The 72,089-nt window shown below is 38.9% G+C and overlaps 1 protein-coding gene across 2 annotated transcripts; it reads left to right on the forward strand.

Moving 5' to 3' along the window:
• Positions 1 to 23,320: 23,320 nt before the first annotated feature.
• MBIP (MAP3K12 binding inhibitory protein 1) lies at positions 23,321 to 38,757 on the forward strand. Of its 2 annotated transcripts, none has more exons than XM_026120439.2 (9): positions 23,321 to 23,503; positions 28,019 to 28,138; positions 29,848 to 30,060; positions 30,154 to 30,250; positions 31,750 to 31,815; positions 33,471 to 33,623; positions 35,498 to 35,595; positions 36,990 to 37,028; positions 38,232 to 38,757. In XM_026120439.2, exons 1-9 carry the CDS (start codon positions 23,378 to 23,380, stop codon positions 38,337 to 38,339), a joined length of 1,020 nt encoding a protein of 339 aa, XP_025976224.2. In that variant the 5' UTR covers positions 23,321 to 23,377; the 3' UTR covers positions 38,340 to 38,757. The 2 variants fall into 2 exon arrangements, with proteins under 2 accessions (XP_025976224.2, XP_064368417.1); XM_064512347.1 differs by having other exon boundaries at positions 38,235 to 38,757.
• Positions 38,758 to 72,089: the final 33,332 nt, after the last annotated feature.

Genomic DNA, 72,089 nt, shown 5'->3' on the forward strand with positions numbered 1-72,089 from the left:
TTAACTTCAGGAAAGGATTCAGAGCTTTTCAACCAATGTGGAGGGAAGTTTGTAAAGCATTATTTACGCATCAGAAGCGCAGCTGGAATTATGAGAATCTGTAAATCAGTCTTTCCCATGTATTATTTTAGGCAGCCTCATGCTTGCCTGCTCTAAATATTATTCTGAGTTAATGAACTCCTCACATATCTTGGTCCTGGGTAGCTTCACAGACAAGGCAGATCTGTGGATTGCATCCTGAGGACAAGTACCTAAAAACTTGTAATTCTCAGTACTATGGTATCCATGATTCTTTGTGAATTTAGCCACCAGGCCAAAAGTTTCCATTGTGAATATCCAAATTGGTTCAGTGCCTCTGAAAATCAGATCAGATGCATCTATCAGGTCAGTGCCTAATTTTACAATTGATATTCAGAAATATTCACCTTACCTCCAGTTTTTTATTTATAAAAATCAGATCTTCATACTTAATTGCTTCTCAAAGCTTTGTGAGATTTAATTCTTCTAAAGCATTTCAAGAATGAAAAGGACAACATAAACTGACAACTGCTGTAATCAAGTATAAATTATTTAAAACTACAAGTCTGTATTGCAGGTGAAGTGCTCGGATTGTATATTGAACAAACCACCAGAAACCTCACAAAAATTTCTAAGAGCAAAACACAAGGCTTAGACATCTTTCACTACTAAGCCTTAACGAAGTATTGAGCATCAGCTGACCTGTAGTAATTGGCCATATGCACACATTGCTTTATTTTCATGGAAAGCGGTTTAAGACAATCTATTTTACTTTTCATTTAGTATAGACAGGAGTATGCATATGGTAATCAGTTAACATTGACTTTCAGCCCTCAGTAGCAGTTTCACAGTGGTTGTGCTCTGGACATCTAACTGTTACTCTGTGTCCTCTCCTCCTGGAATCCATTTGTTTTCTCTTTAAATACTTAAAATCAAAGTTCTGTGAGGCAGTAAGTACTCTTGTATTACATAGATGTAGCACAGTTCAGCTTAAACTCCTGACTGGCACCTCTCATATTGCTCCAGTACAAAGAAATAATAATGATAGTACTGCTACTAATAACATATTTAGGAAGTATTATGACACTTCATGGTCCGTGTTAACAAGCTATCGGTGCTTGCCCTAAGTAGTTACAGCATACAGGCCATGACAACTACATGTGTACTAGAAGTATTCCTAATACCTATCTTTTTATGCCATATTGTTGTAGGTGTGTGTCCTACATCTGTTCTTTCTAGTTATTTTTTATTTTAGTTTTGAACTTAAAATGAAGTTAATTATACATTAAATAGCAAGGATATCAGTTCTGGCTTTCTGCTAGTTTCCTATTTAAATCTGCTCTGTTAGGACTCCGTCTTTTAGTTTGAGACCATATATTGAACAAACAATTTGGCTCTTCCTGTTCTAATACCTAATTTTAAGGACATTTATTGTAAATTACTATATGCAACACATACAAAATGCAAAAATCTATTTATAGTAAATACCTCAAGTGAATATTTTCTAGATGAAGCACTCAGTGGATTTGGTATTGGAAAAGGGAAAACACTACGTCATCTGTAATATGATATAATAATATAGTGACATTTAATAACAACATTCCACATAAATAGTTACCCATAGTCAATGTTTCTTTAAAAAAGTAGGGCAGTTACTATCGCAGGTTTTGCAGACATTTTACAAAGTTATTCTATTCAGAAAAAGACCTGATGGCTGGAAAGTGGCCAACATAATGTCATTATTTAAGATAGACCCTGGGAACACTTCAGGAAATTATAGACCATTTAGTTTGGATTCCTTTTGGGAGGAGGAAATCTTAAAAAGCATTTTAGGAGATTAAATGGAGACCATTTAGAAAAGCACAGCTTGATGAAGGAGAGCCAATACAGCCTCAGGAATGAAAGGTCATGCTTCACCACCTTTTGGATTTCTTTAACATTATAAATAACCAGGGAAAAAAACAGATAGCATACATTTGTTTTTAATTTTCAGAGAATATTAAGCAAAATTGTAAATTGAAGATTAATATCAGTTGTGTCAGTAAAGGAATAAAGCACAGAAATTTTCTAAGAGGAAACGTTATTATTTTGAAAAGAATAGGAGTAGAGTAACCCAGGGATTTGTATTTTCATTTTATATATGTTTAGTAAGAATAGTAATACCAAGATGAAGCTATGCAAAACCACATTATTTAAGTCCCAACAGAGTATTTAAGCATGTATAACTCTAGGCAGATGCTGAAGTAGTCTTAAAGCAAGTGGAATTACTCAGGTGCTTAAATGATTTATAGGGAAGAGAGAATGCTCAGCCCTTTCTAATATAAGGTCATATGCCGATGAAAAAAAACAACATGCACATGAAAAAAAAATTTATGCAACATGTTTTCCAGGAAGCTGTGATCCAATAATTACAGGACACAATTTCTTAACCCCTTGCCACTCAACACTTCTAAAATACTGACATTTCGCTGCATGAGTTTCTGATCCATCCAACTTTATCACCTCATAGTCTACAATTGTTGTGCCCCAACTCAGAAAATTTTTAGTTGCTTTTGTACAAATGAAAGTGTGATATGACAAATATTTTTCAAAAACAGCTCAAAGGTTTGAGTGGCTCTACACTTGGATATCTGAGCAAGAAACCTTTCAAATACCTGTCTTTCAGAAAACAGGTGAGTACCCCCATCTCTGAAAATCAGTCCCTTTTTAAAGAAGTCCCAAATCAAGCATAAACAAAAATAGAGGCACCCAAAATTGCAAGAGGTAACCATTCTTGAAATTCTTAGCTACTGTGTTCTTGGGCTTACTGTAGTTAATGCATCTAAGATTAATTATGCAGCACATTCAATAGAAATATATTTTTATGATGTGGAATTATTCAGTGCTTCATATATATATGTGTATATGTATACACACACATACATGTATGATATCAACCAAATTAGAGTACTGTAAAATCCAGTCAGTAAAGTCAATTGTTGTATCAGATTACATTAGACATACCACTACCACGAGACCTAGATACCTAATATATTAAACCAGAACAGCTTTAGCTAAAAATTTCTCTGCTATTTCTTCTCCCGGTCCTTTTCATTTCTTCTCCAGTATCATTAGCAGTTTGGGACTTCAGCTAGAACTTCCAGCCTCATGCCGAAATCAGTTATTCCAGAAAGATTCCTTCAAACTAATTTATAGCTGACTGCAATTCTGGAAATGTTATGACAAAATAGTGAATTAGTTTCCATAGCAGAATTTTGATTTTCATTCCTTCCAAAACCTTTGTGGACATCTGGTCGAGACCCAAATGCTATAATTAATATATTATAAACATATGTTAACGTCACATTACCCTACAACCTCTTACTTTTTGAATGTCTGATGAGGGAAATCCTAACCAGGAAGAGCATGGGGGAGACTGCCAGGATTGAAAGAATGAAAAGATGTTGCAGGATTTCCAGCAACCACCCTTGATATAGCCTTATTCTGGGAATTCAGACATTGTCCAAATCTTTGGCTAAAGACAGTGCTTCTAAAATGAAGCACAAGAAGAATTTGAGATCTCGCTTTCTCAAAGAAGAGATCTTGAACATCCAAAATTGTTCACTGAGGTTTCTAATAAAGAGGTCAAGACAAAATTCATCAATTAATTAAAGCAAATAGCATCATCTCTTTCTAATTTAAGATACATAAAGTTTGTACAGAGAGAGAGTACCTTCTATAAGACAAGCTGGTATAGTTGGGAAACAGGGAAAGCTTTCAGGCAGGTCGCTGATCACAGCTCTATGGATATAACAATTTGGTGAGGAGACTGCTCTGAAAATCTTGTCTTTCTTTTCCAATGACATCATCAGATCTAATTTCTCTCTCTCTCCATACCCTGTATCTCTTTGATTCATGGATCACCTCTGCTACAACAGCATTACTATTTCCAGCCAAAGGCAGGGAAGACTAAAAGAGGATATTTGAGTAAAGGAAAGTGAAGCTAAAAGCTATACGTAGGATAAACCGCACTACTCCCTTTTCTGATTCCTATTTATTTATTACCCTTATTTTACTATTTAAAAAGCATATATATTTAAAGTTGTGTTTTTACCTATTCCCCAGATTATGAATTTGGGAAATGTATTCTGTGAGTATTGGCAACATAGTACTTACAAAATGGTGGCTAGTTATACTGTTTGTATACTACAGATGTAAAAATTAGTCTTTGTAATAGAATGCTGCATGACTACTTTAAAACAATAGAAAATATAAAACAAAAAGTGACCCAGATAAATGATGGAAGATGGATGGAATATCAGCTTATCCTGTGGGTGGATGGAAATTTTACAGTTTGGATGGCCTGTGTGGAAGATGAACCAGCTTTTTAGAGGACAGAGCAACTAGACAAGCCAGAACAGCTTTTGAAAATAAATGAGCATTTATGCAGTACAAAAATCAAGATGTTGAGAACAGACTTAATCAAGACATCAAAGAGCATAAAAAGAAGAAATTATTGAATTGCGTAGGCAACAGTGCTAGAAAGCCAACTGAAAAAAATAAAAAGGAGGAACTGGAATAGCTCAGTTACGAGCATAAAATCAATCTAGTTGGTATTACTGAGACCTGAAAGAAAACACATGATCAGAATGTTAAAATCAATGTTTACAACTTATTTAAAGTCTGAAGGGGGAGAGAGAAGGGAGGTATGGTAGAGTGGCATAGGGTTAGGACCAGTTAAACTTTGTTTACTCTAAAGTGCTTAAGCCTCTCCATAGCCTGTGTAGCTGCATTACTAGGTGATACTTCTCTGGGAGCCACATATTGCAGAGTTCTCATATTTCCAATATTAAAACATCAATGGATTGCCTAGAAATCATAGATGATGATGTCTTCATTCAAAATTGTTGCCTTTACCATGTAGGATTCTATATTAGACCTCACCTTGCGAATGTAAAGAGGAGTTCTGTAGAATTCTGCAGCTGTAAAAACATAACTGATTAGCAAATCCACACCTCCTATAAAAGAAGTAGAGGAGCAGGAAAGTTAAGGGTAATAGATACAGATCAGAAGAGAGAGATTACAGCAAACTGAAAAGAGAACTGAAAATACAAGAGAGGAATTCTACGGCTCACGGAGTTAAATTTAAAAAGCCACTAAAAATTAGGAACAAAATAAATCCAAAAAGAGATATTGATCCTTTATTGGATTAGAATGGTAGAACTAGTTATGATTAGGCAAAAGTTCTGAATCAGTATTTAGATTCTATATTTTGAAAAGCAAGAGGATATTTCCATATTGTCATCTGATGGTGATATTTATTTCAAGAGTAACTCAGAAAAATTTGGTTTAAGCCCCCTCCTTGCCCAAAACTTCTGCCTCCCAAACAAGTGGCATAACTACAAGGGCCTAGTACTACAAGACCTAATCACAAAGCCTTGGGTTTTCTGAATAAGTAAACTCTTCAACCTCCTGTTAAAACAAACAGGAATATAAAAGTCATAAGGCCAGACAGGACAAAGCATGATTGAGTCTGACTCTGGCTAAGTGATTAGAGAACCCAGCTGGGAAGATGAAGTTTGAGTTTATTGACCATGCTACCCCCGTATGTTTGTGTACATCTCTGAACCAAGCTCCTTGCATGCTAATATGCACACTGACCCTGCTTCTACAGAACACTCCTTTCTATTCAGAATTTCCCTATAAGAGCAGGTATAGTCCTATGGCTGGGGCATTCTTAAAGGTGTCTCAGGCAGAAGTGGGAGGAAACTGCAGATACAGGTGAAGCCAGATACCTACCATCTGCGCTGTTCAGTAATGGGGTTCAAGCAAACAATACGTGTTTTAATATGGGCTGATTTTGTCATAGATCTAGGAATAAAGAGGCTGACTGTGGAATTCTCACAATAGGAGGCTCTAAAGCAAGAACGAATGATGTTGTTAGTAACTTAGAGGACGCAGGAGATATTCAGTAGAGATTTCTCCCTGCAACACTGCTCAGGCTCAGCCTGTATGAATAACAGCTCTTTAGGCCCTCAATTTCAGGTCTTTTCTGAGGAGGGTGCCTTGAATTCTGATCAGGCAGTTATATCAAGCTACTGACATCATTGGTATTTGTGGATAAATGCTTCAAAATCACTGTCTTGTGTTTTCCACCTTAAGAATATCTGTCTCAGGAACTAAATGTTTTCCTCAGCAGGGGCACAATGGAACACCACCACATCCTATCCATTTCAGTGTTGTTTGAGACAGATTTCTGTTATAACGTGATCATGCCGATAATATCAGCTGTACAAATCAAGATCAACAAAAATTGACTTGTTGGAGCTTTCCAGAGGCCCAGTTCATTGTGGGGGTCCTTGTCATCTCTGTCTGCTATTCAGCAGCAGAATACTGTATTTCAATGTGGGACTATTATGTGTGCTCATCATCTTCCAATTCCATTTAGTCACACATGCATCAGTGGCTCTAACATCCAAATCCATATTCAGGCTACTAATACTGTGCAACATGTCCCATTAGATAAAATAATAGCATGATTGACTTGATCTTCTGCTCTACCTGCATCTCTTTAATCCTTGTCCAGCCTCAAATAGTGACTTCCTTGAAGGTGAGGCTTTGCCACAGCACAACTTTCCAGTGATGTCTTGTTACAACAAACGAACTTCTTCCTGAAAAGATTTTAGCATCATCTGTTTTTCTTCCTTGTCAACTTTGTGATCCCCCTAATCTACTTAAAGCCAACACATGAGCTTTAGGAACAATCCTAACTACAGATATAGCCTATGTGCAGTGTAGACTATAACTCAAATGATATAGTTCTGTTTCCTGACCAGACCAGATGGAGTATAAACATACTGAATTCTTCTGAGAATACGGGGGCTAGCCAGGCCCAATGCACACATCACACTAACCACAGTCTCATGTGATCTGGATGTATACGTACAAGAATATTGAGCAAAGGGAGAGGGTATACACCACCTTCTTTCTTGCTGCTGGTTCAACTGTTATGAGAATACTGCGCTCACTTCTTATGCCCAAAGTTTAAGGACATTAATAAATTGGAATTGGTTTGAGGTAGAGCCACAACAATAATCAAGGACCTGAAAAACAGGCCTAGTAGTCAAAGTTCCAAGAAACTCAATCTGTTTGGTTTAAAAAAGGATTGTCTATGTGACAAAACTGGGCAACAATGTGATTTTACACTGCCTCAGCTATACCATATTGATTCTTTCTGTGGCTGACATTATTGCTTATGTACCTTTTTAAGAGGTAGTTTGTTTTATTTCAAAGTGAAATAAACAATCTCATGTATGTTATATAAAAATGTTTTTTAGGTAAGGTAGTTTGATTGTTAGCAACTTAGTATGCATCAAATGGGTATATTTGGCAAACTAGAACTGACTAGCTCAAGCGCTATGAATTCATACACTTTCTGCACACTAAACTCTGTCCATAGACAAGCCCAGGGAGAAAGTTAAACAGTCATTTGGCTAGGATTTCTAAGTTTTTTACTGAAAAAGATGAAGTCTGATGAAACTTGTCAGTCTGGGCAAATGTGTAACAAGACTCAGTGGATGAAATTAAAAGCTATGCAAATTCAGACTATTTTTTCATGGTTATGATAGTTAATCATTGAAACGTTATATTCAGTTTTGGTAGATTTCCCATCTCTGGAACTATTATAATCAAGAACAGTACATTTTCTCAAACTCTAATACTAAAAGGAATTAATTCCAGGAAATCCTTAGATCTAGGTTATGTGGGAGGTCCAACTAGATAACTGCAATGATTTCTACTGGTTTTATATTCTACAAACAACCTAAAAAACTGTGAGTGAATGGTTGTTTGTGGAACAAGCATTATGGTCACGATGACCTTCCAGTGGCAAAGCTCATTTTACCTACAATGCCAGAGACGTGTGATTTGTAAAGAAGAGAGAATTGTAACTTGCTAGTATCACACATTCTGGCTCTTTGGATATCTTCAATAGTTTCACATTTCTTTCTAGTTTTACTACACCACTGAATAGAAATCACAAAACATTATCAATACATTAGTAAATTCATCTAGTTTAGAAAAAGTATTTATAATGATAGAACTTATTGGTTTGTCTTGTATAAATTGACCATTCAAGTCTGGTAATTCACAGTGATTAATGTATGACTCACATGCATATGTCTGTGCAGGTAATAAAATTGTAAAATAAGCATTCAGTAATATACCTTCCTCCCCAGTATTATAGTTCTAAATAATACTGATAAAAGTCCATACATGTGAAGAAGATTGCAAATCCACCTAATAGACAAATGTGGACTTCCGCTCACAAAAAAAAAAAAAAAAAAAAAAAATTTAAAGTAAGTTTTCAGAATTAAAAATTGTAAAATAAGGCTATAACAGCATTTTCTGGTTATAGTATAAGAGATACCGCTCAAGCATGTTACTGTATATAGTTTAAATACCTAGCTCCTTGCACTTGTACCATGACTGGCACTGTTTCACTTTGTAGACAGCTTTAGAATAGGCTTTATGCATGCAATCAGCTTATCAAGTTTTCAAAAGCAAAAATATGTCAGGATCTGTCACCCTTTTATCTTTGTGAAGAATGCTGGGCTAAACTGAACACTTGGGCAAATGTAAAGACTCATGAGGATGCAGGGAATCCCAACCTTTGAAACACTGGCATAGTCTGCAGGGGGACAAAAGAGAGGGAGGAAAACAGAAAACCTCATGAAAAAATCCATAGTGATTAGGAACCTCAATTACAGACCAACATCCCATTGTGCATTGTTCAATAACAACAGATGGTTCTTTCCCCAAAGCAGCTGCAATAAATGTGGATATAAAATTCATTTTCCAGGAATGCTAGGACATTTGTGTGTCCAATGAATTTAGTATATGGGCAACAGACTTTTGGAAATAGCATGTACTAGTGGAATAAAGGCAGCCTGAGTTCATGTATCGTTAAACTCTGTCACAAGATAAAGGTTATTGTGTTATATTAGGCAAAGATATGATTTCTTCATTAATAATTTACCATTTTTAAATGCCTTTCTACAGTAGCTATAGAATTTATGCACCTGACACTGAGTCTGAATGAGAAAAATAAAAGATACTGCATTCTGTCACTGAATGACCTTGAGAACCATAATACAAATTAGAAAATATGTTCCATATTTGTTATAAGAAATGTATTCTCCATAGTATTATGGTAATTAGTTTTAAGATCATAATAATTTATCAGTCCTTCACTTCTTCCAGTATTCTGGCCTTGGATAACTCCTTGAACCTTCACATAAACATTACCTGCAAAATCTTGGTATACATTTTTAACACCCCAGACTCTTTACTCTCCTTGAAACATGTTTAAAGATAGTATGATTTAATGAAAGGCCAGATGAAACCGTTTCATGGTCTTATGTGCCACAGCTGAAGTAAAATTAAACTGCTATGTACACAGACATGTTATTAAATGTATATTTTCCTCTTCATTTTTATGAAAATCTTTTTCTTTTTTTCTTTAACAAGAAAGAAATGAGCTCCCCTAGAGGATACATCTTTCACATGGAGCAAAATCAACATTTCACTTTCATAGGCTTGGATCTAGGAATGAAATTCTCCATTAAACTTCATAGCTCGGTTCTTAGCAGCCCTGATAATGATGAACTTGTCCATATATCTCACTACAAAATCATTAGAAATTGAGTACCTCAGTGCTATGACTCTCGGGATCTTGTTACTCTTTTATTCACAAACCTGCTTCCAGACAGCTATGATGATCTAGCCTTGATGTATACAGGGACTATGGAACTCTATGGGAATTTCCAATTTCTCTTTCCCATACACTTTTTTCTTTCTTTTTTTTCCAGAAGCTGATCTTTTGAAGCTACTCAGGGAGCAGCAACATTCCTCCCAAAATCTCCCCAGTTTGTGCAGAGATAACAATGTCATCTATAGCATTGTAATGGGCTAAAATGTTCCATGCACACAATGAAGTTATGTTGCCTATAAAACTGCTGGAGGAGAACAATGCCTTTCCATACACAAGGCATTGGCTCCATTTCTGGTCCCTTAACTTGCCAGTCATAGTTCTGGGCACCATGCCCAGAACTCCCGTTCACATTTCCTATCTTTCCTTGTTCCCAAAGCTTTCTGAAGTCCTTTGACCAATAAGGTGCAATCTTTGACTTCTTTCCAAATTGCTTCTTATGTTAGCCATCACCTGGTTTCTTTCTTCTTCAGATTTCTTTTTCCCCTTCAACCAAGGTTCCTCTTCTCCCACCTCTTGCATCTGTTTGAACTTGGGGATCAAGCTGGAAGAATATGTATCTGCACTGTCTACAGGAGAGTATCTCGTTGTAGTACCCTGAGTGCATGGTATACATCAGATTACATACTTCTCTCTGCATAACTCTGATTTCTGGACCTCAACTGTCAGAAAGGAGCTGTTGGCTACATCTGAACCCTATCAAGAGGAAGTCAGTTTCACAGAACCAGAATGACATGAACCCGTGCTGCCCTCCCAAGCTGCAAGAACCGATTCTTCACTCTTAGTTAACACAGGACCAAGTAACTTCTGCCTTATCTCTAAAGATTGGGCTTCCTTTTTCTACTACAGCCTGTCAGCAAACCTGAGCAGATCTGCCACATGCTTTCTTTGAGTATAGGTGATTACTATTATACTAGGGTCTATATTTTCCCATATTTTACATCATTAAGACCATCCTTCACATCCACAATAGCAGGTACAGGAGATATTTTTGTCTTCTGAGCATTTACAAGGAATTCAGAGCAAACCTTCCTCTGACTTCCACCTGCCAAAATTCTGTGTATTTGTGCATAGTCCAAAATTTGCCGGAGGTCCTTCCAAAATGCATACAAGGCCATGGTTCAGAGCAACGGTGCTGAACGTTTATGTCAGAAACTGAGCTGTGCTCAGCTGCAGACACTGACTCAGCTGTTATGCAGACACCTGGCAGATACAGACCTTCAGCTGCCATCTGTGCTGCCTACATTGTGCAACCACTTCCCAGTAATCTTAGGGTAAAAATGGAGGGGAAGAAGGAGCAATAACTGTGGAGAAAGGAGAGTGCAGTAAGTTTAATATAACCTCTAATATAAAGAAGTGTAGGTCACAGACTAGTTGATTTTGCTTGCAACCAAAGCAATTTTCACAGTAGGTGGTACACAGAATTATCTGACTCATTCAGTTTTTTAGAATAATCCAGGAGAATTACACACACATAAAATTCATATTGTATCTAAGACAGTCATTACTACAGGGGTTGTCTGACAGATACATGCTTCCAAAGACTCCCTCAGAGACATCACAAGAAGCCATTAGGTTTTTGTAATCTGCAGAGGGTAGTAAGTTCTGAGTGATATTATCAGGAGAATTGGTTTTTTACAACAATATCATATCCTGTAACACCCAACTCCATATCACATGTGCAGGAGCACATACCAACAACAGAAATTAAGACAGAGGAAAGAAATAGTGGGAAAGCAATGCAGTACAATGGTGGCCTCCTCATTCTTTTTGTACTAAAAGGGAGACAGCCAGAGGATAACTATTTTGACAATTCCTGCAGTTAAATCTACCTTTTGCTTACCTTCCCTACCTTTCACAGGACTCATCAGAGTGTTCCAGATAAGCTGGGCTGCTCTCAGTATTAATAGGTTTCACAAATGGACTATGTGGAATAAATGGGGTAAATTAGTAAATTCATTTGTACAATGGCAATCATGCCCTGAGCTTTTATAATTGGGCTTTTGTTCTCAGGCCTTTTCATGTGTCTTTTTCTTAGAGGTAACCTCACGTGTGAGAGCTAAAGCAGCTCTCTCATAGACAGCCCTTTCCTTTCCAGATGCCAGCAAAGGATTAGCCAAAGAATTATTTCTCACTTTATTTTCTTTCCTGTATCTCCGTGTGTTTGTTGTCTGTATCTGTTTTTGGCCAGGTTTAGAGGCTATATTGTCGCCTTCTGATGCGACAATCTCCCGTTCGCCTGAGACGGCACGGAGGCTCCCCCAGCCTCCGGGCCAATGAGCACTGACACCAATATGAGGATGCTGCAAATGGCGTTTATTGTACGCATGTATTTGCTTATATACCTACAAGCATACTGCTATCTCTACGTCATATCCTTCCTCTTCCTTCCTCTTTCCGTGCCATCGCGAGATCTTCCGATCGCCGTTCCCTACACTATATGAATTGTTTATGTTCTTTTTTTTATATTTAAAAACTTTTTGAACAGTATGTATATGCTAGCCCAGAAATACAGCTATTCTTAATATAGATACCTTTCTCTAATTCACTTTCATTTGCTTTTTATAAATTATTCATTGCATCTAGTCTTCAGGGAAAAAGCAGGCCTTTCCTATGTTAGTACATTCAGTATGTAATGCAGTAAGACCATGGTTTAAACTATTCTGCAATACAGCAAAATATTAAATGATATTTCATACGCTGTGATCATTTTTCTCATGGAGTTGCTAAGGTAACACAGTGGAATTTGTGGTTCATTTGTTCACGTGAGTATTTATTACATTTTAAAAATAAAAGATTTTTATATTAAGTTGTACTTATTATTTCTATAACCTCTGCACTTCTCCATAGGCTTCCATGCAAGAAACAAAGGCAGCCTGGTGTTTGAGAGAACCTTTTCTCATGGGAGAGTAATGTGGGGAGAGGGATAGAGCCCTCGATAGATAGTTAGGTGGCTTTTGTTCATCTAGAAGACTCAGATGTTAGGACATTTTCATCATTTATTGGATTGCCTTGGTTCTGCTATTACATAGTAGATATTTGTTTTTCCTGCATGATTAGCCTAACATCTGGCATTATTCTTTGATGGAGCCCTTCTACTGTTGGCCAAGTTGAAGACTTAATTTCATCAAGCTCAGCATAACCATGTCCTATCCACTTCAAGAGAAGTGGCAAGCCTCTCATGACTTGACCCTGGTGTCCTGTACTGAGGCTTCTCTTAGCTTACATTTCTTGGGATACCTGGCAAGCCTGGTAAGTGGCTGTGCTGCAAGACAGCATACAATCCACTGAACAGCCTTTGCTGCATTTGCTTTTCACCCTGTCCACTGTCCCTGTAATTCCACTTCAATGTAATCACAGTTCCTCGTATTCAAAGGCCTCCATGCAAAATACCCCCTTCAGTATGTATTTTACTGATTCATGAATATTTTAAAAAACATTCCTCTTGGAATAATAGAAGCTTGTCTTTTAATTAAAAAGTCAGGTGACCATCAAATACCTGTAGATTGTAGTTTCACCACATGCAGGCTGTTCTGATGATACAGCCTTTAGGGAAGCTCAGTTTCAAGGCTTAGGAATGACCTTTCTTACCCATCACTTCAGTAACTCTAACTTGCTGTTTGCACTGAATTGAGCAAATGGTATGAACGCATGAAGTGCTTATTAAGTTTGATGCTTTTGTTCACTAGTTCACTGCCTTCCCATCTGCCCTTTACTTGTAGAGGACTTAGGATAGAAGCTGAAGTAAATGCAGTTATCTTGCTGTTGTCTATTTAGCTTTCATTAAGTAAGTTGGTGCAGGGCTCACACTCATTCTCAAAACCAGCCCATCATCTAAAAGTATTTACATAAGACTCTTTGCATTATATCCCAACCTCTGCAACACTAGTATTAACTACTGACATCTGCCAAGTCTGACTAGTAAGTGCTTTACAGTATCAATTCATCCTAAGCAAAAAGCATGTTTGAGTGCTGCAGTGCTCTTGTTAATGCCAATAAGAAGTATCAGAGCTCATATGACACCTAGGAGAAATTAGTACCCACATTCAAAGAAAAGCTTTTGTTATTTCCCAGAGTATTATGTGGACTTTATTGAGATGACTGCATCTGACACCTGCTGTAATATAAAATGCAGCTATAATTAGCCAACTGATGCTCTCTGCAGTTTAGGTCGAATCCCTTCTGTGGGAATTATGCTTTAAAATATTCAGAACTCCAAGTGGCTCTCATTACATTTAATTTTTACTTGGAATTAGGTGGTCTAGAAAAAAAATTTAGGATTGTAATAGCCCCCCGCTGAATGCCACACAGCAACGTGAAAACCCATAGATTTTTTTCCAAATAAAAAAATGAGAACAGCAGACTACACTACAGCCTTCAATTGAAGTCTGGCTTTGCTTAATTGTACTTTTTGCACTCATCAGTCTCTCCTCTTCAGAGCAAGCTACAAAAATTGCCTGAATAGCCAAAGAAAAGTTTCCCACAGTCACTGGCCACAGAAAAACACCATTGTCCTTCCTCACAGTTTGATGGACAACATTTCTATAAATGGGTAGCCAGTCTGTCAATGGTACCCTTGCTGAAAAGGCAAAAGAAGAGAACAGATTCTGCCAATATCTGACAAAGCATGTTAACACATAATCAGGCATTCACTAGTCAGGCAGCTGCCCCTGGGACCTTCATAACACAGGTGCCTTTAAGCCACTTCCTATTCACAGATAAAGGAAACAAGCAGGAGATACCTGGGAAAGGAGCAGTCTATTGTGGCCTGTCAAATGTCCATCTTCTAGGCTGCCTGCATAAAAACAGAAAGAACATAAAGAAAACTTCAGTGTGAGCCACTAAATTATAAAACAGCAAAATACTCCCTAACTCCATAACTTTTTATCTTTCTGTTAATAATAATAATAATTAGAAAGAGTGGCAAAGGAGGATGATTCCTTATATGTAGTATCTTCTTCATTCTTTTTACTGCATCAAACTGAGCAAAAGATCTGTCATGTCCCCAAGACAACAACTAGAACAAAGCCAGAAGTGGTGGTTCCAGGACTATCACCTTCACCCGCTGCTTCTTTGGTATGGTTTTTTCCATGCCTACTCTCCTCACTTCACCGGGCTGAGATTATTAAATTCATCCTTTAACTGGGGAAATAAGAATTTTCTGATGGACCAGCCTAGTATGACTAAAAGATGATTAAGCTGCAAGACACACTCTTTCCCCTTTTTTCATGCACTTTATCTAAACAGCATCATTTTCATAATAAGCTAGTCTCAGTAGGCCTAATAAACAAGTGTCATTTGATAGCCAACGTTACCTAAAGACCACTAGGTACACTAAATAGAGCAATAATTTTAGCACTGAATAGATCATTATAAGACAACAGTTACCTTTATGCAAAAGAAAATATTTCCTTTTTGTGATGGCACATAAACATGCCTACCTCATACACTCAGCATATTAAATGCCAAAATCTATATCCGCAAGCAGGAACTTGGCTTTCATTTAAATAATCGCATTGATTTCTCATGGATAGTTAAGAACACAAATGGTCTTTTGGTAGCACTACCTGCATTTTAAAGTTAAACACACGAAAAAACTTTATCAAAGTCTATAGAAGTTCCTGATGCAAGCACCTCATGGAAGGAATAGGGAGAAACAGGGCCAGGAGATGTACCACAACTGAATAGCCCTGATGCTGTTGGGAGGCTCCTGCAGGCAGTGTGCTGTCTCCGGGAATGTAAGCTGCTGTAGTGCAGCACAAAGCACTCACAGCAGAAGCCAGAATATGACATGGTAAGAATAAGGAAATATGAAAAGCCCTTCCGTGCAGTTCTTTATGAAACAGTGCTGATGTCTTGCCTTCTCCTCAAACAAAAGTGTTCCAAAGAGAACAGTTATGATTTCTTACGATTATCGTTCTCCCACCAGATCTACTCTTAAAAACATGCTACATGTATATGTATGAATTTTAAACAGGAAAGCTCCTGAGCGCCTGCAATGAAGTTATTCAAATGGATTTCATAGCCATGATGAAATTAAGCTGAAGCCAAGAATTACAAAGATTTAGTTAAAATGCAGTATCATAACATAAAATGAAAAAATATACGATACCCATTGTCATTTTTTCTTGGTCAGTTTTGAGAATTCCATGTAGTACAAGGTTTCTCAGAATTCCCCGTACCTGTGCAGCTGAACTGCAGTTATACTTCTCAACTTTTAAAAAGGACTTCTTGTTCTCTGTTGAATCAGCCTCAGGTCATTATCAAACTTACAACCTAGGCCCAGTCTTGCAAAGGCTTTTACACACAGGCTTAGCTTCATGCACATGAATAGTCCTTTAGAATTCATTAGAAAGATTTGCGCACAAAGTAAGCAGGTGCATGAGTAATTTCACTGAAGGATTGGGACCCAAAATGTCAAAGACTCCATATTCCCTATTAACAAATACCTCTTCTGTATCAGAAAAATACTGACAGTGTAAAGATGAGTGTGATCTTTTGTTTTGTCTGTTTACAATGGAGAACATTCAAATAACTTAATAGTTACTTTATATCAAAAGCATTTATATCAATAAGCATTACGTGCTTATTTATACCGATGTAGAAGTTGAAGAATATTGCAGGTGGTATGAACACAGGGTGAGATTCCCAGAGGAGCTTAAAGGATTTAGGTGCCCATCTTACATTGTAATATGGATATATTAACCCATTAAGACTATTTTGAGAGGCTCAATTCAACTATATAATATAGGTACCTAGCTTCAACCTTCAGCTCATTAATTTTATATTGAAGTGTAGATTTGGATCGCGTTCCTGAATTCAATGAAGAAGCCTGCTAGGAGCCTGGAAGATTGATCAGGCCAATAATGACAGATATGGTCTATTAGATAATAACTGCCCAGCTCCTTGGCACAGGAATTTATAAGCTAAACTGCTGAACCAGGAGGTGATTTTAAATTTGGGCAGCTTAACAGTGCTTCAAAAAAGGCTAGGAAGGGTGTACGCATAGTAAAGGATTTAGCTCCCAGCTAAGCTGAATAGTGAAAAGCTTGTACATAGCACAGCTGAAGAATCCTATTTTAAATATTCCTAAGCCTCTGTCGCTATTATTTCTTTTAAAATAATAGTCAGATTACACTAATAAAGATGCAAGCTACAGCCTGTAAAATCAAGCACTCAGCAATCAAGGAATCCCAAAAGTTAAAGTTTCTCTGAAGTAAATATGCTATATTCCTGTTTTCCTGTTAAATATAGATTTTCAAGTATCCCATTAAGCCTGAATTAAATATATAATATGTGCATCATGTACATATTAATGCAGTGGAAAATTATTAATTTTTGGAATATTTTGAGGTATGAGTGCTTAATTTCACAATGCTTGTGTCAATTTACTGGCAGTTTACAGGTAAGAGAAACAGTGTGAGCACAGATACCACTCCCCAAGATACTGTCTACATTTTCATGTGATAGTCTCACAAGGAAACTACAGAAAGAGGGTTTAAAATCAAACCTTTCAAAATAACTATAGAACTGTCTAAAATTTATGAACATGGAATAATTTAAATAATAGTTTGCTGCCTTCTAAGAAGAGCTATTGAGCTGGTCCTTGCAGAGGCCAGTTCTTGATCCAAAATTACATAACATTTTAATGAATGAACCGAAGAATGTAGTGCAGAGTATGCTGATCTGATTTGCAGATGGCAGCAAGGAAGAGCTGACAGGCAGGCAGATAAATCTGAAATGTGTTAGTAAAATCACTAAAACAAGGACATGAACAATAATGACCAAAGTAAAGCAAAACATACAGCAGTATTAGAAAATCTCAAGGGTAAAACAAAAGCAGGATTCTGACAGGACCTTGGGTCTTCGTGTATGGCAAGATAAGGATATTAAACATAAAGCAGGTAATAGCCCCACAAGGAACTTGCACTTTGTAAGGAATGATGAAATTAGTGCAAGTCATAAATAATAAATATTGTTAGGGTTTTTCTTTTCAATTCCACAGGACATGTCATACAGATCCAATCCCAATCCTGTCTAAACAGGGCCATTTTAATTTTAATAGAGTGAGAGAAACACTCAAAAGTTCAGCAAAGACTTCTGCACTGAAGGAATGAAGCTCCCATTTGAGAATTAGATTTACAATTTAGAACCTTTATTTGATGAAGTAATTAAGCTCATGGCTACATTTTAGGGAATTAAATTGAATTTTTTCAGCTGGCCTAGTGCTTAAAATTAGGCATCTGCTTAAGCACTTTGCTGAGCAGAACTCTCAATGTTGGCTGGAGTGATGCCTTTTGCCAGGTACCCAGGTATCAACAGAAATGAAGTGGTCTTCTTAGAAAAATAAATACAATCTTTTATTCTGGAAGGGGCTTTGTTATGTCCCATTCAATTTTAATCTTGAGAGTAGGCTACTATCAACTTTCTACTTATATCTTCAGGTAATTTAGAGACTGAACCCAGAATACCGATCATCTGGATATTAAAGAAAGTATTACTTTTACAGCTAGGAGTGCTGGGCTGCACGACTTGCCTGGGGCTCAGGGTGTTGTTTTATCTTTGAAGCTTCAAATGATTCCAATTTAATTTTTCTGAAAGGTTGTCTCTTTTGCCTTTCCATGCTGCTATAGCTGAGATAAGCAAAAGTACACAACGTGAGCTTTTCAATTCAGGAGAAAAATCTGCTTGCACATTACAGGCTCCCTAGCTCAGCACTTTGCTCTTCAGTGCAACAAACCTCAGCCACTGGTACATTCTGGAAAGCACTCACCTCTCTTTGAGTGCTACTTAGGGGCAAAATTAGAGTGTGAGTTCAGAAATTATGTTAATATTATGATCAGAAGAAACAGTGTGAGCAATTATGGCAGCAGTGACCAACAAACACAAGTTGTGTCAATTTATTAAAGTTCACTGTGATTTTAAACTATTTAAAGGCACCCAGAGCTTGAAAGAGGTGCATATCTTTATCATTTTACAAACTAAATAGAAAGAAGCAATAGTCTAGAAAACAATTCAACAATTAAAAAAAATTATATTTGAATGCAGCTGAAGAACTTAAGTGTTTTGCTGTTTATACTTTTCAAGGTTTTTGTGGGGGAGGAAGAACCTTTTATGTGCCTCAGAGATCCATTCCAGGCATCAAAGGTGCAGAAGGTATGATCATATCATGGTAATTCTGCTCCCAAATGCTGAAAGCCCTTCCAGATTCCTCCCTCCCTTGGTAGTCACATCATTAAAAATGTGAAAACTGCCAATATTTCCAAGTTACACATATTTAGATCTTCCCGATCCTTCCTTCTAAACTAGTATATCTAGCTCCAGCAATCCATTTTGTGCCAGTTTTCTACAAATTCCCTCCAAATTACCAGTATCTTGCCAGTAATGAGAGCTTCCAATATTTTATTGTTTCGCCAGCTTTACTGAACATGCCATGTAATTTTCTCTGTCTTTATGTGAGGCCTGGATTTACTGTGGCCAGTTTTACTGCCAGAGGTGATTGCAAGTATACTCAACTTCCCTATGCACTACATGCAGTGAGCATATAAGCATCTTTTGGAACTCTTCTATTCTGATCTCTCTCTTCCATTAAATATGAATGTTTAACAGAGTTTGTCTAGGTGTACTAGCATATGTTTTCTCTAGTTTGTTCTCATTTTCCCACGTTCTCATCTTTCTAATCTCTTAAATCCCTTTGGATTATTCCTCTGATCTCATTCATGCTTGCATAGTGATTTACATAATTTAATCTGTGAAATTTCAGCTGATACCAAATGTATTCAGTTAGCAGCTGCAAAATGGATCAAGGCCCTCTAAGATGATGAAAATAAGATGAAAATCTGTGCCCTCAATATCAATAGCAATCATTAGATTTTCTCTAAAAGGAGACATTTGCCATCAGCTCTGATGTCAACAATCCTGCAGACCTCATGATCTCTTGCCTACTTTTCTTGCAATGATCACTGAAGAAGTAATAGTATATCACCTCCACCATCTCTTGATATCCTCCACATTCTCACATCCATTGTCCCTTATACTTCCATATATAACACATACAGCAGTGTCACCACCAGTATCTTCCTGACAGTACTTACCTCTTTATTTTTCAGCAACATGTGAAATTATTTTTGTACCCGAAAAGCTTTTGCTAGAGATAAAGGTAACATGCTTGAAAGCAAAGGAAAGATCTTAGGTGTCTCCCAATTAGTAAAGCTACATCTAGCAATAGCAAAATTAGACATACACCTGCTCCATGATTCCAGGAAAAGCAGCATTTATCGGAAATGGAATTTATCAGGTAGCTGAGCATTTATCACTTTAATTTAAAATTCATTTCAGATGTCTGGCCTTGATCTATCTTTGCAGGTCATTGGAGATTCAGGCAAGACAGAATGGACCCTCTGACACTGAGGAGCAACAATGAATACCAGGGTGTTATACCAGTGCTTCACATTCTGTTCTGGCCAGCAAATTACTTCCGTGTTTATTCAGTGTTACAATGTTTGGTCAGGGAAGGGACACTGTATTTTCCTTTAATCTTGAAAGTGTCATGATTTGATCAAGTGAGAATGACTATATTCTGTAAAGTTGCTTCAGCTATATGTCCAGAGATAGCACTGCAAAAGTCACAGGCCAGGCAGGCTCAAGCAGTTACTCCTTGACCATAAACTGGAATTAGCATTGTTGGACAGAACTGCAAAACAGTATTTTGCAATCTTTTTTTTGACATTCATTGCCATGGTCTATATATGTGTTGATGATGTCTTTTGACAAGAACAGTATCTTTGCAGGAAATAAGTTAAAACAGAGATTAACTCTACATTTCAGAGCTGCAAAAATCAGGAAGGCATTTTGCAATACGCATTTCAAAACCCAAAGAGTGTTTCTTACTATCCAAATCCAGCAAAGTGCAATCTAGCTCATTTTAGGTAAGATATTGTAGCTCTCCATGTAATATATTTCTAAAACCTTAGCACTGAAGTGCTCTTTGGAAATTATTTTCCTGTGGAACTGACTAGGACTTTCTGTATTCAAGTCTTTTCAAATATTTAAGTTAGTTGCTGAATGGAGACATAGACTACTAGGTTTACTGAGAAGCATTTTCACTAAATTAAGCCAAGTTTAATCTGGATACTTGAGAGACGAATGCCTTTAAAATACCCACCAAAATATCATTCAAATAAATTAATCTGAATTCTAACATTTTTATTCAAGAATATCAGTCTGCTTTACCATTTGTACATATGGCAACACTCACCCATTTTGCAGTGGAAGAGAAAATATATCCCTATGTTATAGCTACCATGATGTAAAGAAACTGTCATTTTAGCTCTGAAGACTAGCCTTTAGTTACATGCATGATATATCTCCAGGAGAAACACCAAGTTCAGCGCTATACTACATGCTGAGCTGATCACTTGAGATTTACTTAACATTAAAGCTCTAAGTACATGATTTCTATTGTGTTTTTAACAGGGATAGTAAGTGCATAGTAGTTAGTTTGTGGTAAATAACAGGTGTCTTAATAGTGAATACAAACCCTGAAGCTCAAAAACTTGCTCATGATCACACAAAAGTCTCCCAAAGGTTTAGTTTAGCAATAGCAGCTAGAAAATAAGTACCAGCTGGAACTGCAATATCATCTAGAAAACAAAGGGTAATGAGGAGAATGGGACACAAAATGAAACAAAATCAAGAATCACAACACTTTCTCAGCATCTCAGAAGGCTTAATACCATATGAAAGGGAAACCACACATCTGGTTTCTGTTTCTCACAGGGGTCCAGACACATAAGCTAGTTAACTAACTGTAGAAGCAAGTAAGGAATTCCCAGCAGGAGCAATATCATCCAGCTACTTTCTACAGTCCTCAATCTTTCCTTTTACTAGTTAGCAGCTTCCTCGGCATCCTCCTTGTTGTGGGTCTCTTACCTTCGTTCCTACTATCATCCCTTTCCTTCTTCTCTCTTTCCCTCATCCCTTCTCTCTCCTTTCTGTCTACCCTTCTAGTCTTCCCTCTTCAAGCAAGCCTTTACTATAATTCATACCTACAATATCTCGAAATAGCAGTAAAATGTAGAATAGCCTTGTTGTTTGCCACCTTCACAAACCATCTGCCCATTCTGATATTTTTGATCTGTGGGCATCCTCTGCCCGTCTTGTCTGCTTAGATTTCCTCTTACCTCAAACATTCCAGAATTGCTTACTAACGATCTCTGCTCAGGATTTTTTTTTTTAACAGTTTCTGCAACTGGCATGAAAAACACAAGACAGGGAAGAAAGCAAAAATGTCAGCACTGCTCTATGCTACACAGCTATGTGGTCTCCCCTATACCAGAGGAGAATTTGTCCATAAACCTAGAAGGACCCTCCCCAAGAGGGAGGAAGGATGAAAAGGATCAAGAGAAACAACTAATTCTAAAAGAAAAATATTGAGGGAAGGGAAACAGAAAGAGGTATGATGTTAAAGGATGAAACACAGGGTACCAAACGAAACATCAGGTAGAAAACCTTTGTCAGCACCTACTGTTCTAGGAAACAAATCAAGCGGACTGCCTGAGAGGAAATACAATCATGCAAGCCCCATAGTCAGAGTACTCTGATAAACTTGCTCCTTGTCATCTGATGAAGAAAAAGCTTTTCTGTAGCCAGAAGGGTCAAGGCTTTGAAGGCAAGTACATACAAATGTACAAAAGTGAAGGTATATCCAGCAAAGCACAGCTGAAACAAGTGCAGTAATCTCATATACTCTGAATAGACATGTAGTGTGCCTCCCACCATGCAAGAGCACTCAGTTAGGGTACTCCTATAAATGTGCCTGTCATTAGCCCATCCTCACAGCTCTGTGGAGTCACTTAAAGGGTAGGAAGGAGCAAAAAGGCAGATGAAAGGGTGAAGGGGCAAGGCAACCCTCACCTTCTGGGGCATAGGTAAAGGATGCACCACAGGAGCAGCTGCAGCCCCGGGTTCAAAGCCTGGTTATACCAAAAGTGCCAAAGCAGGAGCACAGAGCTGGGCCTACACCACTGGGTCAAGCCTGTGGCTTTGCAAGCAGCCAAGTGGTCTTCTGCCATGGACCTGAGCTGAGGAATTCTTCAGAGTCCAAGGGAGGTCTAAGAAAGGAGCCAAAGCCTAAATGTTCCCTCAGCCATGGGAAATGGAGCCGCTTGCCATACTAGAGAGCTTAGATTTTGCAGGAGAAGGCCCTCCGCACACGCTGAAACCCCCCCACACTCCTGTCTGGGGGGGCCAGAGGAGGATGGGCAGAGCCTGGGCCTAGGCCTGACTCCCGGCCCCGAACCGTAGTGTCAGCGCCCAGAGGCGGCCCTGCCCACCCGGTTCCTACAGGAGCCCCCAGAAGCGCGGGGAGCCAGCGCTCAGGACCCCCCGCGGACACCCCGTCCTCCGGCGCCGCTCGCACAGGCGCCACCCCCGCCCCCAGCCCGCCATGGCGACCGGCCCCCAGCACCGCGGCGCCCCGCGCTCGCGCGGCCGGCCCGGCAGCGCCGCTCGCCATTGGCTGCTGCGCCTGCCCATCAGACCGCGGGGGCGGGGCCGGCGGGCAGGCCGCCGCGGGCTCGTCATCGCGGAGCGACGGCCAGGCCGGGTGTCATGGCGGAGGCGGCGGCGCCCAGCCCGCCCCAGCCCAGCGGCCGCGCGCCGGACACCTGCGCCGAGCCGGCGGCCTCGGAGGTGGCGAGCAGCGCCCTGCGCTCCCTGGCCGGGCTGGTGGGGCAGGTGAGTGCGGGGCGGCGGTCGGGGGCCGGGCTGGCCGCGGGCCCCGCCTGCGCCCTGCTCGCCCCGCGTTGGGGCCCCGGGCAGGTCTCTGCCTCGGCCAAGGGGCCTTTCTGGGCCCCAGGGTTAATTTTAAAGTGCGTCCGCGGAGAGGAGCGAAGCGAAGGCTGCCGTGGATAACGAGGTCGTGCTCGCTGTGGGGGGAGCCGTACAGCTGCTGCCGCGCCGGCTGCGCCCGCCGCCGCGCTGGCAGCTCCGCGGTGCGCGGCCTGGGGCCGAGCGTCGTAGTCTCCTGCTGTCTCGTGGCACTAACGTACACTCCGGAGCTTTTTCATCTGAAGGATAACCTCTCCCGTCATAAACTGCATTCTGCCTGCTAGCTGCATCTTGAAAATTGCTGACTGTGAATTGAAAAGCTGCTAAAAAGTTACTGTAGATTAAGTTAAAGTAAGCAGTCGGGGCTTGATGCACCAAGTGCCTCTCTGTGGGTCAGAACTGTAAAAGCGGCCTTGCTTTGCAGTGGTTCAGCTGAAACACATACTTAAGGCTTTAGTGATGGTGATAAACTATTGTTATTTAATGGATGCTACATTAGTGGTGGGAGGCCCCTGTTAAGAGAGGGCTTTAGTTACAACTTAAACATTTCCTTGAATAGTTTACAGATTAAGTCCTCCTCAATTATGCTGGCATATATGTAGCTCTGTCAAGGCAGTAGAAACACACTCATGCTTTTAAATTTAGACGACACTTTGGAGGTTTGGGGCCAGATGATGAGCAGTAGCTTAAATGTGAGAGACAGAATAGAACTTAATACACTTTTAGTTTACAAAAATACTAAGAAATGTAGTCTGATTAGATATAGAAGTAGTTTGGTAATAACTGTTGACGGATGTGAAATTATTTTCATATGCTATATGTATGCTATATCTACTTCTCACCTCAAAGTAGGTGAGGAAACATCTCAGTTTTCAAACAAAAGGCATCCAGAATTAAGGGCCTGAAAACTGAGTCTCTTGACTAATAAGGATCTCAGTTTTCCTCTCTGTAGAGGGAATAAACACTGTCCTAGATTTGGAATGTGAATGCTGTACTAGACAATGATCATACACAACTGAATATTGGATGCATAGAACTGCTATGACAGGAAAACTATCTGTATATTGAGGATGAAATATCCCGTAATTCTTCACAGTGACTAATTCAAAATCTAATCAGCGAAGAACTAGTGACCATCATTTTCCCCTGATGGATTACTGTCATTCTTTTATGCTGTTGTTCTTATAATGCTGACATGACTGACAGGTCAAACCCTCCTGTTTATGAAAAACATGAGGAAGAATAAAGGAAAAGGTGTTATCTATGGTGCTCATCACACATCCAATTAACTGTTTTTAAACCAACGTTAAACACTGTAGTTTCTGTCTCTTCTTCAGTAGCTTACCTGTTCCCTAGTTTGCTTTACCTGTTCCACCTGTTACCTGATGTGTCACTGTAGAAAGCTTAGTGGTAAAACAGTATTTAGGTGTTGACAGACAATTGCAAGATTCAGATTAGAGTTGCTACACCCCTCAGTTGAGTTACAGTAGTTATGGTGCAGAGTAAAATTGCCCTCATTGGCATTTGGAGTATGCTCATTCCATGACAATTTAAACTTGCTTTACTGTGCACTGAAACAATTTTCGAGTAAGTAAGGGCTTGGTTGCTCCTACTTAGCTGTGGGAGCAGTAACCCTTTTAATTGCTCAACCACAGTCATTTGCAGTTGTCCAATTACACTCTGGGTCTACCAGCACTTGAGTTCTGATAGATTTACATGTGGTGTTTCACCAACTTAACTGACTCTAGTTATCCATCCTACACCTTTGACTGAAGTTACTGATTCCTGCTTTCCCCATTATAGAGATGAGTGAAGTGAAAATGTGCCACGTCACTGGCTATCCAGTTTGTGGTCCACCATACTAGTTTAAATTGGACTTATGCTAATGTGTTGGACTGTAAACAGGAACATTTCTGGCACAGGAGCTTGTTTATTAGAGTCATCACTTGCAGCACAGAGACAGGGAGGACAGCTGGGAATTATAACTCTTCAAACCAGTATGACTTAACTCTGGAAAGTTCTTGAAGCTCTGAGTGACAGTCGTTGTCTTTCATAAAACAGTCTCAAAGGGCTAGAATGGCTTGTGTTCATGTAGATTGCCACAGAATAGACTATTGGACTGTAAGGATAGAGAAGCTTTGAAATTATCAAATCACAGAATTTATAAGCCTGCTTGTCACAGTTCTTATAGGTAAAAGAATGTGAAACAATGAGAAAACTAATCGTATTGTACTAAAAACACGTTCAGATGCAGGATAGGTTTGTTCTTTACTTATTTTTAAAAATGATGTCTATGAATTTAGAACATCCTTGGTAACATTCCTAATCACTTATCTCTGATTTGTTCTAAGCCAGAAGCTCAACTGATTCTGTACATTACACCATCTTCATAGGAGCCATACCATATAATATGAAGGCACATGTCAGCTGTTTCTTTTTGAAAAAGGAGGACTATTAAGGAATTGCATTAGGACTCCTATTTTGTTCCGTTAAAGATGACTTATATCTACACCTTTTTTTTGCCGTATCTGTGGACTATAATTTAGTATACAGCAGATGTTATTCTAGAAACTTTGTGAAGAAACATTTGATTCAGATAATGCCCTACAGATGATCACATATGCACGTATTTAATTCTTAAGGTAAAGTTTAATTCTTAATTCTTACTAAATTCTTAATACATTCTTGGATTTGTAAGGTGTTCTAAACATTACTTTTTCTACATCCTCTGTAGATTAAGTACTAAACAGGAAAACAACTTGTATGAAAACTGTATAAAATACGTATCTAGCCAGACAAAGAGATTGATTCAATTAATTGCTGTTTTATAGTGAGTTTCTAATATTTTGATACACACATAAAAAACCTACAAGCTTGTTTACTCTTCCAGTAGTTTTTCTGTCTGTAAAAATCAGATCTCCCAGTTCCTTTGCTATGTCACTGATTTGGGAACTCACACTGGGTTTAACAAGGCTATTCTTTGAGTAAACAATGAAGGCTCAGGCTTGTAGTTCACAAAATTGTTATGATAATGCTAGATTTAAAAACTAATGTAGAGCAACTTGATGTTTTTTGCCTTCAGTGTAATGGAAGCATTCTTACATTTGCTTCTTGTAGTTTCTTCATATACTGTGCTGTGGATTCACAAACCAAGTGCATATGGATTCTGTGTTCTTGTCTATAACATTTGATACTATTAGATGTTAGCTATCTTTAGATCATATGCTAAAAGCACAGTGTATGGGGTTGATGTGGATCCTTTTGTTCATGTGTCTGAGGCCTGATTTCTTTTTTTAATTTTTTTTTTTAACTGGAAGAATTAGATGTTAGAAGTAAAGATGTGCACTTGACTTGAGAATTCTATGTCTGAAACTGAGTAACTGCAGGTCCAGTTGATTGAAACAAGAATTTTATCTGCATTTATAATTTGGGAGATGGGTTGTTTGGTTCAAAAACAACCTACTTGGCTTTGGGAAATGAAGTGTTCCTCATTTCATGGTCTTCTGAGAAGAGTTTACTGGAACAAAAATAGCAAAGGTGGATGTGAAAGTACATATAGTCCATTAGTGATTAATAAAAATCAGTTTAGTATTGTAAAGTGGAAGTTTATTTTTGGCTTAGAGAGGATGTGTAGTTCCTTTAAAGACAACTTCAGATTCTCTGTCTCTCTTATTGTTTTAGGAGTTAAATACTGCCATTTCTCATCAAAGAGAATATAGTATGGAAGTTGTTATTTTGTTCTGATTGTATATATAGAGAAATGTTGGATTTGAAAACAGGTTTAACAGTTGAAAAGAAGTTGATGTCTGGTCTAGAGTTTGCTTAACCTGGAGATTTTGTGAAGTTTTATATTTTTCTTTCCTCCCTGTATTAGAACATTTTAATACTGATTATTTTTAATATAAAGCCTGCTTTGGATTAGCAACAAGCAGAAATTACATGAATGTGGGCGAGCCCTTGGTCATACAGGTTCATACAGCCTTTCAAGTGTCAGAATAAAATACATAAATTTACAGGAAACTCAAAAAAAAAAAAAAACCCAACCCCTTTGTACTGGGTGCATGTTTGTCATCTGTTAAGAGATTTGAGTAATTACCATGAACAGTGTGTTTTAGTGTGATAGCTAATCAAATTGAGAACTAACCAAAGTTAAAGGTTAAATTAATAGAATAAGAGTGTGATTAGGTAGTTAAACATTTTTACTTTCTGAACATACTGTACAAATACTAGCTTAGTTTGAAAATGCAGCTGCTTGGATTATAATTGACATAAAGCTTCTCTTATGGCCTCGGATAAAAATGCAATCTATCTGAGATGGAGAATATTTGTTGTCTTGTATAAGTCTTGTGTACTTTTGTGTCAGTATTAAATACAATATAACAGCATAACTTTTGTGATGATGTTTGTTTTGCCCTTTTGAAGCTTAACCTTGGAGATGATATTGTGAAAGTTGTAATCGATTGGAGCAAGCTTCAAAGCACATCGACACTTCAGCCAGCATTGCTCTTTAGTGCACTTCAGCAGCATGTTTTATGTTTGCAGGTAAATATTTCGTCGGACACATTCAACTTGACTGAAGAGATCAACAACTGAATGTAGTTAAATTACCTAAAGTGTAAAATTTCAGTTGTTATGATCTTATGTTTCTATGTCCAACAAGAAAGAATGCAAATATGTTATATGCTTGGGAGTCCACTGCGCTTCGTAGGTGCTTAAACCTATGTATTTTTCAGAATAGTGGGGGAATAGCCACTGTAGATGAGCAGGCTGAATAAATGCAGCCTCATTGATTTCTAGACTTGCATTGTAAATGTGATACATTTCCATCTATGGTGGGTTATAATTAAGCAATAAGACACGGCAGGTGTGTGTCATGCTATGATAATGATTCCATGCATTGGGTGAGTTTTGAGGCTCATGGAGTGCTTTCAGTGGTTCAAGAAGTGGCATTATCCCAGCATGACACATCCTGGAGTGTCTTACTGCAATTAAATATATTTTCAGCGTAGTTTTTTTTTTTAAAAAGAGTAATTTCTTTGACATTAATGTCTCATCTTGCCAAGTAGCCAGTCATCATTACTGTCATTTCTTTTAACTGTTTGAAACTTCCCAACCCTGTCAAAAGTAACTAATTTAGTTGTGTGCAGGGGAGGATGAGCTGTTTGTCAGCTAGTAACTGAACAGTATTTTGACCTTGATAGTTCATCTGTTAAAGGTGAGGATTTGAATACACCTCATTTGTCACTTCAGCTATTCAATGAAACTGTTTCAAGTGTGTAGTACTGAGAGGGTGGAAAATGAAGGAAGTTTCTGTGTTTGTTTGTCTGCAGGTATAAGAAAGACCCTTTATATTTTCCAGACACAAAAAATCTTTGGTGTGATAAACAAAAAAAGTTAAAAAAAAGAAAAACCAAGATAAAAGCAAATTAATATTAATTGCCGTGTTCTTACAGAATTTAAATCCATTTCAGGAAATCTGACTGATAGAAATCGTGTTGTGCTTAAAAAAAAAAAAGAATTCTGGATTTCTAGGTGAAAAATAAGCTGTAAAATTCAAGCTAAATGAAACTGGTAGAAAAAAAATGGGTAGTTTGACTTACTCTGTGTACCAAGATTTTTGTTTTTACATCTTGTGTAAGAGTTATTCCAGTAGAATAATCATTTATTTTGCTGCTACAAGCGTCAGTGCATTCTCTCATTTAATTTCATGACCTAAGTAGATAATCAACCGTGTCAGGAAAAGCATGTGTTCAGGATAACACCTATATATTTCATGTCTGTGTTCTCTCATTCACTTGGGCAACTGCAGTTTCAAGTGGAGAATGTAGTGCTGTGGTGATAAAGTAAAGGCTTTACAGAGTGAAAGCATTGGCTTTCATGTTAAGGAGGAAAAATACTAAGCCTTACTGTTCTGAGTAGGCATTTGAATGACATGTTAATTAAGTGGCATTGGTGCCAAAGACTGAAGCTTTGATTTAGCTAGTAACAGATGAGTAGCAGACAGATTTTCTCAGAAATTTGGGGATTTTCCTATACAAACCTCTAAAAGGCACAGATCAAAAAGGCCAAAATCATGGTGTTCACAACAGTACTTGGAACTATAGCATTTTTATTACTGTTATGTATCAGAAGCAGACATTGTAGTTTGATTGCAGTTTGTAAAATTATTTCAGTTATTTCATGTTAGAAATTGTAATAATGCTTGGCCTTTTTTTTTTTTTTTAAACCCTAATGTATTGCTTTTTGTTTAGCCTCTTTTAGAAACACTCCAGTCATTGATTAAAGAGGAAAATGTTGAACCTGCAGGTAAAATGGAAGGCCAGACTTGTGAAACAAGTTTTGATGTTTATGACATTAACTCTCAGACTGAAGAAAAGTATGGAGGTTATGACTCAGGAGATCTGAAGGATGCTCATATTAATTTTGATCCAGAGGTGGTCCAAATAAAGGCTGGAAAAGCAGAAGTGAGTGATTTGCCTAAATTAAAAAAAAAAAAATTCTGGATTTTAAATTTAAAGAATGAAATAGATATATGCCATCATGTTTATTACCTGCAGATTGACAGGCGGATATCAGCCTTCATCGAGAGGAAACAAGCTGAGATCAATGAAAATAATGTCAGGGAATTTTGCAATGTTATTGATTGTAATCAAGGTAACTGGCTAGCCAGACTTTATCTTCATAGCAATTTAAGAGGGTCGTTTTTGTTTGTTTTGATTTTTTTCAAAGGAACTATTCTATATTTATAACAGAAATTTATTTTTAGAGTAACTTTGTTTTCAAGTTAAGAACATGCATGTGCACTGCAGATATTATTAGATAGACAAAAAAAGACCAAAAAAAATCACTGAGTGACGATGTTTAATGGATTACATACAGAAAGATTATAGCCATTACTGTGTTCATTTTAAGAACTGTGGTCTTAAATCAGATGATTTTGTCGCTATTGTTAATGATGTTTTAGCTCTATGTTGCTTTCAAAGTCAACAGAATAGCAATTCAGAAATGTCTTGTCAATTGTGTAGTGGAAGTTGGACTTAATGTTAGTTACACTAACACATGTACTAAAAAGATTTTTTTTTAGTCAAATTGAATTGCTAACTACTTAGAATAACTCACTTTTTTATTTCACCATAACTCATGTTATTGGTGTTTTTATTGGATGCTGCTGGCGCAACTGACTGTATCTAGAACCAGTCTCAAATTTGTCTGGTAGGCTGGATCCCATTAGCATGGTCAGTGGCTATATAACCAAATGTGTCTTAAAAGTGAAGACACTTTTATCTAAAAACAAGTAACAAGGAGACAGTTTTTTCATGGTATCTGTGAACTTGGATGTGCATTGTCTCTGTGATTTATTTATATTTTCAGAGATCAAAGTTTATTGTTCCATAAACTTTATAGGAGGAAAATTTAACTCCTTGAATATTAGTTGGAATGAAAATCACATCTAAAGTCTAGGAGAAGATGCTAGATAGTAAAATACTACTTCCTAAAACTGTTAATTAAGTACAGAAGAAACAATGATAGGACTTTTCTGTGTATGTTCACTCATAATAAAATATTTCTAAACCTTTAGGTGTATACAAACAGAGATAAGATATAGGCATTAGAATAAGCCAAGGTGGACTGTATTTCCGCATTTTAGAGTTAAACAAATCCAGGAAGCCACAGGCACCAGAATAAATGCAGGAAGGTAAAAAAAGAATGCTGATGAGCAAACTAGACCAGTCTAAAAGTAGGAAGAATGTAGTTTCAAGGAAGGATGTAAAAGCAGAATAACAGTGGTAAGCAGTGAAAATACTTCCATACAAGAAGAAAGAAATAAGTTACAGAGAAACACAACAAAAAGCGAAAACTAAATGGAGTGTAAATTGGAAGACATTTGGTCCTGATCCAATAAACTATGTATACATATGTGTATACATTTATATAAGTGACTTATCCAATTAAACCCAATAGGTCCATGCAAGTGTGTAAAATTATTTATGAGCAAGTGTTTATAGGAACTGAATAAATTACTTTTGATGTTTTTGTTGTATGAAAAATTTAAATTAGATTTATTAAAAGCCTGGAAGTTGATGATGGTTAGAATATTTTAAATTATAAATACATGAGCAGGGCCTCACTGTCTTTTGTTATTACTTGTTCAGAAAATAGCTGTGCCAGAACAGATGCAATTTTCACACCATATCCTGGATTTAAAAGCCATATAAAAGGTAAGCAACTATTTTTATTAAGAGTGTCCAGATAGAAGAGCACTAATAAATTTTTGGCTTATTGAGTGCTCAAAAAATGGAAACTTATGTACAGATTTTTGACTCTAATGAATACTTTTTAAATCTTCCCTTACTCCTCTAAGGTTTTCAATCCTACTCCTGCTTCGTTAGGCTGATGCTTAAGCACTAAGCACCAAAACAAACTAGCTTGTTTCCATTGTCTGAAAGAAAAGATGGAAAAGATAAAGCAGAACAGATAAAACAGAGAAGCTGAACAATTCTTAGCTTTTTGTCTAAAGTGAGGCTAGGAATTTAGTTAAGGGATTGCAATGAAAATTATCGTGTTTTCTGTTAGTGTAATTATACTGAATTAACAAATAATTTAGAAGGGACACAGTGGAAGCTGAGGCAGAGATTTATAGGAGATGACAGCTTGGGGAGGAAGGTTTTCCACTGCACTACCTTTTGGAAGGGAATAAATGGTGTAGAAATGATTGTCCGCCAAAAGTTACGTATGAACGATTGCTTGACTGTCTACAGCTCTCTAGGCATACGGAAGTTACTCTGAGAGAAAAACAAAACAACAAAAGAGAAGTAACCCCCTCTTCCATTTTGAGAGGAGTAACATTCAGTTATCCACTTGAATTCCTTCCTTCAGGAAAGCTCAGAGTAATACTGTGAAGCATGGTGCTAGATATAACCATTAAAGGGTCTGGTGAGCTAAGAGGGAGATGGGGGAGTTTAAGCACCTTTCACTAAGAACCCCTTTAACTAGTTTTTTTTTTTTTTTAACTGAGTGCTAGTTTTTATCTCAGATGGTAGAGTATTACAGGAAAGAAAGGTTGTACTTCAAGTAACCGAAACCTGAACAGTTCAGAACTGGCATTTGAATAACACTTAGAAAGCAATTGGAAGTGAAACCAGCATAAACTGTGAAGCAAGAATGTAACATGTGGCCTTCATGAAGTTCTGAGTAAGAAGGTATGTCAGTATGGAGTTCACAGCATAGACTTTAAGCCTGCAGTAGTCCTATCACAAAAGGCTTGAGAAATGACCCTGATTTAAAGAGAAGTGGCCAAAATCTCTTGACCAGGACATAGGTGGCAGTGGGAAAAATCCTGCACCCAGAAGCAGCTGAGGATTCAGTAAAGCAGTTAGTTACCTGAATAACAAAAATTAGAGAGAACTTCTTTACTAAGATGCACTTCTCCATATCTGGTTTTAACAGACTTTATTTATGATGCTTTCTGTAATGTTACGGTAGACTTTTTTCTGGCCTCTTCTTCATATCCACAACAGTTCACACATACAACTGCTGACACAGATGCTTGTTTTACCACTGTTTTTCTGCAGCTAACAACAAATTCTTGAGACTTCCATCCTATGTGAATATATGAGGATAATTTTTCCTTCGATATAGACGTTAAGCCCTAGGGTTTTAGTTTACTCATAGGTAAAATTTCTTTAAGCAAATACTTTTGTTGAACCTCTAATCTCAATGTCTGTGGGACCCTTTAGAGATGATATTGTGAAACTGATGAGACTAGTAGAGTTTTTAATTATATAACTAAATAACACTTTTTTATTGTTTTAATTAGATGTGCCTTGATATGTTTCATGTGCATATATGCTAAAATTGTGTTATCTTTACCTAGTTTCTAGGGTAGTAAATACATATGGGCCTCAGACTAGATCTGAAGGAGCACATGGATCCAATCACAAAGCCAATGTACCCATTCATGATTGTGGAAACCAAGCCATCGAGGAAAGATTACAAAACATTGAAGCACACTTACGGTTACAGACAGGTTTGTCTCATATTTTAATTGTGGTGTTAGTGTACCAGTGTGTACTATAGGTATAACTACTGTAGTAAAACTGGAAAGTCTAAAAGTTCTGTGACTGTAAAAACAGTGGGCTAGATTCAGTAAAGGGTTTAGCCACCAAAAGGGCTACAGTTTAATGTTTAAAATCTTATACCCAAAATGAAATCTGGGTTTATGCCCAAACTAAGATTCTGAGTTAATTAATCTATACTTTTTGGTGCCAATGGAGAGAGAAGCATGTCAGAATGGCATTTAAAACAGTCTGGAATTTAGAGGTAGGGTTCTCTCTAGCCAGTGAAGTCCATTTGCCTTAACTTACTTAACAGGAAAAGCTGTGGTCAGGGCTTGATCCTCCTTCATGGATGCCTGGTTGCAGGTTGGGAATAGGATGAAACCGAAAAGACAACCTCAAACTTTTTCCTAAAGGTGGATGATTCTTGGAACAGTTACATGAGAAACTTGCTTCTGTTTCCCAAAAGGTGGGAAGCTGTTGTCAGTACTTCCCTTTCCCTGTGCAGACCTGAGTCCACACCTTTCACTAAAGTAAATGCTATAGCAACCATCCTCTTAGCTGTTTTGAATAGTTGCTTTCTCATGCCAGCCTCAGTTTTCTAGAAAACGAATCAGGGGGGTGTTTGCCAAGGAATTGACTCCTGTCCAAATCATTATTCTTGGGGAAGGTCTCAAGATCATTTGTTACATCTCCCAGCAGCTTCACAGTGAGTATTCATTTGGGAAGGTAACCTGCCTCAGCCACCTGCTTACCCACTTCTTGGTTCTGAGTACTGAGAGAGATCTCAACTCACCACCTGTTATTCAGAACAGCTTCTTCTAGTGCTACTACTGCTCTTTTCCCTTTACAATAAGAGACAGCTGTATTAAGAATGAGAACTTAGCTGATTTAATTAGTAGCTGCTGAGTGATGAGTAGGGAGCAAAACTGAAGGAGAAGAGCTAGCCACAAAGTTGTCTCTCTGAAGTGAAGAAATAGAAATGATGAATGGCTTAAAAAAAAATCCTATTTCAGTAGTTTGTGGCACAGAACTGGTTTATTTAACAGACCTAGACATAAATTGAAAGGGGTGGCAAGAGAGGTGAAACTTGCTGAGGCCTTGCTTGTTACTACTGTTCAGAACCAGGCTATCATTTTGACTGGGATAGCCTGTAGTTTAGTTATGCTAAACAGTGATCTCAGTCTACAGAGTGCCATGTAGCATAAATCAGATGCTTTCTGAAACTGATTTTTTTGATGAGTTCTGTTAGTACTTGGGAAAACAAGCCTGAGCTGTTATAATAAATGTGCAAATGTCAAGTATTTTGTTGTTGTTATTTTTTAAACTGTTGTTCCATTCTACACACACACATTTCTCCTCCACACTTCTCCCTTCCATGGTCAGGCAAATGCTGTTCATCTAAGTCATCAAGTGCAGCGTATATCTATCTGCTGATGCTTGATGGAGATAGGCTTCCTTCAGGGCAATCTTAGATCAGTGCTGGATTCACGTGTGGCCCTTCTGCTCCTCCTGATGCTGCACTCAGTTTTGAAGTGGTAGCATTTGGTACCAGTGTACTGTGAGAGTGATTGTTAGTTGTTCTAGGAACTTTGTCAGATTTTTTTGAACCGCCTACACAAAGTTGCCTGTTACCTTCAGTGATTGTACTGGCTTATCAGCCAGGTTTTACCCTGAATCATATTAATTACCCTGCCTTTTTATTTTCACAGCCACCTGTTTTGTTGCCGCTACAGGTTGATAGCTGGACTCAAAAGAATTCACCTGTAAAGTTTGCAAATCTTTTGTTAATGAAGTTCCTCGAGTGCTTTTCCTGATTTCTTTGCATTTGTACTGGTATACTTAGGTGGTCCTGTACCAAGAGACATTTATCAGAGAATTAAGAAGCTTGAAGATAAAATCCTTGAGCTGGAAGGACTGTCCCCTGAGTATTTTCAATCTGTGGTAAGAAATTCTGTCAGTTTCATTTAGCATTTGGTACTTCTCTGCTTAGATCTTTGACGTACAAACAAAAACTTAAGGAATTAGAGGGTAGATACTATTGGTAGAAAAGTTTGGCTTGATTTTTATGGATACATTTCACACAGACCATCTAAATGAGTTCATATTTCTACCTACTTTCTCCTTTGAAAGAAAATACTGTTTGTGGAGGAAAAAAATTGTAGCCACCTGAGCTTAACTGATTTGTAAGAAACAAACATATTAAAGAGGGTGCATTTCCCCCCGCCCCTTTAAAATTTGGAACATTTCTGATGACAAAAATTGACAAAAATTGTGATCTTGATGCAAATGATTTTTGGCTTAGTCAGCTGGAACTCTTTGGGCTTCTGTACGTGATCTCATTAAGATTATGACAGATCAGTCTAAAGACCAGCTATGTGAAATGGCTGTTCCAAGAAGATATGGAGTGAGTAAAACCTTTAGAACCCCATGAGACACAATTTCTATGACTTTGGATTTTTGTTGATAGTCTTTGGGCAGAGTTCTCTCTCTCTAAGTGTGTGTAGGTGGTAAAAGTGCTGTGTACTATGTTTCTTTCTGAATAGCAAACCTTATTCTTCATTCACTGAAGGAGGTTAAAGCAAAGGGACATTTGTGGTTACTATGTCAGGCTCTGCTTGGCTTTGGAAATTTCTGATCAATTTTCATGCTCTTCTTTCTCTCCCCACTTAATCAGTCAGAATATCTCTTTTACTGCTGATCTCATTTTAATTTGTATATTCTTCTGCTGGTCTCAAGGGAGAAGAGTCAGCATTTAAAAAAGAACAGAAATAATTTTGTTTTTATTTGTGTTGAGACCATTAAAGTCTTTTGATTTGTGAGACTATTCTTTCAAGTTATTGGAAACTAAAAAAATGTGTACTTAATATGCTGAAATTTCCCTGGAAAGCGCTTTGGGATATTCTCCAGTATGGTGATCTGGATGAAATATGTAATGGTAGCAATAGTACTGTTGTACAGTAATTAGCATCTTCTTTGTCTGAACAAAATTTTGCATTAATATTGGCATTATTACAGGAAAAATTTAGAAAAATATTGACAATGTTTCAAAATGTGGATATTGATCTTTGTCTGAAGGAAGCTTCAGTTAAGTTGTTAGTTAATATGTCGGCTGCAGAGTGTCAAGAAGCTTGAACAGCTTCTGACTTCTCTCCACTAGTATTTCTCATGATCCAAAGTAAACTTCATAACCAAAAAAAATTTCTTTTATCCATGGGATGGCAGTCAGTATTCTTTCTGTGCTCTTAAGATTCTTGTCAATGTTTTTTATAGGCTCTGTAGATTTCAGAATTACAATGCAACATTAAGTCTGTTTTGGCCATCTCTTTTTTCTTTAGAGCTATTCTGGCAAGAGGAGAAAGGTCCAGCCTCCCCATGTAAGTGCTGTGAAGTTTTGTTGACTTATTTCAGGATGTTTTGGGGAAAAGTGATCAGAAGCTCTACCAAGCAAATATCTGACTTCTCAGAAATAGCTGCATCAGTTTTGGATAGCTTGCTGGCAGGGTGAGGGAGGGAAGGAGAAAGAAAGTTAATGAATGAGTCCTGTAAGAGTCTGTACTAGTGTGGTAGTTACTACCAGTTTATTAGTTTTAGAAATATAAAATCATAATTATATTAGAATTAATTACATTACAAGTATGTAATTACTATTCAAAAACACTAGTTAGTGTTTTCACTAATTAGAAGAATGATGAAATTGAATAAACCTGTAATAGTTGTGGATGATGCCCCCAGCTTGGATAACAAGCACACTGTGAATTCTGATCAGCTTCTAATAACATCTTCTGGCTTGGTTTTGTGGGGTTTTTTTATTGCTTTACCAATGTATGAAGAGATGACAAAAATGGGAACGGCCAACTAGGCAAAAGTGCTGCAGAAAGACTTGAAATTGCAACAGATACTAACCTAAGTCAGTGAGACTTGCCTTTTTTTCATAGCACCATCACTTAAGGGAATGTTTTAACAGTGTACATTAGGCTATAAGAGAGAATTTCTCCTCAGCGCAAGTGAGGCCATACTTCCTACACCGTGGGAGCAGTGGACTGGGGAGAATGTTTAGAAAGAGGTGGCATAAATGAGGCATAAGGATCTAGATTTCTTTAGACCAGAAAAAACCCATCCATAGTAAAAATATTTTTATAAAAATAAGGGTGATGACCAGTTCTTTGTGTAAGAAGAGGTCAAAAAGATTACCAGCTAAGTGGGCACAGAGGAGACTGACACTGGATAACAGGAAAAAAACTCTCCAGGTTTAAAGGTAGATTCTATAAGATCGAGGTAGTCTGGGCCAGGATCTTACCCTCAGAGATTTTTTTGTTTTTAATGAACAGGTTAAACAAGCTTCTAATGGAAATAGCACAGATACATTGGTCCAAGATTAGGACTGATCTGTCATTTTCTTCCAAGTTTGCATTCTTTTTCTTTTAAGTTTGAATGTAGTTTATGGCTATTTAAACAGTTCTGTGAAAGTATTTCTGTCATTTAGTGCAATATGTAATGGCCTCAAGTATCAAGTGCTAGGCCACTTCTGTAGCATTTACAAGATGTAAGTGATTGTGGTTTTTGTTTTGTTCTTTTAGCAGAACTATTCATTGGCTGAACTTGATGAAAAGATCAATGCTATTAAACAGGCATTACTGAGGAAAACAAAAGAAAGCAAGTCCAAGGAGGCTGAGCGGCTTCTTTGATAATGGAAGAAAGAAAATCTTTTCAGAATCTTCATCATGCTTTACACATACCTAAAACGTAGACCTGAGTAGTGTTCATCGGAGATGACTTTAGCCATGAAAACAAAGCATGCATGTAAGCTCATTGTGGATGATTTTGATTGCTTTAAAATGAATATTCCTGAAAGCAAGCTATCTGATTAATGAAATAATTACTTAAAAATGGAGGAATGTTTTAGAAATAGCGTTCTTATAATCTGTTCCCTTCTGTTATAAAGGAGGATTGCAGCACTGTTCGTATGTGGAAAGTTTTAACCTGCATGGAAAACCTACATTTCATGTGTAATTCTTCTTGATGATGTGGTATTCAAAATGGCTGTCTTTATGCAAACTATTTACATATTTCAAAACTTGTGAAATAAAGTGAAATACTTCCTGATGAGTAAACTGTCTTATTAGTAAAGACATTACAAAAATTTCAGTGTACATACTTACCAGCAGTTTCTTCCCTGTCTTTTTTTTTTTTTTTTTAAACACAGAGTTTAGAAGTGCAGGAAACTGCATTTCTGCCACATTTCAAACAAAAAGGTTACAGATATCTTACATGTGTAGAGACACCTCTTACTCACCTCCTCTGTGCCCTGTGAGAATCCAAGCTTCATACCCTGCTAACAAGTTATTACATTCTGAAGGTGATTCTGGGAATGGTGGTGGTGGAGTGTGCCAACAGGCACACCCAGGCAGTTGTGAGTGCCTCAAACATGACATCAGGTGCAAGGAGATGCTTTTGTATTTGAAGATTATGACCTGCTGTGCATAGGACTTACTCATATTGTATGCTATAGTTCCATACAGCATCATAGAGACCTTCATTTTGCGAAGTGTTGCCAGTGTTCAAAATCCCAGCTCTCGCACAACTCATACTACGTGGGGTATTTTGCTGCAAAAGCACAGTGAACTACAGCTTGTACTCCAAGTAGATAAGCTCTTCTTGCACTCTGCAGAACCTTACCGAGTGTTTTTAGTGTTCCCAAGAGCAGGCAGCTAAAAAGAGCACAAGGTGGAGACAAGTGGGAGGTCCTATAACAGTTCATAGAAAGGATAATCTCTGCTCCAAGTTGCACAATGGAAGTAGTTGCAGTTTTCAGAGGGAGAAAGGGAAACTTCCATGGGCTATCACTTTTGTGTAGAGGGGTTGGGGAACATGATGCTGTTCCAGTATGCAACAATGCTGGTCTCAGTTTGTCCCTGCTTGCCTTTGTTTCTTTGGGCTTTACTGTAGACAGCTAACTTCCAGTATAAGGATTGTTTCTGCAGGAACAGATGTGCTACCCATTTCACCACACCCTCTGATAAAATTGATGACACTATCTATTTTCCCTTTCATCTTAAGGAAAAGCAGATTTAAAAAAAAAAGTTGAGAATTACAGTGGTTATATCATCCTAATGGTTATAGCATTCTTAGAACTGCCATTTATGCTGTTTTTCTCTGTACCCAAAACACTTTGGTCCTGATAGGTGGGTATACAGTAACTGAGGAAGTCTGAAAGAAAACCACAAATGAAGCAAAAGCAGTGGAAGTGTTTACCACCTTGTCAGCATGTCTCAGGACCTTGACTGAGACCTTTTTATTGATACTGGGCTGACCTTCTACACTCCCTGTCCTCCAAAAAAAAAAAAAAAAAAAAAAAAAAAAGACACACCAAAGTGTTCTTAGGAATGAAACTTTAATTCTTTAATAAACATGTTCTTTCCCTTCTCCACTTCCAACTAAAGCTAGCAGTACAATACAACACTGAGGTTACTGTCCTTCATGCAGTGTTATGCTCTCAGGCTACTGCTGGCATCCATAAAGGCTGCCTCTGTTTCCCAGCTCTTTATTGTCTCTCTCTTTTTCTTCACTACTGTTACCCAAAACACAAAGTTCTTTTGCAGTAGGCAGCTTTGTGTTAAACACTTCACCTTTACCTAGCATAGCATGACAGCATGCCCTTAAAAGATGAAAAGGAAGGTGAGTGGTCTCCAAGTAACTGTATTAAAGCCATTCTAAGCCAAAGAAGTCAGAAGGCAAGAAGAGTCCTAGAAGAACAGCAAGGTGAGGAAGGGGATGTGTGTCCCCAAAAGACCTATTTCATTGCAGTAAGGCACGTTTTCTAACAGCAAAAGACCAGCCTGCCTCCTACAAATACTGCGAGCACTCTGATGATCAGCTAGGCTTTATGGCTCTAAGAAGCAACAGCTCTTTTAACTGATGACCCCCCCCAGGCTCAGCTGAGCCTCTGCACATTTGTTTTGCAGCAAGGGAGGCTGGTCTGAGAAGTGCACTGAAGTGACAGGTCTTTGCAAAAAGACCCCTTGAGGCAGAGGTTTGAGAGAAATAGAAGTGAGAAGTTCATAAAAAAAGCTATCTTGCCTCCAGTTTAGCACAGCACTTCTGCCTGCCTCCCTCTTGCCCATCCTCCAGCATACATAATCCCATTAGTGTTAAAGCTTTGCCTGTGAAGGGACATTAGTGCTTTTGTGGAAACACCTTTACTCTCTGCAGTATGCATAGCAAGGACAGCTATTGTAGGACAATAAATATTCTGCCTGGCTGTCAGTTCGGAGCTCTTTAATTTGCAAGCAAGTTGAGGAAACTATCTCTTCTGAGTTTTCTATAATATGGCATCTCAGTCCCTAAGCAAGCACCACTGTAATAGAAATGATAAACATGGAGAGGATTCTGAAGTAATTTAGACTCAGAAGTATGTGATCTATTAAAATCTATAAAGTCACCTTCAACATTTGTACATTTGAGAGGTGCTCCCAACACCACTCTTTCACCCACAGTCAGCAGTGGAAATCCTATCGATACCAGTGAGGCAAGAATGCCATATCTGGATTCTGAGATCTGTTACTGGAGTCACACATGTAACAGACAATTATCTTTTAGGGCAGCGTGAACCCCTGACTTAATACAAGGCAGAAAGCACCTGAATTTGGGTTATACAATGGTAATTTTGTATAGAATGTTTCCCTGCGGAACTCCTGCAATGAACATGACTCCATCCTATTGTAGGATCATATATCAAAAGGTTTAAATGAACTTTCTGTGAACATTTCCCATGTGTCCAGTCTATATATATACATATATATAAATTGCATGTAATTAGGAATAGCATTGCTTAATTAACTTGCCAAAAAAAGGTTTACTGGTGTTCTGGTGCACAGCTATTCTGCACTATCAACACCAACAAGCTTGTGCTGCTGTAAACTGGCTGAAGAGAGAATGACTGTTGTATGTCTGACTGGAGAGACTGCAAAGCATTCCAGGCAGCCAAGGCTTTGGCCTGAGCTGCATCTCTTCTGTCCTGGTGCTTTTAAGATACATGTTTTGAAGGAAATGCTTAAAATCTGTTGTAGAAGACCAAGAATTGAAAGGGTAGCTTGGCTTCCACTGCAAGAAGGCTAGCCAGATTTGTATGCCAGTTGCGATACAGAAAGTTTTACAGATAAAATTAAATATTCTTTCTTCTTATTTATGCATACATGAAAGCTGATGTAGAGATCTTTCCAAGTTTTTCCAGAGTACAATAGCCTATGCTTCACACCACACTTTAGTTATTAAATGGCTTCCAGTTACCAAATAAAAAGAATCTAACAGCACCATAAACTTGCCACTAATTATCTGAGGAAGATGTCTAAAAGCATCACTTTTAAGCCAAGAAGATTTGCATCCTTTTGGATGTCTAACATTCCTATCTAGCACCTTAGATGAGAGATGCAGTAAAACATTTGATCTTGTGTTAATGTGGAGTTCTGCAATGCATGATTGGTTTCTTTGCTGCAAGATCCCTTGAGTAGGGAGTGATTCATCTCTAGGAGGCTAATTTCTTATAGTTGAGTGCAGGATTTTAATAAATAAACCCAAAAGTGAAGTACCCTTTTGAACAGCCCTCATATCAGCAGGTAATATCAGTAATTTAGGAAACTCAAACCATTCACCGTTCCATCCAATTTATTGTTTTGATCAGTGTTGGATTTTTTAAATACATCTTAAGTTATCTCTTTTGTTTTAATTAAGACCATACAACACCACTGAGAAATTTTAACACCAGAATGCCAAAGATACATTATTTGAAGGAGAAGCAGTCAAAATACTCAATAAAAAAACATATTTTGATCACTTGCACCAGTGAAAACGAACAAAGCATTTTCTATGGTAGCACATGCTGCACCAACCTCTCCTGAATGAAGACCTAGGGAAGGGACTTTTGACGAGGGAAAAAAGGCTCCATAAAGATTCCCTTAAAGACATCTATTCCCTTACCCTATAAAAGCAAATGTTTCTCCTAACCCTTTCTGTTGAACACTCGCTGAGCACTTCAGGCTTCCATAGCCTCAAGAATCACGGTATCCCTAATTTTAGCCAGGCTATGAAATGAGCCCATATAACATTCCCACAACTGCTTGCTATCTGAGTGTGTGCCAGAAAGTGGCTGAAGACCACCCACAGCCCTGCAGGTTACTGAGGATCTAGTCAGGCTGTCCTCTGCTGCCAGCACCACTTTAGCAAAGATAACATGCTTTTATGGCTAAGAACAGGGTTTGCTGTCCTATCAGATAATCTATCCCACCAACGAGCAGTGAAGACCCAATTCGAATGGTCTCCAGTAGATGAATTTTCTTGTCATTGCCTACTAGGATGTGTGGATTTGATTTCCCCTGACTTCAAGGGCTACCTGATGCTTACTTGGGGAGAGGTGGGAATATGTACTGTAGAAAATGTGCTGAGAGAAGGCGAAAGAAAAAAAATACATTTTAACTACCTCTGTAGATCTTCTAATGAAACTATGCTTTGTCATGGACAAAACACTTCGAAGTAACAATGAAAAGAATAGGCATTGTTTAAAGCTATTATTTAGAAATCATCTAAATTTTTAAAGGTTAATTAGTGTAATTTACCCATCTTGGTTATTAAAAAGAGTTATACCTGAACAATAAATGTAAGAGTTCAATCTATTTCATTTCCACAGTTGATTCATCCACATCTGTTTAGCTTTTTATGACCATCTAATTGATTTGTAGAATCAGTCCAGTACAGATGGGCTACTGTTCATGACTACTTGCATACCATTTATATTATTGTTGCTCTGATTTTTATTCAAGGCCAAATAGAGGGGAATATAAGAGTGTGATGTTCACCTAGACGTAACAATGACATTAAATTTCCATTTGGCTCCAAGATGAGAATAGATTTGTGGAGACAATCCACTATGAATACAAATAAGTTGTTTATACATAAATATAATAAGAGTTCTTATTTAATTATGACCTATTTTACCAGTTCTACAATATGCTCTGTTATTATGCAGTTTTGTAGCAACAGCCAGGCTAAATCAATTGTCACAAACTCATTTGGCTGAAAATTAGAATTACACCCCTATTTACACTTGCAAAAGAATAAAAGCTATATCTCTATAACCTGTTCTATACCTACTGTGATTCTAGTAAGTTTATATGTAATCTATCTCATACAGCCATACAAGCATATGCTACATTATTGTATACATACTGTATATGTATAGACCTTTGCATTTGATGGAGAATCTCTCACTTCATTTTGACAGCTCCAAGGAACAGAAGCCGGTCAGGTGTTTCCCACTGTGGGCCCTCCTCACTCACTGTTAAAGACATGCAACATGAGCAAGTCTTCAATGAGCATTGGCCTGTAAAGCTAGCTCTTATGCTACTTTCTGCAAGTGTTCTGGGTCCACAAGGAGTAGTTTGAATAAGTTGCACTTAATAAATCTAAAGAGAGTAAATCAACCCCAGACCCTCAGTCATCCAAATCATTCAAAGAAAGAAAGAAGTGTCATTAGTTACCCAAAAGACCCATGTTTATGACATAAGGTTGCAGCTTCATGCGTATAGCCTTTGTGTATAATAGCAAGAAAGTAAGATGTATGCAGATTTAGCACCTTAATAAAAGGCATACACTTTCATTTCAGTACTTGTGTACTCTTTACTCTATAGGTGTTTGCTTAAGCATACCAGCTACTTTGCTTGAACACCACACAGGGAAATCATTTTCTGATCAGTCACAACAGTCACTGCTAGTTAACTTGAACAAAACTAGCAAAGAATTTTACTCAACAGACATTTCTGTGGCCAAGAGGGTACGTCATATTAAGCAAGTTCAAATTCTGAGCTACAGTCTTCATACACAACTTATGAAGCAAAGAAAATATGTGGATTATTGCATTCACATATGTGTTAATTTTTCAGAAATTGCTGTCACCAAAGAAAAACGTCATAGGACAGGGGAGAGGAGAACGGGAGGAGTCTTCTGTTTAAATACAGACCAAACTACTTCTGCAGGAAGGCAGGCTGTTAAAATGACACAACTAAGCAGATTCTACTGTTTGTGACCTCAGTGCAACAAACAAACTCATGCTTTCTTGATCTGTCTACTGCAGTTTAATATAAGATAGCCAAAAACTGGAAATCACTGGTACAGCTGAAAGACTTCATTGGCATACTGCAATAGCATATGACAAAAACATTTTTTATGTTGGGAAAAATCAGAGAGATTCTCCTTTAGAGTGAACATTTTCTTCGTTACTGCATGCCCCAAACAGCAGAGCGAAAAAATCACTACAAAACTGAAATGTCTGGGGGTATTTAAAACCATCGTGTTAAAAGTTGTTGATGCAAATAATTGTTTCTTACCTCGGGCAAACAGTACTGATACACTCTCCAGCACAGGACTAGGAAGTACGGATTCAAAACACACTCTTACAGAAAGTGTTTCATCTCTGCTTTGTTTTTACAATAAAAAACACACATCAAACAGCAAACTGTTCTGGCTTGTGAATTCCACTTTAATACAATGTAATAACATTTTTGTATATGAATCTTTTAGAGGTACCAAAATGTTTCACTGAGTGCCTTTAATGCAATTACAAGGTAAGTGGGCAGCAGAGAATGAGAAAAATGGATATAGCAAGGGTGAAAAACTATTTCAAATCTAATTTGAAGCAAGACAGAGAGTCAACAAGAGACAAAACAAGGTTGTTCCAGTTGGTGGAGCTGCAGAAGAGAAGACACTTACCTAGCAAAGACGGCCGTGAAAATACAGAAGAAACCAGCATGATAGAAGATGGGCCAAAGGAGAGTGTCACAGAGATTGACCCTGCGGGATGCTACACAGAAGGGTTGTTAGCACAGAGGAGATGAAAACAAAGAAAAGTAGTTTAACAGGAGAGGAAGGAACCAATTCTGGTTGCATGACTGACAGCAGCCAGGCTGCCTCTGTTGAAGGCTATGCTGACACCAAGTCTAAAGGGTATCAGATCATTAACTACATAGAAGAGAGCTGTTTCTGTACAGAAGAAAACCAGACTAATAGTCCCTTAGAACAGCTCAGTGAAAAAAAGCATTTCTGACTAATGATACAGAGCTTCAGTATTCCACTTGCAGCAGCTACAGGTTTCTGGAACAGGCTTTCCTCTGAATTGATATCAATGTTGTTTCTTATAACCAGGGTTCAGGGATCCTGGAGAATTAGCTAAGGAGAGAATTAACTTCACAATCTAACTTTTGAGAAGACTGTTATGGTCATTTCTGTAACTCCACAAATTTGGTTAATTACAAAATGTGTCTAATATCCTTTCAACCCAGTTTATCAGTCATCCAGAGTTTGCTACATTAGAACAGTGAATTTGTGCCTGCTTGTCTCCCTCAGAGGAATACATCTTCTCCAGCTGTAGGAGTAGCAAGAGTTAGAAAAATAGGATTACCAGATACCACCAAAACCAGCATACCTTTATAACAAGAAAGGGACCCTGCTATCCTTGAACAATCCAACATTCATCACCACAACCCAGCATCTTCCCTATAGCCCCAGCTGCTCTGTGCTTTTTTAGCCACTCCCATTCTTGACCATTAAGCTATGCAGTCACTGCTATCTTTCCCACCTGCTCTCCCTAGCTCAAGTTACTGCCCTCATGCACCCATTTTCTGCCACACTTTTGGTGTACTCTTTCCTTTTTTACTGCTAAGAACATGTGAAAAAGTCCACAGGGATAAGGGAAGTCCTTGAATCACTGCCAGTCAGTCTATGTAAGGGTGACAGATGAATCTCCATTTTACAGCAAGGCACTTTGATTTCACATGGGTTTCTGTAGCCAACTGAAAGTCAGAAAGGCTTAAAATGTAAGGGGGCAGAAACACTGAAAAACAAAGGATTCAACAAATAAACACAGCTTTACAGCTACTAAAGTCAAAGAAGTTCAAGCAGAGCTGCACTGGAGGTAGTTCAACCATTAAATGTGATTGTTAGCTCCTGAACCCACAGAGCACATTTGCCGGACTCTACTTTTCGCCCGTGGGTTCCTGGGAAGGGGAAGCCATTCCCAGCTGGGCTGGGAAGGCTCATCCTCGTCCTCCGGCCGCTCGGTCCCCGCGGCTGGGGCTGTGCCATGCTCCTGGCCCCAGCCCCACACCTGGCTGCTGGCCGCTCGCTCGGCAGCACTCGCCTCCTCCCTGGGCTTTGTCCAGGCGGATCTGACAGCAGGAGCAGGGCTCCGGACTGGAAACCCCTGAAAGCAGCATAACAAAACTTTCGTTCTGAAAGCTTTTCTGCGTGTGTTCTTTAAAGAAATTATAGTTATTTTGTTCACCTTTTTCCAGAAGAATCGGTAAAAAAAAGGAAAACTTACTCCTTTAGGAAGGCATCATTTCTAAAAGGTTTTTTTTTTTTTTTTACAGGAAATATTTCTATTAAAAAGTGTCTCTTCTACTACCTAAAGTGAAATTAATGCTACATTCACCAGCACGGTAAAGCAGCAGATATACTCAGTCAGAAAATGCTAGTTATACCATTCTCTCAACTTAATACTTATACAGTTCAAAAAAAAAGGAAAAGAAAAGCTATCTGTGTTAATTTCGCTGAAATAATGTTTTCAAATAGAAAGCAACAAACGGATGCAGAAAATATTGAAAAGTCATGAATCAATTTTAATCAAGTTTAATTCCAGTATAAGAGGAAGTAATGCCACTTGTCGAAAACAAAACAATCGTTTCTGACAGTTAAATTTGCAAGAGACTTATGACTGTCTGGAAAAAGGTAAATCTTGATGCTTCCCTTTTCTACCTCTGCATTAATTGACTTTCAGTGCTATCTGATTTATTCTAGTGAAGTTTCTCTGTGTCCTGAGAAACCATACTTTTTTCCCTTAAAACCAGCTCTGCCATACAAATAGAATTATTTTTTTTTCTGGAGTTTTAAGTCTTGAAACTGGGAGCTAGGTTTAAAAAAATATACATAGATATTTTGTATAAATGCATTTCTTTATTAAAAGTATTTTGATTCAAAACCATATTTTAACAGTTCTATTAGGGAACTTTTTATAGGCTAGAATACTTCTTCTTAAAAACACTGAACATTTTGGGTTGAAAACAAGGTTAGAATAAAACAAAGAATAAATTAGAAAGAGGATCAAGTCCCACTTTTGTGTCACTGAACTCTTTTTTTTCTTTTACAAACTGACTTTTCTGACCCATGTGTGTTTTATGGTTAAAATAAGCCAAAGTCCTCTTAGAAAAAGTATTCATCGTTCAGCATCCTACCACCCAACAGTGGATTTGAATGGTGGTTGCCTAAGCTCTTTATTAACAGATTCCCTGTGAAAACTATGAAGATTATGGATTTTACACTTATATGTTAAAAAGTTGAACAATTTTTTCTTTACTAGTACAAAAAAGTAGGAGCTTGTGCCTTTGGAGAACACTATGAGGACTCATAGCCATCTGTGAGGGTTTGCAGGGAAAAAATGCCAGCAGGTTCAGAAACCCATGAGGGGAGACCTGCTGTGAAGGAGGCTGTCAAGGTATCTTCGGGATCACACCAGACAGTCTCAACTGCAGGTTTTGGCTTTGTCCCCTGTGCTCCTTTATAAACAGGTTCCTCCACAGGTGCTGGGCTCAAGTAAACCGTGAAACAAACATCAGGGTGGCAAACAACACTGGATATTGCCTTCTTTCAATAATGAATTCACTACTGAGTTTTTTATCACTGATTTCAATTTCTTAAGCTAAAGAGGAAGAATTCACTGCTCAGTATAGCTGCCACCTCGCTAGCAGGCAATACCAAGTCTGTATCTAAAAGTTGTTTCCTTCTAGACTGTGCTGTTGTCTTTCATAGCAGCAGGACATGCATTTCCTTGTGCATGTGGTGGTATTGTTACCAGCAGTGATCAAAGTATCTTTTTTACTGCTTTAAGCAATTTAAGGCAGATACTTGCTTTCACTTTGTAAATGCTGCCTCTGTTCTGCAGAATGTAACTGATATGCAGTTAATTTGTAATGACACTATGGATATTACCTATGCATCTGCTCACCTTATACTACCATTAGGATGGTTCCTTCTGTGTGGCACTACAGCATATACATATGTGCCGGCCGATGCCCCAGGTAGCCCATGCACTGTAGATCGTGCTACTTTAAGCATTCCTCCCTTTATGACGGAGCGGCGGAGGGCCCCGTAGCATATGCTAAGATGCCGCTTGTAACCGCCATATAAGTTTATTTTCTCATGCAGAAGCTCTAGGCCTATTGTTGAGCCTAGCTGGGATCCCGGGGGTGGTGGCACATCATTGTAAACAGAGCATGTTACCTGTGCTTTGTCTCAAAGCTTAAATTGGACATCTAGAGCCATTGCCTCTTTAAATAGGGAGTTGGGAGCAGTGTAGCAAGGAACACTGCAAAGCCACCTAGGGATGACTGCCTGCTGCTGCGAGATAACCACAGACATCATGACTTCGCCGAGATGTGCTGTTTCAACATCACCGATGACTCAACATCTATTGAGAATATCAGCCACCTCATACAAGGAGGACTCTTGTTTATCTCTTGCTTTGTATTATGTTATGTTTTGATTTCATTACTTTGTAAACTCCCTTGCCATCATACCCCATGCCCTTCTGAGGATTGGGACGGCCTGTAATTAGCTTTCCATCCCGGGGGTGGAGTGTATGGGAAAGTGCGGAAGAATGTCGAGGAGACAGACGATGGAGGCTAGCCAGACCGTTCCGTGGGAAAGGGAGCATCAACAGGGCATGTTGACCCACAGTCACGTAGCTGAGCCTGTGCCAGGGTGGCGCTGCACCTGGGCTTTGAATCGGGAATAACAATGAGCTCAACATGCATGTACATATGGTACATTAAAACTTCATCTAGTGCCCCCCCATCGGTGTTCCTCGCCCTGGACCAACGCTCAGCGGTGCCAGGGATCCCCCGCTCCATTATCGCCTCGATCAGGAAAACAGCGGGGAACCCCCGTTCAGACGCAGAGGTAATAAATCATCCATATCGACCATCGTATGCCTTGTGTTTGTGTATCCATCCCTGATGGGAGTCCAGGCGGTGCCCCCGCCTCACCCTTACAAGCAATTCTGAACAGGCATGTTTTAAAATTAAAATATATATATATTTTATATTTGCAATATAAATAAATTAAAAAATAAGCTATATTTATCAAATACATGATAAACAAATGAATAAATATTTGCAATCTATCTTTTAATAGGACAGTTTGAAGCAAGTTATGTTTTCTACTAAAAATTGAACGCTGAAAGAAAGAGGTTAATAGGGTTTATTTTTAATATAACGGCTCAACAAAGGTGTAATTTCAAACCCTCATACCCAATGCCAGGACTGCCTGCGAATACAGGTCTCATCCACACTCCAGCCAAGGCCGGAGCCCATCAACTCCCATGGACTTTGGATGACATGCACTGCCTGACATCATTCTGCTACACAGCAGAGCTTTCTGGGTTTTCCTCCTGTGATAGAAAAAGGCCTGATAAAGTAATGAATTGTGTATTTGATATGGAAATGCATTTGCTGCAGAGCACCCCATGGAGCCTAATACACTAGATCCTTAAGTTGCCAAGAGAGTTGCCTTGAGAGGTTGGCTTGACGCAGCCATAGTGACTCAGTTGAGGGTGCCTTGATGCCAGCTCCCTGCTGCCTGACGCTGCTCTGCTCTCCCTCAGGCCCCCACCAGCAGCTGGGGCCCCTGCACGCAGGGGATGGTTGGTCAGACTTTATTTCCTCTGCGATATCTTGTGCACCAGCAGCAGAGGCAGAGGAACATGCAAGCTGCTGCTGTGTCCCCCTGCAGAGGAGAAGCCCTCTGCATAAGCGACTTAACCAGCCTGGTAGGAACCAGTCACTTCTGTAGCGGCCAGTTGAACAAGTTTGGTGGGGGGAAAACCCCTGAGGTAAGAGCAGTGGGAAAGCCTGGAAGTTTTGAATTCAGCTGAAGATACCAAAAAATTTAAAGGCTGCAGGTACTCCATTTGAAATACACAGCAGAGGAAGAGGACTGGTATACTGACTGACTGGGCATATTTAAAATTTTGAATTTAGATTCAGTTTATATACTTGAACAGTGAGGTGCCATTTTAGCTCTGCCTTTCATACAAAGCATGTATTTTACACATTTATCCATACATATGGGGGAAAAGCCTTGATCTGCGTGATGTGTCCATTACTCGTGTTACTCTGTGCAGTGCAATGCAAGGCAGTAAAGGCAGCTGTAAAGGCTCCTTGCATCATTAAAGACTCATAGGACTGGGCCCATCTTTTGTTACGTATGTTGAGACTCAGATCACCATAGCAAGGAACTTTTACAACTTTTAAAATACTGAGAAACAACTATTTCATCTTAGATTTCACCCCTAATGTTCATAATTACTGGTTAACTAATAGTTCCTTCCAGGGAGAGCCCACAATGCAGAAGTATATTTTCAGACATTCAAGAGCCTGTCAATGTGACACCCAGTCTTCCAGGCAAATTCATTAGGCCAGAATTAAATACCTACTTTTGAGGAAAATATAGGAAGAGAAACTTCATCCTTTGTCAGCCATACTTTTGTTACCCTAGACTTTGCCAGATTTGCAGCATGTCAAAACTGGTGCTTTCCTCAGCCATTGAGGCACCAAGAATGCATACTCATTGTTAATAAGTAGTTTCCGCTTGCATGTGACAAAACAGCTAGCTGGCTAGTCAGCCTCAGTCAGTGTCTATTTATGGCAAAATGTCAAAAAAGAATGTCCTGCATTTGTGGCTCAACAATAATGAACATGGCTAAATCTGAAAATTAACAAAGGAAAGTGAACAGCTTTTTAAATTCTGAAGAACATTAGATTCTGGTGTCCTTTTTGTTCTGATTGTTTTGGCTTAACACTGTGAAAAGACCACCTGTTGGGCTGCCATTTTGCGATTGTATTAAATGCAGTGATTGCATGAAAGAACACTTTCCAAAATAACCTAGCATTATTATTCACTTATTTTATAGTAAATCTGCATTCAAAACCTGCAGGAAAGTATAAGGCTTTTTTCTAAGTGAAATTTAAAGCTGTAAGTTCTCTATAAATGTGCTTACTGCAGATGCATGCTTTTATGGTGACAACCATGATACTTTAAAAGGAGCTCAATTAAGCCTTTGATGCAGCAATAAGTTCCTGTATAATAGAAAGCTAACCTGTTGAATAATAAATGTAAGATAAATGAGAGATTAAGTTATACAGAACTGAGTATCTGTGATAATGAAATTAGTAAGGACTACTTGGAAACAATATAACTTGAACACTTACTTTGCTCCTGGCATAAACTTGGTATTTTTAGTGACATCAGATTTTTCTAATCTCTATAACAATGTTCTTAGGGTAATATGCTTCTGGTCATCAGACTGCACTGAATTGTACTAGAATCCTACTGCATTTTGAGACAGTTTATCATAACAAAACATTATAAACATTTTATCTAAAAATATCAAAGTTGTATTCATTTTTCTAAATGTTTTTGTGAAAGATACTATATACAGTCAAGTGATGATGATGATTATTTACATAATAACATCAAAAGAAATGTTGCCCCCCAAAAAACCTCATTTATATTTTATAAACATTGAATCACCCAACCATTAGTTTTTAAGTTCAAACAGATGAATTCATTTGCACACTTTAATATCTTTTAGTATAATACACAAACATTTCCACCTGATTCTAATAAACATGCCTGTAAATGTATTAATGAAGCAGACACTCCCCATGAGTGTTAAATAACCTTTGTTTAGAGCCAATGTTAATAATGTTTGAAGTAGAAAAGAAAAAGTATGTTTTCCAAAGTATGTTTTCTCTTTACACAGTCATGATGACTTCTGAAGTTATTCACATACTGTTTCATATATTTACCTTAATCTTTTTAAATATGGATCTAATCCTGCCTTAGGTTATTGGCACATGTATGTTATTCACCAGAATGAGCAATGACTCTCCTTTGTGGATCTGCATATGCACTCTCCCCTCATGCTGCACAACACACGTTTCCCCCAAAAATCCTGTGAATTTTGCCTGTGAAAGGATTTCAGTACTGGAACTGGGTCACACAATTACTTTAAGGGATAATAAAAAGGGAGATATACATAAATAATTGGATATATTTCCAGATCCTTTCACCAGCTTCAATCACAAAAGTTATAGCTAAAAATCAAGAGTTATATCTCTCGGGTTTTGCATATTTTTCATTCTCAGAAAAGTCAAAGCAGTTGTAAATCTGAAAAAGAGTCAGTTGTTTATTGTTATACATCAGATATTTTTTATTTCCTAGAAGAAAACACCCATATACTTTATGTTAGCAAAAATGTAGTTTAGTGTACTACAACCTTTTAAAAAGTAAAATGTGATTTTAACTATATCATTATATGTTAAAGTGACTCTTAGAAAATAATAGTTTTATTGGTCAAGCAAAATTGCTGGCCAACCAGATTTTTACATATAGGTTGAACTCCTTCTTGTGTTAGAGAAGAGTAAGTTTTTATGTGACTCTCAGTTCAGAGGGGAAAAAATAGTGAAGTGGAACAGTGTACAATGGCCAAGTATAAGTTAATGTCTGGGTTTATTGTTCGCTATAACATAACAAGTATGTACTACACACAACTACTATATTAGCGAATTACGGAAACTGAGGCTAGCAAGCAAAAATGGCTTATGCCTGAATAAAAATATGTATCTTTGGGAGAGACACAGTATGTTTGGAACCCTGAGGGTTAATGAGAGGTAAGCTGGTGAAGGGGGGGAGATGAGATAAGGGAAATAAAAGAAGCTGAATAGATGAAAGAAGTGATTCAGTGGGAAGCATTGTTGATCACAGCTAGGTGTCAGAAACAAACTAGAAAAATGGGAACTGCTTTAACATTGGCAGGAAAATAATAAAAAAAAAAGAACTTACACCATGTACTAAAAAGAAAAAGAAAATAAGAAATAATAAAAGGCTTTCAGGCTTTCTTTGGGACACGCCAATGAAAAATAAAGCAAGCAAGCAAGCAAGAAAGCCCTGAAATGGGATCCTCTCTAAAGGTATCTGGGGGAGAGGGGCTCATTGTCCCATCCTTTTCACATCAAGAATTTAATTTTGCATTCTCTTTGTCTGTCTTGAGATATACTTCCAGTTACTCTACACTGGTTTCTTTTTCTTTCTCTTCGTCCACTTAGATAGTCTACCCTGGTGGAGAGACAGTTAGAATGCAACAAATTTAGCTATGAATTTAATCATCTGGGTGTCCTTTGCCAACATGATTTTTGCCTGGAGTTTGAGTTGTACTCAAAGGCAGAGCAGGATTCTTATTCATGAATATTAGAGGGAACTGCAGTTCCTCTATTTCCCTCATTTGCTGTCCCTTTTTTGGGTCTCTTTTTACAGAGGAATGATTCTTGGATCCTCCCAATTTCAGCATGCTTGTGCTACGTGCAATGCAGATATTGCTTGCAGAACTTTATTACCTATTTACTGTATTTCACTTTAGGCAACTTATAAAAAGGTACCTGCTTATTCTTTCCCTTGTAAAAGAACTCCACTAAAATGTTATTAATAGAACATTTAAAAACCCCAAAATACCATTTGTTCTTTAGTGCCGGGGACATTCCAGTTACTACGTACGTATTATGTTTACACCCATCCCCCATGAATTCCTAAGACAGTTTCCTCTTATATTAAGCTTCCTTCTGGTGCCCATAGCAACACCATCTAGTACTGAAATGTTCCTGCTGGATTTGCAGGAGTCCTTTCAAAACAAGATGCTGATTCTGCAGTTATTGCACACCCAGCAACTCATATCAGATTCGTAGCCCGAGCCTCAGTCCTGAACGACAGGCAATTCAGCTGACCACCGACTGTCCTAATCATCCTTAGTGACAAAACACATTGCATATGTTCTGGCTTGCATGGGTTTTTTCCCTACAGTAACAACCAACTTATTTATTTTTAGCAGTTTACCTAACTGCTCAAAATCACACGAGGTAATGGGGTTTTGATTGTGGTACGATCCTGCTTTCTCCTTTTTCTGTTTTATATTTCTCTATCTGCAAACGCATTGACATGCAAATAGGCCGCTGCCCACTGTTATGTGGCTCAGGAGCCACTTTCCATTCCTGAGGGCAACTGTGTGAAGGGGGAAAAAAGCATATTTGATTAAAAATCAAACTGGGATATTTAAAATGACCTTTCTGGAAGTCCCAGTGCCTGGCTCCTGAGCCCTGGCAGTCTCTCCGGTGAAAGCTGGGCTACCAGGGAGCCGCGATCCGCTATCCTTTCCATGGCCGAGTCTCCTGGGGAGCCTGGAGGAGCTCAGCACGTGCCTGCGCCTCTGCTCACCGCGGCCATGGAGTGACCGGCGCCACCGACAGATGCAGCGGCGTAAACGGCAAGGGCCCGTGCTGTTGCCGTTGTCCCATATCACTCCGTGTGCCTATTGCAATGCGAGTGGAGCCAAAAACGAGTGGGTAAAGTCAGAGAAGAAAACTCTGTCAGGACTTGTGGGAGGCTGCAGCCTGGGTTCCCGCGCTCTGCCCGGCGTGGGGCAGCATTTCCTGACGGGGCCCGCAGGCCTTCCCGCCCGTCCGCCCCGGAGCCGCCGGCCGCCGCGGCCGGGAGCAGCATACAGCGGAGCTAACCTGCCCCTGCGCCTCCCGCCGCCTCGCCGGAGGGGCCGCGGGGGCGCAAGGCGACCGCAGCGCCACCCCGCAGTGCGCTTTGTGCCCCTCAGCCCCCTTTCCAAACCTCCAGGCGAAGAGCAAACATGCTACTCACAACCACTAGAACCCTGCGAACAGGCAGTACCTGTCATTTATCTGATTTTGGCCAAAAAAGGAAAGGATGAGGGTGCTGCTTGACACTGTGTACCTTGTTCGCTCATTTTGAACACAGCATATCATTTACATTCTGTGTCACGCCACGCTGCGTGCGAGGAAATGTACCCTAGGATGTTTTTAAAGCTGTGAAAGTTCAGTAAATGGAGACTTCCCTGCAGGACTCAGCTATTAAATCTTTGCTGGGAAGAGGGAGCCACGTCCATTAAAAAAATAATATTCTGGTGAGACTAATCACATCTTTGTACTACTAAAGTATGCTTGAATTCAGATGTTAATCACATAAATATTTGGCAGTTATACATTGTGTAGACAAACGCTGCAATTTGACAGAGTTAAATAACCCCTTATCTCTGAAGTTATCTTGAGAATATGGAAATATTTGGGACGTGTTAAGAATGAACATTTGAGCAGGACATTTGCCACAGTGAAGCGAAAGAATCCCTTCACCAAACAGTATTTAGAGAGAGGACAACTCCCCCGGGCTGCATCTACGGCTCCCCTCTGCCGCGGGCCGCGGTGTGCCCCGAGGCAGCGGCTGCGCTCCCCGGAGCGGCGCCAGCCCGGCCGCGGCCCGCGGGCTCCCGCAAGGGTCTGCCTCTGCCCCCAGACCTCCCGTAGGTGTGAGCTCTGTTCAGAAACGTGCAAAGGACAGCAAGGGCTCTCGCAGCCCCGTTTGTGCCCTGGGAGGTGCCTCGTGTCTTGAAAAGGAGCCAGATTCAGACATGTTGTGCATACGGGTCAGCTCCTGAACAGAAAAACAAGATCCGAAAAAAGTGGGAACTTGCAACTCATTCAGAGGAGTGGGGTCACAAATCATTCCCATGCGTGTTGACTTCAGCAGAGTCATTCCAGCATTATCCTACCAGAGCAAGAATAAAACGGTACAAATGATGTCCTGAGGCACAACACGGACCCAGCCTTCAAACATGCTGTGCAAAAGCTGTGATTCTGAACAGCTAAGAGTTTAATTCTGAGTATGTTTAACTCTGAATTTACAGCTTTTCTAAAGAAACAAAGGATTCTTTATGAGTCAAATACACTTTTCAACTTGCAAGGAGATAGGAACGACTTCTAACATTACTATCAGACAATCCTATTTTTATCTGGTGTTGTTCTTTCTATCCAGCATTAATTCCCCCCGTTACTGACAACTAACTCCTTACTTGGTCATTGCTATCCCTCTCCGAGCAAAATTCAGGTCTCAGAAAATTTCTTTTGTTTCATGGATGGCAAAGTGGTGACCACATCTAGCCCAGGAGACAGTTTTATCTGTCCTCCTGGGAATACTGCTTGGTTAGAGAAAGGCAAAACTGGGGGTATTACCACGTATGTATTGGCGGAGGGGAGGGTTGCAGGGGGGAGGGAAGGAGAAATCTGCAGCCCAGCCTGGATCTGGCAGGATTTACTTGCTCATCGGAGGTGCTGCATAGATGTTTGTTGGGCTGGCTCAGAACGCCAGGCTGGAAGGGGCGCCCAAGCCACAGGGTTTGGTGATCCCTTCTGGCACAGACAGGACTGGAGAGGGGGGTTAAAGTGAGCCACACTGAAAAATCTGGGCCGGTGCATTTGGTTATGAACACAAGAGCCTGAAAAAGCACTTTTACAATTAATTTAGACTAAATCTTAAGTTTTGCACTTTTTTTTGTGTGTGTGCTCTGCTTTGTATCTTAGTATTACAGAGTCTTTCATGCAAAGGAATCGTGATGCTACACAAATCTTCAGGAGAGAAAATGATGTTTTTCTTGTTATGGGTCTTAAGCAGAACCTGCAATCTGAAGGAATTGTTTATCCTCCATTTCTTAAGAAAACATTTCTTGTGTAGATACGTTAGTCCTGCAAAGTTAAGAAAGCAGCTTGTTCACTCCAGACTGCATCTCCCTTATACTTAAGATGCTACGGTATGCCGTTTAGATCTCAGAAAGGTCAGAGACCCAGGGCCTGGTTCATCACTGCATTGATTTTGGTCTATGCTTCTGTAAAGCTGTTGCTTTCAGTTAATTCGGATTGGTGTAAAAACTATTCAAAACACACACTGCCTCTTCTAGATACCTAGAAAGTCCCTGGCGCAATCCACAATTAAATTCTTCTCAGGATAATTTATAATGATAATAATAAATCACATCCAAAGTTGTTTGTGTGCATGTGAGTAATGCATGCCTTATTTAAAAACAGAAAAAACAGCAAGTGCAAGAAACCGTTCTAGCTGGACAGCAAGACTGCATAACACAGACATGGAAAGGTTTGTTAAACTGTCAGGATTGTTCTCTATGATATATTATATTCCAGTTCTTAATCCAGACTAGTAGTCAGTTGTCCTTGGAAGGGAGATCCTAGCACTCCTTTCAAAAAACCATTTTACTACCTGTAGGTGCTGCTGAGAGAAAATCTGGGCTCCTGTCCAGCAACCGTTCCCTTTAAAAAAATCCTCTAGCTGTCCCCAATCAGTATCAATATTTACCAAGTCAAGAAATTCCATTCTTTGTCTCCAGATCCTTGTACCTAGTCATATCCCATCGTTTTGTTATCACTTTGCTGCACTGAACAAATGTAAATAAATTCTTTTCTTAAAAAGGTGAAAAATCAGACTTGTTAACAGTATGTTATTTTTAATAAGTATAGCAGTATGTCTGATACGCCAGTTTTGAGAATGAAACATAGTTAATACAAATGATGAGTTTCATATTCTGAAACTATAAAGGCTACTTAGATTAGCTGCTTTTAATCCTATTTAACTAAAGCTCCCCATTTCATTCTTCTAATCTTTCCTCATAAGCAAATCCTTCCAACTTCTCAGTCATGTTTTCTATCCTCCTTGGAATTCCTCTCTATTTGTCTACATATTTTGAGCATAAAGAGAGGCCCAGAGTGAATGCAGGATTCTAGAAGCAACTCCGGCAGCATTGTGCTAAATCCATAATTAAAAAGGGTTAAAGTTAATATATTTAAGCTACAACAGTGAATCCACTTGATCACACAAGACAACAGAAGTATTTATAATTATAATGATTGTCTTACCTCTCAAATGGTCAGACTTAGAGTGTATAATCTGTACAGATTTGTTTTCTGTAATGAAGATATTAAGGACATTTTCAAGGCAGTGCAAATTTCACTTGAACTGGGGAAAGAGATTTTTTTTTTCAAGGATTTCAAAAATCTTATGCCCTGGGGACTTGGTCTGCAAATACCAATCTCTCTCTCTCTCTCTCTCTTCTCTGCCTTCACTTTAACACTGATCTCTCCCGCTCAGTATAGCAGGACCGGTGGAGAGTTTCCTTAGACTGGTAGCCTCTGCGTGCAGGCATAGAGCATGCAGGATGATGCACAGTAGCTGCGAACAGCAGCTGCAAATAGTACTTTCAAAGCATTTTTGTTCACTTTTATTGAAATGCTTCAAAAACACAGTGGAGGTGAAGGCAACCCATATGATCATTTCATCAGGCAATAATTGAATGCAAACAGAGTTTGCCTGTGTAAATTTTATCATTAGTATGTCCACATGACAATGCCAAAAAACCCCAATTGATATAGCAAACCCAAAGCTGTTGGCTACAAGGGTGTAGGCGTAGACTCTCAGACATCACGGCTTAAGACTATACGAGCATAGTGTATTTGTTTTATTACCTTTCTGATCCATAACCAAAACTAACAAAATTTTGGTGAAGGCATATATAAGTTAAGAACACAATCCAAGCCACTTTTAAAGTATTGGTTATTGAGAAGCACCATAGCCCGCATTCTGATTCTGCTCTATTTTTTGACAAACCTTCTGCAAAACTGCCATTTCTGTCACTAGCACTGGGCATTAACGTAGCACCTAGGAACCCCGTTTGTGCATTGGGACCTCAGCGGGGTAATCGCAGTTCCCACCTTGCAAAACATCTCTGATCTGAAGAGCTTACACTGTGCACAGTTCCTGATACCCCATATTGTCACGCACAGACCCGGGGTTCAAAAAGTTATTTTCTTTCCACCCAGCGGTGTTACGGTATTAATCCAAACCAGCTAACCTGTGCAAATAAGCTGTGTTCTTTCCAAAGACTAATTTAACTGTACAAAGCACATATGCATGTGTACCTTACCCCCCCACACACCTGCACAAGTACACATACACATTTACATGAGTAGATTAACTGCATCTAAAAATCAATTACTTATCTGTATGCACACGTGTTATTAAGATTTATGAAGGCTATGCATAGATTTAACTACAGGTTACACTAAATTCCTAAAAATCTGAATCAAAGAATGGTCCTGATGTTCTTCATCCCTCCAGTATTTACCTACACACCATGAGTGTGTGAGGTACATTTGTACATAATATATACAGGTGTCGGGGGGATGTATATAGAGACATAGATATGGGCATCATGCATTATTTATAAAACTAGTTTATTACATATACAAACAATAATTATTATAAACATGCAATTATATATCCATATTTATGTGTATATATAGATATTTTTTTTGTCCTTAATGGAAAACTTGAACTGCAAGCAGCCATGTCAGAACTCAGATGGTTAACATTCACTTCTTGCTGTTTTATTGCATATTACTGTGCGCTCCTGAGCAGCAGGAGCAGATTCAGGCAATTACAATCAAGTCAGGGCACACGCCGTGGCTGAGCAACACGATCATGATGAGGATACTGATGAGGCACTTATCAAAAACCCCACATCATCCACACTCATCAGCCACAACATGTCACCCCAAATGAGGCATCAGCTGCCTTCAAATGGCTCATTGCACACTGTTTACAGCTTTCTTTGGACCCACTTTTGATTTTGCGGTCAGGACTTAGTTCAAACAGCAGCTGACTGGCACCAGCAAGCCTCAGGACTCGCGTAGCTGACTTCCCGGGAGTCAGCAGTGTTTTGAGACGGGGGCTGCCCAAGGGACAGGAATGGTCCTGGCTTGGTTCCCCTCAAACATGGGTCCCTCCAGGGAAGGGAAAGGGGTGGGGGGGAGTTATTTTAAAAATGTCTCCTGGTGCCTCTGAAATCAGGCAAGAAGGGAAGGGGGGAAGAGGGGAAAAGCAAACAAACAAACAACCCCACAGCGCTTTCTCGTATTTTTGATCTGCTGCCTCAAAGGCAAATCTTAAGAAACCAGTAACAGGAATCCAGGTGGACCCATTTTGGCCCAGATTCCTGCTGTTCCTGGGATCCTTCGAGCCACTTTGATAATGAAAAAACTTTGACAGTGAAAAAGGATCCTTAAAGTGGGTGCAAAAGTAGTGGATTCTGTATTCAAAATTTGCTTTGCATGTAAATGGCATAAGTCAGGCAGGAAAGTTTTGCTGTGCTGCAAATCTTTCCCCATTATTTACTGGGATTCAGGAAGACCTCTTCTTTTTTCCCTTGCAAAAAGGAAACAAATAAAAAAAAGAATGAGGGGAAATCTCCGTGGCTTGCTGGGAATCAGCCCTCTTCTACAGGTAATTTCAGAGAAGACCCAGAAAGGAACAATCTAAAATAGAGAAATGGAGAGAGACTCCCCCCACGACAGCATGCGGGTGCTGTGAGGTTAGAGCACTTGCTGGAATAGGACAGACTGCGTCAGACCCTTGCCTAAATCAAGCGGAGTGACAACTCTGACCTGACACTGGTCACTCCAGGCTGGCACTCCCCTGGGCTGAGCCAAAGCTGAGAAACTCTCCTGACACCCTTGCCCAGAAACAGGTATTTCCACAGCAGAGATTAAGACTAATTCATTTTGACAAATAGAAATTTTCTGGTGAGAGAGTGTTACATCATGGAGTCCTTGACCCTCTGCCAGACGGAGACGAAAGAACCTTAGGGTAAATAGAAATCTAGTCCTTTAACTTCAAACATTAGCTGATGAAAAATGTATATTAATCGATTATTGCCAGTTCCTTTCAGTTTATGTGAGAGATTGGAGAAGTGGAAGTTTTTTTGCTCTACTACTCTTCCTCCTCTATGTCATAATATCTTATGAAATTAATTTATTAATCTATCACAATATCAAATATGAAAATTCCCAAATAATTGGCTTCCATGCTAATTAGAATTATTATTCTACAAATAGACAAACTTATGAACATAAAGCTGAAGTTATTCACTCAGTCTTACATGGCCAGCTCAGATCCATAAAGTAATTTGCTAGGCAACCGTCCCTTTTTTGATTGCTCAGTTAAGATGTAGGAAAATATATGTTGTTACCTTCGAGGCTACTGTCTTCAGTTTGTGCCGTTTGTCTCAGTGAGTCTCAAATTCTAGAATCCAGTATGCTCACTTTGTATGCCAAATTGTAACAGCATATTGCATCGTGAAAATAATTAAAGCCAAAATAGATGATCCGTGCGGGTTTTCCTACATTTGTGTGTTCATCTGAGTTTTTTTCCTTGCTGCTTTCAGTTCTAACCTGTGTAACACAGTGCTTTTTCTCTTAGGGACAGGTTCTTTCTGCTCCCTGCTTTTCGTTAAATTTTAAATAGAGGATAAATATTTTCAGAAAAGGCAAGATATACTGTCCCAGTAGGGAAAGATATTAATTTATACGATCGATTTATTAGTCTTATTTACTAAAACCTTGCTTTTCTTTCCCAGGGATAGCAAACATTCTATACAATTACTAAATTAATTAATTACTTCAGAAAAACTTATTGTTAGAACTTCTATCGTACCGTGGTGCTCAGTGATATAAGCAGCAGGAGGAGGTAAGGAGTGTGCACATATTTGGATGGAATGGCATAAAACTCCCGAAAACTGCTTGGCTGAAATAAAATTGAGCTACTCATGCACAGCATTGCAGAGACACTAAACTCCGTGTGAAGGATGCTAGATAAGAACTGAAGCACCCAGCGGTAAAACATCCTAATTATGAACCCGTGGTGCAAAACAGAATATTGGACATGGGATCAACTCTGGTAGCTACATAAAAAAGATTGGAAGTTTACATTTTGGTGTCTGTATCTTGAATTGCAATGTGTACTCATGCACGCACGTGCGCGCGCGCGCGCGAGAGAGAGAGAGAGAGAGAGAGAGAGAGAGAGAGAGAGAGAGAGAGAGTGTGTGTGTGTAAAGAACTGTTTTTGGGTCATCATCTTACGCTCTTTGTGATGCACATTCTAATTTAGGCAAAAGGGATGCATCTTTCAAATGCAGATCATGTTTGCGTTAGAAGAGCAATGAGAACACTTGTCACTTTCAGAACATTTATGTGCTAGAAGTACTGTTAGCAGAAGAGCAGTTTAGATAAATTCAAGACTTTTTTTTGCTGATCACAAACATTAAGCTTCACACCTGAAACCCTCAACCCCCTGCTGTGCTCTAATCCTAGCACCATTCACCCTTAGAGACTCAAAGTGCTGTGCCACTGCTCTCAAACATTTGATTGCCCTTACTTTGAATGCCACCACCTGCAAAAATGCCTTTTTATTCCCTTTGAGCCTCTTGAGAAGGAAGTAAAAATGATAATTCATGACAAACATTAATTAATTGTTTACAAGATGATCTTTTCTTTTTCTAACTTCTGTTCAGCAGACATGTTGAGCTGCAAGACTCCACGCTTGATGCCAGAGCTTGTCAAGAGGTCTGCATTGTTGTTTATCACTCAGGCATAGGATAGACTGCAGGTCATTGTTTCTTCAGCTCAAGTAGCACTGTCTAGCTCTTGTTTGAAGAATGGAAGTGCCATGCATGAGTTCCCTAGTATAAAAGAACTACCGGTTCTAAGAAGGAACAGGGATTTAGCTTCTAATGCAGAGTAAATAAACATTTTTCACCATCTCTTGCTCCATGTGATTTCTGAAAGGTCAAGAGGTTCCATTACAGTATTTTAAAAGCTTCAAATTATGTTTAAATAACATATCACTAAACTCAGAGAAATCTTATCGGATTTTAAGAACCTATTGTCGCTGTTTTAGTGCTTGAATACATCATCGCAGGAAGACATATTTTGAAAGGAATGCACTGCGGTTAAGAAGGCTGAGATTCACTCAAGGTTTGGACACAGCTTCTTCCACAGGCGAAAGTGGAAAAAACCCACTGACAATGCAGATTTGATTTACTTAAGTCGTTAAATTCAAGACATTATGATATCAGTGATATTATACCATGCTAATATCTGACCCGAGTATCCCAAAGACAGACCAAGAGAGTCAATTTTACAGTCCATTTTAAAAAAACACAGCCGAAACATTCAAACTTGGGCAACAAAATTAGACTCCCAGAATTACACTTAGGCAGCTGAATATAAGCAAACAAGTCTGCAGAGAGACTGAGCTGCCGCCAGCCATTGAAATAATCAGAAACTGCGGTGAACAACACCTTTGACAATCAGACTGTTTGTATTTACACATCTGCATATGTAGGCAGGCGCGTTTGGACACCCTGCCCTATTCCTCTTGCAGCAAAACAATCCCAAGAACTTTAAACCACATCAAAAGTCTGGCAAAAATGTAAAGAGAGTGAAAGGTCTTACTTGTAGGAAGTGTACAGTAATACAGCTTCACGAAGAACTCAGGTTTCCACATTCCAAATTAGAAGCCCTTAGATCACGGCTGCAAGGCTAAAAATCAATGCTATATTTTCTGAGTTAATACTAAGGGTTGCACTTAACAGACATGGAGACTAATAAGGTATGCAGAAGGAGTAAAAGCAGTGCACAAAAAATTCAGGCCTTCATCTTGGCGACGATCCAGCACAATGATGTTTCAACCAGATTTGAAAAAAAAAAATCAATAACATCTGTGGTATAATGGTTAATTAAAGAAGCTCTTCAGCAGAGCTCAAGATGAGAGGCTCGGCCTGAAATTCAGACAGCTGAAGCTTGATTATCAGGAAAGAATGCTTTTTTAGCTATGAGTGGATAGGCCAAAAGCTGCAATGTGTGGAAATGGGGGAAAAATTGCTTTTATTTTAACTTTCTTTAAGTAATCAATACATGGTTTTCACCTGCATTAGGAGCCTGTTTAGGTCCAAAGCCTGTTTCTATACATCAATATAAATCTAATGCACTCCCTTTTGGAATCTACAGATTTAAAAACAACGGCAAAGATATCAAGTTGACTACCTGCTCTTAATTCACAAATTCTCCCCCTTCCCCCATCGTCCTCTCCCCCCCCCCCCCAGCTGTCCCCTACATACAAAATGCATCCCATGGCAGATGCTTCAAGGCAGATTCTCTTCTTATTTAGTTTACTCTTTAAGACCTGAGCCTTTCGAGACTGAGCCTGAAAGAACTGAATCAAAAATTAAATACTAAACCATAACATGTGCAGTAACCAGACAATTCTACTGTCAGCTTCTACACCTTTTTATCCTGTTCTACGAACTCTTTTATTTGTTACCTCTATCTAAAATGTATGTGTACAGACTTGAGGCCAGAAGGGACTATTTTAATGCCTGGCATGGCATAGGAAAGAGGTTTTTGGCTGATAATTCCTATGCCTTATCTGTATCATGGGGATGAGCTGGAAGACACACAGTAAAAAAAAATCATTGATCCTGATTTAGAGATTTCAAATGGCAGAAAATCCACTCCATCTCTAAGCAAATTGTTCTGAAAATTATTTAGCATCACCATGAAACTGCCTTACTTCTGTCTGAATTTTTCTGCCTGCCTGTGTCTTGGTCTGCAAAGTTCAAGAGCTCTGGGCTATCAGAAACCATCTCTGCAGAAACTTACAGACCATGGTCAAGTTTCCTCTTCTTCATCTTGTGGATGAACTGAAGAAGATGGTACTTCTTTACTTTCTCACTGTAGGGAAATTTTCTAGATTTTTTTTCTTGAAAAAATCTTTTCTGAACCTATTTCACTATGTCAGGATCCTTTAATGTGCAGATAGACAAACACAATCCCATGTTCCAGTAACAGTCTCATTAACACTTAATGTAAGGGCTCTGGCTTTCTACTAAGTTTTTCCCCACTGATCTAACCAGACTTCTCAGCTACCAAGTCCCACAATAAAAACTCACCTCTTTTTTTTCTTTTTTTTTGCCCCAATTATCCCAACCCTTTTTTCTGATACTATTTTCCAAAATACGTGCCTTTCTTAAAAGTAGGACCAACATTCCTTCTTCCAGAAAATGAATACCTTGTATTTGACTGTGTCATGACAAACCCTGTTAGAAGGACCACAGCTCTGCAGATATAACCATCCTTTCATTCTGCATCATTCTGCAATGCTGAGTGAAATGTCTCCCACATATTACAACTGTGCACAAACTGGATTTTCCATTTTCCAGGAAATTCCAAAATGGAATTCAAACAAATGGCAAATATTTTTTAAATTAACCATCAAATGAAGTTTCAGGTAGAGAAATAACTTCACCAAAAAAAACCAGTTTATCTAAATAATTAAAAATTCATTTTGATTTTTATTTTGAAATTAATGTTGCTTCTGTTTACATATTGCTTCTCAAAAAAGCATATAAAATTATGAAAAAATTGTTCCAAAATGTTAAAACAAGATGTTTCAACATCACCAGTGTTTCCTTTCCGTTTTTTTCTAAATGCAATCTCTTGAAAGCATTGCAAGCATTACTTTTTTCCAGACTTTGCAGATTTGAGGAAAACAAAACTGCTCTTTGAAAAAAATTATAATAAACCAGTTTAACTCACTTTAATAAAAATCTAAATAGGCAGGTCTTCCTTCTTAGACTGTAAACCATACAGTACACTTTGAAAACAGCAAAAGAAATAAAATGAGTTTTGTGAGCTCAGAATTTTCAGGGCAGGACTTCCAAAAGCAATTGGGAATGAATTACTTATGTTTCTATTTAAATCAATGTTAGCTTTACGGCTGCCTTCAAAGGGACTGAACTTAAGTCAAGAGCAAGTGCAAAGTAAAATCCTCCCCCTCAAACTTTATGTCAGAATTCTTCAGATTGCTCCAGAGTTCAAGTGGAATTTTCCTAAGCAAACAGTGTACCCAGTGCAAAGGCCTTTTATATCACCAACTTTTAAGAAATGAAAACATCAGCAAGTGCATATTTGGAAGTATAACTGCACTCCCAGTCAAAACCAAAGGAGACAGATATCATTAAGAAATATGCGCACCTGACTTAATCCATATCAGAATAGGGCCATCAGTACATTTTACTGTAAATGCCAGATATATCTGAACATGCATTTTTTTTCCTGAATTAAGTTGTTCAGTAGTTTTACCTCATATGCGTATATGACATTCAAGAAACACATAATCGTCTTTTCTCTTTGGACGAGAAAGGTTTCCAATCCCTGAGATCTTTATTGCAAAGCATAATGTCCACTATTCTATGCCATGATGATGAGCTCCTACAGACACTGGATCACATCTGATTGCCCTGTCTCACACAAGGTAAGAATAATTCTGGTGTGGCCTCATTGCTCTCCCATGGTGTCCGCAAAGCCAAGCACTCCATTAATAAAATATTTCTGCCTATAGACCTCATTTGAGGTGACAGCTCTCCATGCTACAGTAGCCCCCAGTGAGATCCTTGCAAGGGTCTTCTGAATAGGCAGAGTCTGCCAAGAGAAAATAAACTGAAATGGTGTCATTTTTAAACCAATCTTTAATAATTATCTGGCACTCAGCTAGCAACCTCCCACATTGTCATTATGTAATCAAGTAGCTCATTATTATTTGGGATGTGTTGTGGATGGTCATTGACCTAGGGAGAATTCCTCCCAGACAGGACCAATGTCTTCAGCCAGGTAAATGGTGGCTGTAAGGACTGCAAGGGCAGGCAGTGGGACTAGTGCTGGCTTCAGGAATTGGGGTAGGCACAGGCTGCTTAAGCCAGTAGTGCTCTCAGGATCATCTGGAAGTCCCAGGAGCCAAAATATCCAGCTGAGAAACTGGGGTGGTATGAGGTGTGTATGTCATTCAGGCAGACTGAGGTATATCAAGAGATAACCTTGAACTTCCTTGACCTTCACACACTCTCAAACTAACAGGACTAACACCAGACTGGCTCTCCTCTTTCTCTCACAGGTGTTGGTGGACTGTGGCATGGCATTGCTCTGCTACACATACTAATGCAGCCCCATCTGTTTAATGCCTCACTAGAAGCCTCTATGAACCCTGCTGGCCTGTGAACATCTTTCCTACAGCTTGTCCGTCCCAAAACTTAATGGTAGGTTATGTTCGCACTCTTCTACCCTTCTGATTTGCAATCATTTCTCCTTTCCCTAGACCTTGTCCCATCTGAAGCTGCAGATTCTTGAAATCCTTTGAGAGTCACCAGAGTCAGTATGTGCAGAACCTTGGACGGGCAACCCATACCTAAATTACTGGGTCTGCCCTGTTGGTTTTATAGTCAGACTGATATGATTTGTATTTGGGCACAGCACCAGGCTATACATGTGCAGGCCTTTAGCACAGCATGCTTGAAAATCCAGCTTGAGCAACCAGCCTACAACCATGCTTCAAATCTGCTACCTTGCCACATTCAGGAATACACAGGAAACTTGAACTGCAGCTAAACGCTAATTTGTGCAACTCCTTTGGGCAGGAGGCCCATCAGGAGTTTGCAGAATGCTCTTGCACCCCTACAAACCTTAAAAAAGACCATTTGTATTCTTAACATAGTTCTGGAATAATGCTTCCTGGGTAAGATTCTGAGCTCAAAAAGTTACTTTTTTAAGTGCTGGCTTTAATGTATCTAGTCATAAGAAAGCAATTCATTTTCTGCAGTTTACTTCATCTCTGGCTCTCTTAGAAGGTCAGTTTATAAGGTGAAGTGGCAATCTTTAAAAAATGTGGAAAGCATACAAGCTATGAAACAAACTGACCATCAATGTACTTCACACACAGTAGCCAACAAAAGAGACACCAAAGATATCTTTAAGTTACTACTAGTCAGTAGTAGGATGGATGGGGTGCTATAGAAATGTGAAGCTCTGAATTTAATACCTAACTCCTTTGAGACCAAGGAGTAACTCAATGGGTGCATTGCAGTGGTTGCCCCTGGCCTGCAGACAGCATAGACTCTCTTCTACTTGCCTTGATCTGGGCAAATTATACAGGTTTATGTTTTCTCTTGCTTCTAAGCCTCTTGCTTGGGATGAATAAAGAGACCATCCTAGAAGTTTGCATCAAAAGAAGAAACAACTGGTGTGAGATGATCATAAAATTCCAGTGTGCTACCATTTTTGATGTTTTTCTTCTGTATATTTAAGGCAGGTGTTCTCAGATAATATTTCTGATGTGAATTAATGACAGAGATAGATTTCAGAATTACACACTGCAGTTCAGCCTCTGAACTCTAACCAGCAAAACAAGATTCAGAGCTAAATCCTCCCACACTGCTTTAAATACACACACATATATACACACACACTTACGGAAAATCTGAAGTAACACAGCAGCTGACACAATCAAGAATTAACAGCTAAACTGCATGCCAAAGAGCTCTTGCACAACAGATTATTCTTGAAAGTACTAAGAGCTACATGCCTCACTGATAGAAGACACCTCATTTCTGCTTGTTGTTTCTGTACCTCTGCTTTGAATTATGCAAGTTTTCATGCTCTAATATTTGGTAGAATACAGTATGAACTGCAGCCAAAAATGACAGGCAGAAGATCAAATAGAGGCATGACTTTAAAAAGATGATAGAGGATAAATAGGATCTACCTGGTTCAGAGGAGCAGTGAGGCAATGCATCTCTTTATATAAATGAATCCAAAGAGCACTGGTTTCGGTTTAGAGAATGAGCTGCTTTTAATTTTGCCTGAACTGATTCATCTATGCCCTGATTCATCTATCCGGATTGGTGATGTCACCACTAGTGCAGAAAAAGCATAGAGCAAGAGGCAGATCTGAGATATATTTGCAGAAATCTGGAGCAAGTTCATAGACTTCTGGGAGTTACTCTGGGTTTACAATGAAACAAATGAGAGCAGAATCTAGCCTATGAAACCATAAACTCAGCTGTTATCAGGCAGAGTTTTAGAATTCACTATTAATATCTGCCTTGAGAGCTATTCTAATTACAATTGCAAAATAATATTTTATATCCACTTTTACTATCTTATTCAAATACAGGAAATGAGTCAATCTTCAGAGAACAGAAAGACCAGTCAAAGGAACTGGTGAGTTGTATAATCCAGCATCCAACTTTGAAGTGAAGGAAAGGAAAACTGATTCCTGCAAACAGTCTGCAAGTGGGACTGTTAGCACACTTGTGAAGGTCATATGTACAGACTATCTCAGTAAGCTGCTCTTTTAAAAGTGCACACAGTAATGTGGATGCACTACTTAACTAAAGGCAGAAGGAGTGCAAACACTCTTGAACAAAAAATGGCCACCAAAATCCTCCTACAACTGGCAATAATTCAGTGTAAAGCTAACTTGGGAGTCTCCAGATGTAATAAAATGAGGGTGGCAACTGTAATTCACATTGCTTAAGCACTTCCACCTGAGACTCGTTATATCTCTCTTAAATTTGGGAGCTTTGAGTGCTAATATGTTTTGTATAGTTCCCACCTAAAGACAAACTTTCTGCAAAATATAGCTAGACCCAAGTGCCTTGCTTTTCACTCTAAACAGGGTTTTTAAAACAAAAAACAAACCAAAATGGAACTCTTTGTGCAGTAAGAAAATACTTCTGATTTTTTTTCTGCCATAGTACCAATGTATTTGGGGTTAGAAAGTTGAAATATGAGCAAGAGAAATAATACCAAGAAAATTTTTAGGAATGTTTTGTGGAAATTTATTTTCAATTCACTATGTAAAGGGCCTTTAAACCTGTACTTTCCCTACAAACTTGTAGAACTGGACCATTCTTTTTAGCACCTTTTGGCAATACTAGAAATGGAGATACCCTGTCCCAAGCGGGAGTTTCTGTCTCTGCCTCTGAGTGCCTTGCAAGTTTATACTAATAAAAGCATGTAGTCAAGGCCTATAGTCAATGAGTTAGGATGCTACAGGTCCCTTGCTTTACTTGACAGAAAACTCCCAGGATAAAGGGAGCAATGCAATTCTTAACCTTTGTATATGGGACTTTGTGCATAGGAGATGGTGATTCTGAAGATGTTGCTCTTTTTTTCTGTGCTTCTTGTAAAGATATCTATGAAAAACTGTCCTCTAGAAATGATGAAGACAAAGGGTTCAACAGCTGAAAGCCAAAAATTGGAAATGGCTGTTTGCACGCTTAAGATTTAATTTGTTCTATGTAGATATATGCTATGATCCAGTCTTTAATTTCAAAAAAATACAGATACAAGATATCCTGTTTTAATTACTATCTGGAAGAAACCCTGCCTCTTTCACTCTGCAGCTATAATTTCTGCAGACTAGTACTATAAGGTGGTATATATTTATATTAAAACTTTCACTGAGTATATAGTATTGCCTTGTTATTTGAAAAATAGCACATAATTACACAGCAAAAAATAGAATAATTCATAGGCACAAAAGAACAGAATTAAGGCTACCTATATGACTCAGTTATGCCATTTTCTAACTCCTGCAAACTTCAAGAGTCTGATTTGCAAGTCAACTCATTATCTAGCAAATTTTAAAAATCAAAATTAAGTGGTAGGTCCTAAGCATCCCTGGACAGGGCCTGCTTTAATCATGCTCTAGGTGTTCACCTAAAACAACAGACTGTGAAGTGAGCGAAAGGACTGTGGCTCTCCTACGTTCTAGTCCATGCAAGAGCACTGCAAGGCCAAAACAGCTGCTCCTGTTACTGCTGCTGAGATGAAGTCAGTGTGTGTGATAGCAACCGCTTCCACTCCGCAGCAGAAGCATGCCCAACTAACAGGGTTTTCACCCTGACTCATCTTCTCCCTCTGGTCCTACCCTTGCCACACAACATGTCAGTCCTGGTCCTGTCCCAGTCCCTCTCTCCCGTGGCTGACGCCAGTGCAAAGGCTCAGACTAGTTCAGCTCTCAGAGCTCAGGCTCCATTTCCCTTTAGTGGAAGATTATAGACACGTCTCATGAGTCAACAACCAGCTCTACTTTTACCTCTTAATTTTCATTCAAAAACCCCATGCATTCTCATGTTTTCTTTTAAAATCCTGTTCTTAATATTTACATCGTATATTCACTTTCACTGATTAAGCTCGGGTGTGGTAGTGAAGCCACAGAGGTACATACAGGCTTGAGTATATGTTGTGCAAGTCTTTTGAGGACTTTGGATATGAACTCAGGTGGCTGATTTGCTGTTTGCGGGTAGTGTCATCCAAGGCAGAGAGATTTAAACTAACTCAGATACTCTTACAGGCATTGTAATCACTGCAGGACAGCCAAAGCATCAGAAAGATACAGGAGCCAGGAAATGACAAAGAAAGTATAAGGAATCATCAGGAAATAACCTTAATTAGCTCTCAGTCAAGCACCCAGGAGCTGTGAGAAGATGCTCTTGTTCTGGGTCTGCATTTTGAAATTGCCATGGCAAGGCAAAACCAGGTTGCTTTAGCTAATCACTTGCCATTTTGTTTACCCCAATTACTGCCCTGAAGACTGCTCCAGAAGTCAAGTATCATGCCTGTCCTTTAAAAGAGCAGTACTCTTGCTCAGTGGACTGAGAAGCCTCTTGCTGCGATCTCCTCCCTGGCCTGGCAGAGGAATGCTGTACAGACACAGCCTGTACAGCAGAGCTTGCGCGTCTT

This window comes from Dromaius novaehollandiae, chromosome 5 (assembly GCF_036370855.1).
Source record: "Dromaius novaehollandiae isolate bDroNov1 chromosome 5, bDroNov1.hap1, whole genome shotgun sequence".
In the NCBI taxonomy this organism is placed as follows: domain Eukaryota; kingdom Metazoa; phylum Chordata; class Aves; order Casuariiformes; family Dromaiidae; genus Dromaius; species Dromaius novaehollandiae.

Bases quoted from the DNA above. Each gene is read 5' to 3' on its own strand.
- MBIP (XM_026120439.2), top strand. From the start codon at position 23,378: ATGGCGGAGGCGGCGGCGCCCAGCCCGCCCCAGCCCAGCGGCCGCGCG. The intron at 33,624-35,497 runs GTTTGTCTCATA...TGGTATACTTAG, and splicing joins ACACTTACGGTTACAGACAG to GTGGTCCTGTACCAAGAGAC. The intron at 37,029-38,231 runs GTAAGTGCTGTG...TTGTTCTTTTAG, and splicing joins GAAAGGTCCAGCCTCCCCAT to CAGAACTATTCATTGGCTGA.